At 33.6% G+C, this 72,089-nt stretch overlaps 5 protein-coding genes and 1 long non-coding RNA gene across 11 annotated transcripts in view; 4 read left to right on the plus strand and 2 right to left on the minus strand.

The window, feature by feature from the left end:
• Positions 1-7,989: 7,989 nt before the first annotated feature.
• On the plus strand, positions 7,990-12,596 carry LOC129887015 (uncharacterized). Its single transcript, XM_055961948.1, has 3 exons — positions 7,990-8,451; positions 9,771-9,877; positions 12,291-12,596. The coding sequence occupies exons 1-3, from the start codon at positions 8,102-8,104 to the stop codon at positions 12,473-12,475; spliced, it is 642 nt and encodes a 213-aa protein (XP_055817923.1). The 5' UTR covers positions 7,990-8,101; the 3' UTR covers positions 12,476-12,596.
• An 803-nt stretch (positions 12,597-13,399) lies between these two features.
• LOC129887016 (uncharacterized) lies at positions 13,400-17,510 on the plus strand. 2 transcript variants are annotated; one of them, XR_008766277.1, is made up of 3 exons: positions 13,400-13,414; positions 13,509-13,842; positions 17,397-17,510. It is a non-coding gene; the product is annotated as an uncharacterized LOC129887016 (long non-coding RNA). The 2 variants fall into 2 exon arrangements; XR_008766276.1 differs by lacking the exon at positions 13,400-13,414 and having other exon boundaries at positions 13,421-13,842.
• Positions 17,511-28,936: 11,426 nt separating this feature from the next.
• On the plus strand, positions 28,937-31,067 carry LOC129887017 (serine/threonine-protein kinase-like protein At3g51990). The gene has a single exon (XM_055961949.1). It carries the CDS (start codon positions 29,325-29,327, stop codon positions 30,768-30,770), a length of 1,446 nt encoding a protein of 481 aa, XP_055817924.1. The 5' UTR covers positions 28,937-29,324; the 3' UTR covers positions 30,771-31,067.
• A 4,449-nt stretch (positions 31,068-35,516) lies between these two features.
• Positions 35,517-44,892, minus strand: LOC129887019 (putative disease resistance protein RGA3). 5 transcript variants are annotated; one of them, XM_055961955.1, is made up of 3 exons: positions 44,501-44,892; positions 40,580-41,542; positions 35,517-35,877 (listed from the first exon to the last, which is right to left on the minus strand). In XM_055961955.1, the coding sequence occupies exons 1-2, from the start codon at positions 44,771-44,773 to the stop codon at positions 41,501-41,503; spliced, it is 315 nt and encodes a 104-aa protein (XP_055817930.1). In that variant the 5' UTR covers positions 44,774-44,892; the 3' UTR covers positions 35,517-35,877; positions 40,580-41,500. The 5 variants fall into 5 exon arrangements, with proteins under 5 accessions (XP_055817930.1, XP_055817928.1, XP_055817925.1 ...); XM_055961953.1 differs by lacking the exon at positions 40,580-41,542; XM_055961950.1 differs by having other exon boundaries at positions 40,580-44,892.
• Positions 44,893-54,908: 10,016 nt separating this feature from the next.
• LOC129887020 (T-complex protein 1 subunit theta) lies at positions 54,909-69,040 on the plus strand. The gene is made up of 13 exons (XM_055961956.1): positions 54,909-55,224; positions 56,085-56,347; positions 56,436-56,582; positions 56,663-56,824; positions 58,485-58,562; positions 59,045-59,178; positions 60,491-60,563; positions 60,649-60,726; positions 60,813-60,935; positions 61,175-61,269; positions 61,356-61,565; positions 68,268-68,325; positions 68,645-69,040. The coding sequence occupies exons 1-13, from the start codon at positions 55,089-55,091 to the stop codon at positions 68,711-68,713; spliced, it is 1,626 nt and encodes a 541-aa protein (XP_055817931.1). The 5' UTR covers positions 54,909-55,088; the 3' UTR covers positions 68,714-69,040.
• A 1,167-nt stretch (positions 69,041-70,207) lies between these two features.
• LOC129887021 (pheophytinase, chloroplastic) overlaps positions 70,208-72,089 on the minus strand; it is a 4,082-nt gene continuing 2,200 nt past the window's right edge. Inside the window, exons 3-6 of the mRNA XM_055961957.1 lie at positions 71,704-71,930; positions 71,209-71,400; positions 70,953-71,109; positions 70,208-70,609 (exon numbers count right to left, since the gene is read on the minus strand). Of these exons, the coding sequence (XP_055817932.1) occupies positions 70,370-70,609; positions 70,953-71,109; positions 71,209-71,400; positions 71,704-71,930 (816 nt within the window). The 3' untranslated portion in view covers positions 70,208-70,369. The remainder of the gene's footprint in view (positions 70,610-70,952; positions 71,110-71,208; positions 71,401-71,703; positions 71,931-72,089) is intronic.

Here is a 72,089-nt window from a genome sequence, read left to right on the forward strand (position 1 = left end):
ATCTTCATATAGAAATTATGATTAACATCTATTTTTAGTATTACATGGGGATTCAATCTCTGTCCAAACATAATAAGTATTGTCTTTCAAACACATACAAATAAAGAATTTATTATGCCTTTATTGAGGATTTTAGGTACTTTTTTGATGATCTTTTTTTTTTAATATACCACTTAAAAGTTTGATAATTGTTTATATCTTCATTTATTTGGTGACTTATGCATAATTATTTTCTTCCTTTTCATCTTAATTTTGTGCGTCAATGTATTATATTGCATAAAATTGTAAGCACATTTTATTCTTTCTTTAAAGTGAAAAAATGTAATATGTGATGTAAGCCTGAAATTGGATCAAATCATTCATTCTAGGGAGACTTCATTTTATATTACTTATGTTTCGTCCTTTTGTTTTTGAATATCATTGGTACATATTTCTTTTAATTGGATGCATTGGCTACAATTGTATGCCATTATTTAGCCAGACCATTTTTAAATTGACTATCAATTATAGATAGATTACATGCCATGTGTGAAGTTGTAATCAAAAGTGTTGTAAAAAAGGGCATTTATTCTGAAATGAATTAATTAAGAAGAAAAGAAGGTAAATTTGCATTATTTACTTTATGAATGTATAAGCGTTCTATTTTTAGCATTATTTATTATCTCAAAAACAATATTGTGCAAATAAGTGATTATTTTTATGTCATGTTATTTAGATAGTTTGCTCACTATATTCATTCATATCTCTTATTTTTGTGCATAATTTCAATCTTAGCACAAGGTAAAAGAGGAATAAAAAAGAGAATAAGAATAATACTAGATATGGAAAAAATGTGATATTTGCTAATCTACTAAAATTTATGAAGGTGAAGACTAAACAATTACAAGCCTACATGTGTATAATTTTTTTTAAATGTATATAAAATAAGAATTTGAACAATTCTTAATTTCCATTATATATTATAGTGATGATAATTGTTAAGTAACTTTAATGTATTTTGGCCTATAGGAAGAGTATTAAATATTGACTTGAGAAATTTATAAGAATGACTCTTAGCACAAAATAATGTCTATTGATATAATGAATTCATATAAGGTTTTTTTCCCACTCATAATAGAATGCTATATTTAATGGAACATGATGTTATTCTTGCACTCTAGCTTACTCGAGAAAAATATATTAAAAAAAAATAGTTTCTTTTCTTTTCTTTTCATTTATATTTAGCTTTATATATCATAGAAATAATATTAAATGCACGTGACATTCAAATGATATTTTTGTATACATCGTTTGTATTGGTGGATTATGGTGTTTTATGATCTTGATATATAGGTGTAGCGTCGGAGACATCTTTATCTGAGGAAAAGACTTCATCGTCCGGCTCCTCATAAATGATGTTAGGATCGGCCGGCTCATCCTTGAAATCGTTCAAGTCACACATCAACAAGAGGTTTAAGATATCAATCCTCTGAGAAAGATTTTGGGGTGATTATTGTACAGACAAACAAATTTTGTATTCAAGTAGAGTTTCATTTGCTTTTTCATTTTCTCTAGATAAAAACACCATCATAAAGAATAATTCAATTTTTATATTATTTAGAGCTTCAAATATTAGCGCTTTTTTTTTGTATGAGGTAGTATTTATATTGAAGGTATGGGAATAGTGTAGTTAAGTAATACAATAATCAAAATATTTCAATGACTTCACCAATTATTTTTATCTTCTACATAAACTAAATATGAGTTGAATACTTCTATTGAACAAAGATTATCTACTTAGCACTCACATTAAGCAAAAATACTATTATACATAGTAATGATGAATTTAGAGAAAAAAATGACTTTAGAATAGGTTATTCCCTCCCTATATTAATAACAATAATTATGAAAATACATATTTGTTAAAATTTTGATAATCAATACATTTGCAATAAAAATTAAACGTTATAGAATTATTTTTCTTATATATCATTATTCGTTCAATGTGTTATCTGAATTGATTTGAAAATTTATAAAAATACTATTCAACTGTAAGAATTTTATAATACTAAATATCATATAATTATATATATTTAAATATAATTGATATATGGTTTTTAGAAAAATTAAAAATTAAAAATTAGATTTTTTTAATAGCATGCCTACAATTTGATATTTAAGTGATTAAAACTTATTAGTTTTATGCTTTGCACTATCATAACTATAGGATTTTTCTTAGTTACATTTTATATTTTAATCTAACGATTATTTTTTTTATATCTTCATTATTCTAACAAGATATTAATATGAATTGTGTGAGTGTATTTTAATTTTGAATAATTTGAAAATAAACAAATTGTTGTATAATAACTTAACTTAGTAAATAGCAAAGTAATTAAAAGAAGATATATTGAGAGGAGAAATGAGAAACAGAGGAGAGAAAAGAGTAATTGCAGTATATGTATTATATCTCTAATGTTCTTCTTGTTGATTGTGCACATTATATAGAAAAAAGAAAGTAGGCAATGCGGACTAATTGCCCAACTATCCAAGACAACTTGCCCAACTATCCAAGTGGTGGATCCCACTTGGATAGCGACATCTAATTTCTAACACTCTCCCTTGGATGTTAAAAAAAATTCTAGTAAATATATATATATATAGTTATAGTTATTCTAAACCTTCATAGATGTTGTGACTCGTTAAAAACCTTACTAGGAAAAACCCAGTGGAAAAAAACCTAATGAAGGAAAAAGAGTACACAGATCTGGTAATACGCCTTGATTGCTGCCTCATTAAATACCTTACTAGGAAAACCCAGTGGGACAAAAACCTTGATTAAGGAAAAAAGAGTTCAGCGCGTATTTTACTCCCCTGATGAAAACTTCATTTGATATTTTGGAGACGACGCATTCCAACTTTATATCTTAATTTCTTAAAAGTTGATGTTGATAATGCCTTTATGAATAAATCTGCAAGATTATCACTTGAACGAACTTGTTGTACATCAATATCACCATTCTTCTGTAGATCATGTGTGAAGAATAATTTTGGTGAAATATATTTCGTTCGGTCTCCTTTTATGAAGTCACCCTTCAATTAAGCTATGCACACGACATTGTCTTCGAATATAATTGTGGGTACGTTAACATCATTTTCCAGACCACATCTTTCTTTGATGAACTGTATCATCGATCTCAACCACAACATTCTACTTGCTTCATGAATTGCTATTATTTCAGCATGATTTGAAGAAGTAGCAACAATGGACTGTTTTGTAGATCGCCATGATATAGCAGTTCCTCCGTGTGTAAATAGATAGCCTGTCTGAGATTGAGCTTTATATGGGTTTGATAAATAACCTGCATCTGCATAATCAATAAGGTCTACGCAACCTTTGTTAGTATAAAACAAACCCATATCAATAGTACCCTTTAGGTATCGCAAAATATGTTTGATACCATTTCAATGCCTTCACATTGGGGATGAACTATACCTTGTCAGCAAATTAACAGAAAATGTTATATCAGGTCTGGTTGAGTTATCAAGATACATAAGTGCACCAATTGCACTGAGATATGTACTTCAGGACCAAGAAGTTCTTCGTCCTCTTCTGGAGGTCGAAATGGATCTTTTTCCACTTCAAGTGATCGAACAACCATTGTAGTACTTAATGAATGTGCTTTGTCCATGTAAAATCTTTTAAAGATTTTCTCAGTGTAGGTAGATTGGTGGACAAAAACCTCGTCTGCTAAATATTCAATTTGCAGACCTAGACAAAGTTTTGTCTTTCCAAGGTCTTTCATCTCAAATTCTTTCTTTAGATACTCAATCGCCTTTTGGACCTCTTCAGGAGTTCCAATGAGATTTATATCATCAATATAAATGGCGAGTATAACAAACTCTGATTCCGTTTTCTTAATAAAAACACATGGATAAATAACATCATTAATATAGCCTTCATTTATTAAGTACTCACTTAGGCGATTATACCACATACGCCCAGATTATTTCAGACCATATAATCATCTTTGCAGTTTTATTGAATACATTTCTCAAGACTTTTTACATGCTGCAGGCAATTTTAATCCTTCTAGAATTTTCATGTAAATTTCATTATCAAGTGAACCATAAAGGTAAGCTGTAACTACATCCATTAGATGTATTTCAAGATTTTTATGTACAGCTAAACTGATGAGATATCGAAAAGTTATTCCATCCATAACCGGTGAATATGTTTCTTCATAGTTGACTCCGGGTTTTTAAGAGAATCCTTGTGCAACAAGGCGAGCCTTGTATCTTACAATTTCATTTCTCTTATTTCGTTTTCGTACAAAAACTTATTTATAGCCAACTGGTTTTACACCTTCTGGGGTTTGGACTACAGGTCCAAAAACCTCACGTTTAGCAAGCGAGTCTAATTTTGATTGAATTGCCTTTTGTCATTCTGGCCAATCACATCTACGTTGACATTGTTCGACGGATTTAGGCTCAAGATTTTCACTATCTTGCATGAGGTTAATTGAAACATTATATGCAAAAATATTATCCACCATAATTTTTGATCGATCTAGATTTATCTCATCACCGGCAGAACTTATTGAAGTTTCTTCATTCACTTGAGTCTCGGGCTCACTGATTTCTTCAGGAATATCAGGAGTACTCAAATCTTGACCTTCTTCAGGAGGTTCTTGTGTAGTATCATTTTTATTATTTTTCACGCTTCTCTTTCTAGAATTTTTATCCTTTGAACCCAACGGTCTACCACACTTCAGGCGTGTTTGTGATTCAGAAGCTATGATACTAGCAGATGGTCCTTTTGGGACATCAATTCGGATAGGCACATTCACTGCACGGATATGTGACTTAGTTACTCATGGCAAATCAGTAAATGCACCTGGCATTTGATTTGCTATTTTCTGTAAGTGGATGATCTTCTGGACCTCCTGCTAACATGTGTGGGTACGTGGATCAAAATGTGATCGTGATGAAACTTTCCACGCAATTTCTTTTTCTTTTTCGGGTTTCTTTTTCTCTCCCTCTAATGGCGGGAAAATTGTTTCATCAAATCGATAATCTGCAAATCGAGCAGTGAATAAGTCTCCAGTCAACGAATCAAGGTATCGAATTATGGAGGGTGAGTCAAACCCAACATATATGCCCAACCTTCGGTAAGGGCCCATCTTTGTACGTTGTGGTAGTGCTACAAGCACATATACGGCACAACCAAAAATTTGTAGATGGGCTATATTTGGCTCATGACCAAATACTAATTGTGACGGAGAATATTTACTATAATGTGTCGATCTGAGACGTACAAGTGCTGCTGCATGTAAGATAGCATGACCCCAAACAGTAATTGGCAATTTTGTTTTCATTAGTAGAGGTCTTGCTATCAATTGTAGGCGTTTTATAAATGACTCTACAAGTCCATTTTGAGTATGAACATAAGCAACAAGATATTCAATTTTTATCCCAATTGATAAACAATAATCATTAAAAGCTTGGGATGTAAATTCTCCAGCATTATCAAGGCGAATGGCCTTAATTAGATAATCTGGAATTGCGCTCTCAATCTTATTATTTGTGCTAACAACTTTGCAAACGCCAGGTTGCGAGATGATAATAAGCACACATGAGACCATCTAGATGATGCATCTATTAGGACCATAAAATATCTAAACAATCCACTAGGTGGATGGATAGGTCCACATATATCTCCATGTACACGCTCTAAAAAGCCAGGAGATTCGATGTCAACCTTCAGGGTCGATGGTCTGGCAATTAATTTGCCTTGATAACAAGCAGCACATGAAAATTCATCATTTGTAAGAATTTTCTCATTCTTTAGCGGATGTCTAGTTGAATTTTCAAGAATTCGTCTCATCATTATTGATCCAGGATGACTTATTCGATCATGCCATAGCACAAATGTATTTGGATCAGTAAACTTCTGGTTTACGATCATATGTGCTTCAATTGCACTAATTTTTGCATAATATAGGCCAGACAACAAAGTTGGTAATTTTTCCAGAATATATTTCTGGCCTGAGACACTCTTGGTTATACCAAGATATTTAATATTCATTTCATTTAGTGTCTCAACATGATATCCATTTCTGTGGATATCTTTAAAACTTAACAAGTTTCTTGGGGATTTAGTAGAGAATAGTGCATCTTCTATAACATTTTTTGTCTCCTTAGGCAGAATTATAGTAGCTCTTCCGGAGCCTTCTATCATTTTTGAATTATCAGAAATTGTAGTAACATTTGCTTTTCTTCTTAGCAAGTTAGAAATATATTTGTCGTCTTTAAATATAGCATGAGTTGTTCCACTATCAATTACACAAATATCCTCTTGATTTATCATTGATCCAATTAAGATTTGAGGCATTTCCACATTTTCTTCAATAAAAAATAAAATAAGTATTAACACATGGTACATTACACAATTTTTATTTATTTACATGGATTAGGAAAATACAAATATAATATTTAATACAGATAAAAAAAATATTTACATATTATTAGTCCTATCGATATTCATATTTTCGTCTGAAAAATTAAAGAAATCAGCTACATCCAAATGCATGAGCTCAATATTATCTTCAGAGATAAAATTTATCTCTGAATTATTTTCTGCCCTCTTTAATGATGCCTGATATAGCTGAACCAGACGTTTTGACGACCGACAAGTCCGCGACCAGTGCCCCACACCTTCACATCTATGACATACATTTTCTGAATTATTCTTCGGTAAAACTTCTGGTTTTTTACCCTGCCTTTTATATTGCTGGTTATTTTTCGGTGCCAGCCGAGTATCATGATTAAAATTCTTTCTTTGACCACGACCATGACTGGGGCCATGACCTTTTTCTCGTTAGTTATAATTTGTCTGATTCACTTCATGGAGTGACAAAGAACCAACGGGCTTACTATCATAATTTTTCATTAATAATTCATTATGTCTTTCAGCAACAAGAAGGTGGAATAATAATTCAAAATATTTTGTAAAACCTTTTTCGCGATATTGCTGCTGTAGGAGCATATTCGTGGGTGGAAATATGGAGTATGTTTTTTTCAGTTTATCTTACTCAGTGATTTCGTCTCCGCATAAATTTAACTGAGTTATAATTCTAAATAAGGCAAAATTATATTCAGTTATATTTTTAAAGTCCATTAGTCTCAGATTTAACAAGTCATGACGTGCTTGTGGAAGCATGACCAACTTCAGGTGGTCATATCTTTTTTTTAAATTTTTTCACAATTTTAGGGGATCCTTTAATATAAGATATTGTAATTTTAGCCCCTCGTCAAGATGGTGGCGGAGAAAAATCATAGCTTTTGCACGGTCTTGACATAATGCCGTGTTATCATCTTTGATGGTGTCTGCCAGACCCATCGATTCTAGATGAATTTCGGCATCAAGTACCCATGATGAGTAGCATTTTCTAGAGATATCAAGAGTAGTAAATTCAAGTTTTGAAATATTTGCCATTTTATAAAAATAAAATTAAATAAAACTCTTACCACTTTTGTTACCTTGAATAAATAGCAGAGTTTCGTGCTGATAACGTGTTGTATAATAACTTAACTTAGTAAATAGCAAGGTAATTAAAAGGAGATATATTGATAGGAGAAATGAGAAACAGAGGAGAGAAAAGAGTAATTGCCGTATATATATTATATCTCTAATGTTCTTCTTGTTGATTGTGCACATTATATAGGGGGAAAAAGTAGGCAATGCGGACTAATTGCCCAACTATCCAAGACAACTTGCCCAACTATCCAAGTGGTGGGTCCCACTTGGATAGTGACATCCGAGTGGTAACACAAATTAAATATTGCTAAAAATTATTATTGTCAAATTTAGACAATAAAGAAAGCTTATATATTGATTTATCTTTATAAATTTTTAAAATTATCAATAAATTATTTACGATTATATTTATCAAGTTACCACGCAACGAGCGGATATATGTACTAGTTTCATTTAAAAAGGAAATCCACTCATTTCTTAAATTCGAACCGGTCGCTAATAATCTTACCTGTTTGTTTTAAACCAAACCGGCCCCTAAAGCTAACGGTCAATTTCAGATTACAAAACTATCGGATCATCGCCATGGCTAGACCCTTGTCAACAATCTTCAAATCGACGAAACCCCATATTCAGAAACCCCCAAAACCCTCGAATTTTGATTCGTTGAAGCCCACTAATCTCAAAGTTTTCTCTTCACCAAATCCAATAGCATCTTCCTCAAGTTGCAGCAAATCGAAGAAATCAAGGAAGTCGGATGCAAATTCACAGAAATCATCAGGAAATGAGTCGGAATTACTAACGAGCCCAGTTTCAAACTCAACGAAATTCAGTAATTCTAAGAAAAATAGGTCTTTGTGGTGTGTATACCTCATTCTCTCCACAAATCCACCTATTAAAACCTATGTTGGTGTCACTACCAATTTCTCTCGCCGGTGAGTAACTTCTTTCTTTTGTTTATTTTAGGAGGAAAAAAAGAGAAGACTTTTGATTTATAAAAACATGTTTGGAGTGGACATTGGTCGGGGAATGGACTAGTGTTCTGCTTATATGGACTTGAGCTTTTGGGGTTGAGTTAGGTAAGGGTTCCATGTCTTTACATGTTATTAGTGCCACCTCTATACCCATTTAGGCTCACTAGTTGGGCCTAGGCATAAAGTGGGGTCGAGGAATGGACTTGTGGATTGCTTATATATGGAAATGAGCTAGCTGTTTGGATTGAGGTAGGCCCGAGTACCATATCTTTATAGAACAAAAGAAGCTTTTGTTAATGGTTTTTACTTACCAACGTGTTAATCATGCCTAGCTTGTATGTTGTTGGTTAAGCTTGTGTTAGATGATACTTATATGGAGAAAATAGGTTAAGAATCTCAAAAAGGAAAAAAAAGAAGGGGTAAACGTTGATATGATTTCTGAGATAGAGTCATCCTACTGATCTCTCTGTTGAAGCCAAATAGTTGTGCTCCATCTCAGCTTCTCCATTGTGAATGTGTAACTCATTTTGTTTTACTATTGTCCTATTCTTTTTGGTGGTTTGTAGCTTCTTTCTTTACTCACTTTTTCTAGTTTTAGATTCTTTGGGGAACTCTTTCATCCTTGTTCTTCTTCCTCTGAAAACAACAAGAATGTAATTTAGTGGTTCTTCCCTTAGATCATTACTACCTAGGGCTAAAACAATCATAATAGACGTGTTTTGATCTACCATGATTGTGCTTTCGAAATTTCATTTTAAATCTTCTTTTTTTTTTCTCTTGAGGCTTTTGTTTAATACTTCTATCAAGAGTTGGATTGGTTGCAGTGAATGCCTTAAAATGAACGAGTACATTCTACTATGACATTTGGCAATCTTTATTCTGCTGCTTGTTTTATATTCACCCAATTGCTGCCCACATTTTAGGAGATTAATGATTCTTTTAGCACTTATGAAAAAAAAAATCATGATGGTAAGCTGGTTGTTGGCCTTCCATTGAGCGTGTAGTGATTCATCGACCATGATTCTCTATACTAGCAATATGCTAGTAAACTGTAGCGAAATCACTCGAAATGAGAGAGTTGGGAGTGTTAATCGTTCTGTCAGCATGCTCAAAGAGTGGAACTTCTGTCTTGAGTTTCTATGTTCTCCAAGTAATATAAGTTTAATTAACAGTTTAGCTAGATTATATCTGCATCATTATATTGTCATTTGTTCATTAAATTTTCTTTTACCATCTAATATATTAAGCTGCTGATTTCTAATTGGCGATCTCTCTGATAGACTAAAAGAACATAATGGTGAATTAAAAGGGGGTGCAAAGGCATCTCGCTCGGGAAGACCTTGGATTTGCGCCTGCCTTATTCGGGGATTTAAGGGCAGAAGTGAAGGTACCGTCTTTATATCACTATTGTATATGATGTGCTTCTTTCTTTCATCAGAAATACAAAATTGCCTCCAAGTCTATAACTCATGTTATGCGGGCGCACTTTTAAGTTTTGATTGTACATACTTTTGCTGTTTACATGTTACCTTTTGGGTTTCCCTGATATTCATTCGGTTGCCTAAAATCATAGTTTAACTTTTAAGCTAACCCCATCAGAGATAATATGTAGTTTTATGGCTTTGTGCATTATCTTGGAGCATGTACACACTTGAAAGATGGTTGCGCAGATGCCCTTAACCAACAAGCCATTTTACTCTGAGTTTCTTTAGTACTGGGTGGTTATGATTCTATAGGTTTTACGAGTACAAAGTTCATATGTGAGTTTATAGAGCTTCAGTCTAGTAATGGTGCTAGTACAAGCAGAGTTGATAAATGTGGATTTTGTTTCTGACAAATAAACATGCATACTAAACAAAAGATTGAAATCAATGTCTGACCAGAATAGATCGTAGCCTATTAACCAGAGTGACACAGCCAACTCTTCTGCTCTCTTGATTCTTTGACCAAACACATTCTCCTGATCAGCAATTCAAGAAATATGTCTAAATTACTAGTTAAGAGAGAAGTAAGGCTTGACATGAATATGCATTATAAAGAGCGTGTAATTGATGTGTTTTTTTTCTTCAAAGTTCGTATTCTAGTTGTTACCAAGGTCTAGTCAGGAGTTAACAGTGTAAGTATTAGATAGAGGGGGGTCATAACAGGATAGTCAAGTCATTGCTTTTCCCTGTATCTGGCCCAAAATGTTTGTAAGCATAGAACCATACAGATCTAATTGTTGTTGGCAATTTCCCAATACAATTGGTTATGTTTGCAAGGGGTTCAACAGTTCTTATGGTTGTTTTGCATTTGCAGTTCTGTTCTGTTTATGATCAACAAACAGCCTTATTTTCTTTTTCTTTTTCTTAATAGTGACCACTCAATTTTTCCATTTTAGCTATTGCATCTTTTAGACTCTCTTCGCTTCCTTGTTTTCATAAGAAATAGAAGCATATTACAAGTTACACACTAATCGGTGCACAAGGTGACTTGTGATTGCCTAGATCTACTGCCAAACACATGGGTTCTGTCTATTCGCTGAAACATCTAGGTAGCTGAATATTGTAGATAAAAGCAGTATCTGTTTGTTGTTATGGCATAGTACTGGTGTACTTGCAGAAAAAATCTACACAAGTGAAGCTCTTTTAATTGTTCCTGAAACATTCCTCAAACTGATCATCTCACTCCTCTTATCTGTTGTAAGATTCCAGGAATTTCTCGACTTTCGTTGATTTACCAGAGTTATGGATTCACTTTATGCTTAGGATGAACACAACTCGGACTTAACACTGAAAATATGTTTTTAACTGGTAGTAATTGAGACTGCTATCCGGCTTACAATTTGCAAAACAGTTCTGATAAGTTGTCGTGCAACCTATTTCTGAAACACCATTTTAAAGCTAAGTTGAGACTCTGAATCCATTGTAGCTCTCCAGGATAGATGTATTCCTGCTGCTTGTTGACTCTTAAATGTCCCACGGTATTATTTTAATTGCCTTGATTTTAAGTGTGAAATCATCATTTCTAATAAGCAAAACCTTGTTTGATGTGCTTTTACCAATTCCTGTCATTGCTGATTGCCCTGATCAAACCAAAAAAGAATTTGTTCCTATAATAATATAATGGTACTGGAAAGGATCACAAGTGAAACCTGCCTATTATATTACTAAGACAACCTCATCGTCCCAAACAATACTTTTCTCTATGTCGTCAACAGGATTAGCTAAAACTGATTGTCTGGTATGTGACTTCTCTGCTTATGGGTATATGTGGAACTAGAGTGTTACCATCTTCAGCGACAAAATGTGAGTTGTCATAAAAAATAAGTAATTGATTTAGATGACGACAGTAGGATCAGAATATCCATTATTTAGATGAGTGAGATTAGGTTTATCACTAAAACTTTAGAACATTTCAGCAGTAATGTGATAAACTTTAAAATAAAAACATCATGCCAAGGTGCTGATTGCCGAGAAGCTTGTGTTTTTTCTCCTCGAGGAATTTCCCTTAGATTGTTGCAGGATGGATGGTTTCATTGTAAGCAAATTAAATCACCATGGACTTTTTCAGATTTGGATTAAACAGGAACTTATTCAGATTAAACATCTGCAATTCATTCTTATGTCCTTGCCACTATTACTATTTACTAATTTCTCATTAGCAGAAAACATAAACTTATATTACTCTCTAACCTTTTAGTCAATGTTGAATAAACTTCTCTCTTTTTAAAGCAGTTAGTTTTCATTTACTTTCACCTGCCACTTAGAGTTTGAGCAAGTTGTCTAACTTTCTTTGCGACTTTGTGTTTGAGCTTGTAGCTTGTGCATTTGAATCAAAATGGAAACAGATTTCGAGAAAGTTGCCCCGTACTACTGAGGAGCAGAAGCCGGAAGACAATGGATCTCTTGCATTTTTACAGCATAGACATGCAGCTCTGGATCGCGTTCAAAGTTTGATCGACTGCAGTGACTTAAATATTGATTGGCGTTCTAATTTTTTCTGATTTAATATATTGATTCTTCTCTACAGAAATATGCAACCAAAGTTGTTTTGACTTGTAAATTATATATACATATTAACTTACAAGAGTAAAATGTAGTTGATACCAAAATTCATTCTACCTAAACTAAGGAATATTCATAACACCTGCTGGCTGCTGCAAATAAAAACAAACCAAACTTGGGAACAATTTAACAACATCCTTTGAATGAAGACAAGGGCCTGTTTGACTTGGCCTTAAAAAATAAGGCAAGGTTTGTCAATCCGGCAATATTTATAAATAATTTAATAAGATAGATAAAACAAATATTGTACTTAAATTATGTCTCATCTGACATAACTTGTTAAAACATAAAAGGCTTAATATACAATCAATCCTTTAAATTTGTCAGAATATTTCATTTAGATATTTGAATTAAACCATGTTCTCATTGAACATCTTAACTCCTAATAAAGTTTCAATTAGACACTTTTGATTCAAATTTTGATTTTTCCCCCTTTTGTGTGTGTTTTCATCCGTTTATTAGATGGTTAAGTTAATCACATATAATATGACATCTCATTTGACTAATACATTTGCTTCAATAAGCTGTAAAACTCCATGTGTTTTCAACGTATAACTAAAGGAGAAGACATATTTTATGTAATTATGTTTAACTACCTAATAGACAAATAAAAACACATATACAAAAATAAAATTAAAATTTGAATTGACAATGATTTAGTTAAAATGTCTAAAGTTAGGAATTAAGATATTTAATTTGAACACGACTTGAAAGAAATCTAAATTATATTCTGGCAAATTTAAGGGGAAAAAATCATTTCTTTTGACTATGTAATGTCGAGACTATTTTTACACAAATTACAAAATTATACACTCTATTGTGCAATCAGCCATAGAGTACCCCATCAAAGGGAGAAAAGTTACCACTTTCCAATAAATGTAATTAAAAAATAATTATTTTACGGAGTTTCAAATTTTAACAATATTATATTTTTGAAAAATAACTATTGTTATTGAATTTCATATTATATAGGTGAAATTCCATGACCCGGGTCGGATCATTCCTGGACCGGATCGTGGATTTGAGAGAGCAATAAATTAGGGATCAGATAATGGCAACTGCAAACAATCAAAGTTGAGAAAGAGAGGAGTAGAAGAAAAGTGTGTTGATCAAAGAAAGGGAAAAGTGTTTTAAGCATGTCGTTAATGAAGGGAGAGCCATTGGTGAGGAAGGTTGCGCTGATGGCTAAGTATGCAGTGTTTCCTGGAGCTATGGCTGCTGCCGTTATCTATTCTCCTCCTCCTTACGCTTCTTATTATAAGCCCCAATCTTCTTCTTCAAAATAAACTTTTTGTTTTCCTTATGGGTATGTGCCCCCTTTTCTCTTGTTTTGCCTAATTTGGTCACTTCTAGGGTTTGGAATTTTGTATGCTATGAATATTTTAATTTATGTTTTGGGTATATTTTGTCTACTAATCGCATATCATTTTAACATCTCCTTGCAATTCCACTTTAATCTTAATTTTGCTTCTCAAGAGTCGAACAAACTGATTTTTGTCTTAGGTTGTTTAATGGACTCTTTCATCTTTTTTGGTATAATGCGTAATCGATATCCCGATGTAGCTCCAATAAGACCAAATTGATTTGATAAGCTGAAAAGGGATTAGATTGGGACGGAGGGAGAATTGCTTATCCTTGTTGGTATGTGACCTTTCTCAGCCTACGTCTTAATGATCTCTGCAATGTTTTGGGTTTTGGATATGATGTTTTTGTGAATATTTCTGTTCCTAACTTTATTGACCTAAATTTATCACTGGGTATATAATGCGGATGTTACATGCTCTTTAATCTTGTATGGTTCCTTGGTGTGTTGTGCCTCTTTTAGGTGGGGATGTGACTTGAGTTACCTTGAATTACATTTTTTTATTATTTGTACAGGGAAAAAAGTAAATCCATTTATTTCTTGTTTAGAGATTGTCAATGCTAGAGTATAAAAACTGGGTACTTGAATGGGTTTCCTGGTTATCTGGGGAGGAACCGTGTTGTTCCTGTGGTGACATACAACAGTGTGAATGCTGTTTAGATTACTAAAGGCTAGTGGTAAGAGCGCAGCTCGTTATGTGTGGAGTAGCTGCACGTTATGGGTTCGAATCCTTCTGCATATAAAAGCTTGGTATTTAAGTGGATAACATAGATGAGCAGGCACATTATCTTCCAAGTTTTGAACAATGCACCACTGGCCATCAGGGATTTCTCGGTTACAAAATAATAAGATTATTAAGGCCTCTAAAGTATAGGCAATATGTGCAGTATCGTGTTGTGTGATCTTTATAATAGTTAATTGCTATCTTTGATGGTGAAGTATATTCTCATTGCTTTCTTATTTTGAAAATGAAAGCACGGGGAATAAATTTGTTTACGGAGGAACTTTAAGGTTGAGTTTGTCTACACTTTAACTGTTTGGCATAAACTTTCTGGTTAACCATTGTATACGAGTGGAAAAAATGTAACAAGAGCATTTGCATTTGAAATGAGGTAAATTAAGTCATAGATGGAATAGTCCTCGGCGTCATTATGAGTTGTAATGTATTTGCTTTTTCTTTAAACGAAGGTTGTTTTGTGAGTAGCATGAGCTGCAAGCATAAATGAATATTATGGAATGTTACGACCAACTTTTTCACTTCATTCTGTCTGGATTTCCTAGAATGTGCTTTTGTGTCTTCTTATTATCTTGGTAACACCCTTATCCATGACAAAAAGTAGGTGGGGTGAAAGTGCTATATAAGCAGTTACCCTCCTGCATAAAAGTCGACACTGGGATATTACAAGAATGTTTTCTGTAAACTCAATTATGTTCAGTACCACATCAAAATCTGGGTTTGCAGTTTCTTGGCATTCCGCACGGGTTTGCATTTTTGTGGCATTCCGCATGGTGCGGAAGAGCTAATATCTGTTTGTTCTACCTTTTCCTATTCTTACTTTGCATCCCAGAATCCCTATTACTTTCTCTACTGTTTAACTGACTATTTAAACATGTTCTTACCGAGCTTAGGCGTTAATTGTTTTGAAGCTCGTGATTTTGCAACTTTCAACAATCAACTAGTAATAATGTTGTCTCTACATAAAGGTTTTATTACTAATTTCAAGAGATTAACTATGAAGTTCTTTTAGTTATGGTAAGAGACTTGAATGACCTTTATGGGTAAGTGAGAGATCAAGAGACATCTAGTTTTAGGGAACCCCTAATTTTCTAAAAGAGAAATTATCCAGCATTCAGAACTGGGTCTAGCAGAGCAGAATGGGTATAAAGGATTCAAATGGCTGACCAAAAAACTAGTTTGAAATTGAGGAATAACTGATTGATATATATTTATTACTCGTAAAAAGGTCATACCACCTTATGGAAGAAGTATAGAATAACCTGTAGCTACACAAGAATATTTTTCTCTATTGCTGTTAGCCAATCGTTTATACAAGTCGGAATTGATATATGCTCCGAAAGATAAGAAAAATCAGCAAGATGTAGTAATCTGCATGAAGGAATGCTTAGTTCCTGTATGGAAGATCTTCTAGTTCAGTTTCACTGCCTGGTTAATGACATTCCATGTCACACCCCTTCTTTCTTCTGGCTTCCTTCTAATCTTTCATAGTAAATGTCATATCTTATTGACACCTCCAATCAAATCATCAGATTCCAAGATTTTTTGTCTTCTTTGGATATATTAACTGATCTCCAACATTTTTCCGGCAACCCCAACGTTAAGACCAGCTTGTGTAAAATGACTTCTTTAGACAGTATAGTTGTCGTTTGTTTTGGACTTTTCGCTTTCAAATACAATGTGTTAAACACTTCACGGCCACTGCCGATTGACCCCAGGCTCTTGGAAAGAGCTGCTAAAGTTGCTTTTTGAGTGGTCTACTGTTAGCACCCGCAATGATTCCAAATCCTACTCTCTCAGTTCTATCAGTCTATACCACTTTGTTTAATCCCTTCCAGTTTCATGTCTCTTTCCTGCCAGCTTTCTGCTGTGTTTTTCTTCCGAATCCTCCTGTTTGCCTTCTCCACCCCATAACCTAATTACTTTCTTCAGGCTTGCTCCTCTGCGTCAGATCTTTCCTGCTGTTTCCCTAGTATTGGTTTACTGATTACCTTCAGTATTCCTTGTTCCATTTCACATCCCTCCATCAGAATCACTGTTTTTCCAACTCACCAAATGGAATTTTCGATTCTCATTTGCTTCCCGTTGAAAACTTCTTTCCGAGTTCCAACTGCTCCATTTTCTCAATGAATGATATTGGTATTCGTTGCAATAATTGATGTGCTCGTGCTTTTTGATACTTGGGATTCTTTTGCTTGTCGTAGAATTGATGGTTGAGCTAGATATCCTTTACATTAGTTTTCTGCCCTGTATTTCATGGATAGAAAGTTTTGCTTGTGATGTTGTTCTGATCATTCCTTGTCATGCCATGTTTAATAATTTGCATTGGGAAAGCTAAAGAAGCAAAGTTCAAGGTTGAGTTTGAACTTGATGAAATGAGCTGATTATCTAATTTGGACATGAGAACAACCCCATTACTTGCAGTATCGGAATATTTCTTACAGTAGTGACATCTTTTCTATTTGTATCTGACTTGATTTGAACTATTCTTTTTCATGGTCTTGTTTAGGTTGATCTCAAATGTATGAAATATGGCTTGTAAATTAACTTCTCTGTGAGACTTATTAGCCCAGTATGGCACAGTTTACGAGTTTAATAAAACTCCAATCTAGTTGCACAAATGAACTATAAATCAAGAATGTGATACTCTATTCAGTTGGCTTTCTTCTTTTCCAAGTACCACGGCTGCTCCCGTTTTAACTCAGATGTATTTTCTTTTTGAAGGTGTGGTAACTAACTTGATATCATTCTTTGATTGCAGGGTTCTTTTTGACTTACCGAATGCTTCTGGTTGCAGTAGTTCACTGAAATGCTGTATTTGTAATAGACTTGGTATGTAATAATAATCCAATGGAAGCTTGTTTCTTTGCTCAAACTATCCACTTTTGAAAATCGGAATAGGCTCGCTCCTTTCTATACTTTGTTATCATGTGAAACTTTCTTCCGTCATATAGGTTATATGTATCCAAGTTCCTTTCAAAGCGTGAAGGGCAAGAAAAATTAAAGAGTAACTAATTCATAAATAAATTAAAAGGTTGTTGCGTATTTGTTTATTGAATCTTTATTTGAAAAGAAACAATTCATCTTTTCCCCTTCATTTTAAAGGAACTGGTAACTCTCCCAACGAATTTCGAATCTGAGATTTTTAAGTTAAGGATAAAAGAATACTTATCATTACATTTGGACTATTTTATGAGTATCATATCTTCTATTCCCAGTTTTTGATTAGTATTATATAAAAAAATAAGTGAATAGATATGTCACTCATTAATAGTTTAGCTTCCACATGCCCTTACCATTTAATTTTTGGTTCAAATTTTCCGCTTCGTCCCCAATTAACCTAATTAGTTGATTAATAAGTGAAAAAAGACCAAGGTTACCTTCAAACTTGTAGTTGATATTATTTCAAAACTGAAACTCAAATCCAAACTTCCAGTTGTCATTGGAGTTTTTGGTCTTACAAAATTTATATAACCCAATTTCAACTCCAGTAAATAGCTTGATAAGAAGTTAAACATGTTAGTTGATTTGACTTTGATGACATCTATTCTCCCATTCTACACCATTACACCTGTCAAGCTATACTAGAAGTGATCTGATCGCAGTGAGTAACTTGGGGAGGGAAGGTTGTCCTACTATAAATGCTCTATAGGGGACCAGGTTAGTCACGACTGATTCACTACGCTCAAACCTCAAAGTCCAAAAGTTTAACCAAATTATTCCACACGTTAGTTAAATGTCCACCTAAACTTGCAAGATTCTGGCTAATTTCTCAATGAAAAACATTTCAGCTCTATCTATTTCAATAAAGTAATATATAAATATATATACTACACTTTTTTCTTCATTTATAAGCAAGCACTACCTAGCTAGATTAGGGCTGCGTATCGATCAATTAAGTTCGATTTTGAAATTTATTGGTTAAACCGTTATAAAACCGTTAAGATATTAGCTTATCTGTTATTGATTTATTTGTTATTGATCATTATCGGTTTGGTTTTCGGTTTAACCGTTAAGATTTGATACCAAAAAAAAACCTTTGAAAATCACTTAGAAACAATGTGACAGACTAAATGAACCATGCAAATGAGTTGCTAAATTACATCTTGCTCAAAAACAAATGTAAAACACTGTATAATGACCAAGAGTTTGAGAAAATCTAAGTGAAAGATTTTATATATTGAATAGTAATAAAGATAAATTATTAAGTTTCTATCGGGTTATCGGTTAACCCGTTAAGAAAAAATCTTAAACTGTTAAGAACCGATAACCTGATAACAAAAAAATTAAAATCATTACCAAAACTGCTAAATCGATAATGAGATAACTTTTTTCGGTTCAATTTTGAACCGCCCTAAGCTAGATGCTCTCTACATATACTAAAGACTTGGTCCAAAGTTTCAAATGAAGCTTCGATGTTCCCCTTTTTTCTAATCCAAAAAAAAACTACTTTTTTGACTCCACTTTTGACAGCAAATAATCCATTGATTTCCAAAAGGAAGAGTAAAATTTTACACTATCACATCATCTGGTATATCATCACAAACTGCCTTAGCTACTACCACTTTTTACTAAAGGAGGCTAAATAAATTCACCCCTAACTCTTTCATTATTTTCGAGTAATGTTGTCTCACATAAAAATTAAAACAAAAAATCATTTCAATCTTGAAAATGAACTCTCCAAAACTGAACAAACTCTTAGTTAGATGAAAGCTACATTGCAGAGTCCTTATATAAATTAATTGATCCCACCTAGCTCCTTTCAAGGACCACAATTATAATGGGACATCGTTTAGGTATTTTGGAAGCCATCTCTCTGGCATTCAAATCCAATATTTGACCTTATTTGGAAAATCTACTAACAGATATCCTACAATTTACTATAGTAACATGGGGTCCTCAATCCTCAATTATTTACTCCCTCCGTTCACATTTACTTATCGACTTTGCACTTTCTTTTTTAAAAAAAGTACATATTTTATCATAATACACATATTAATTAGTGTATAATATTAATAGATTTGAAAATGAATAGTTAATGTTAAAGGTAAAACGTAAAAAAAATTATCTGTTTTTTGATATATTGAAGTGGATAAATAAAAATGAACGAGGGACTATACATGTGGATTTTCCTAACTGGCTTGAAATGGACTTGCCATGAAACTTTTCTGTTCGTAATTCCATATGTTATTGCAGCTTGTCACCTTCCACAAAAATTCTTGGAATTCACCATTTTTATACTTAAGCTATTTTTCCATTCTAAATTATTACTCCCCACTGCCCTTTTACTAGTTTAATATTATACTTTCCTCAAGAAATTATTTATTAAGAGTTTGTTTTACTAAGTTGTTCATATTAATTATTTTAATTATGCATTGAAAAATTAAATTTAGCTAGTAGTACTACAGTAGCTAACTTAAATGATAAGGGTAGAATTGAAGAAATAAATAAATCAAAGTGGATAAGTAAAAGGTAAATGTATTTTTTAGTAATTAGTAAAAGAGGAACAGAGGGAGTACCTCATACAGTGATAGTGGAACTTATATCATCGGTGATTATCGAGTTGATTTTACGGATGATCACTTAATTAATAATTATTATTATTAATTTTTTTTTATTGAATCGTTATTTTCTCACTATTGGGATGGGTGTGAAGTGTACTGAGGTGAAGGTACAATATCGAGCTCGAGATATTAGAATGTGTAGTCACTTTTCTTCTTGATTCTTATTTTTTTTGACAAAAAAAAAATAATTTCTTAAATAACGTTTTATTTGTTCTATTTTATGTGATATTTTTTTTCTTTTAATCCATTCCAAAAAAAATATCATTTTATTATAATTAAAAATAAAAATAATTATTAATTGAATGATTACCAAGAAATCAACTATCAACTCAGTTATTATGAGTTTACTCTCTGAAACTAAAAGGGCAGACCTAAAAGATGCTTGCATCAATGTAACTTTCCAAAATTCTACTTCATTTCAAAAAGTAACATTTATTTATTCCTTCATTTGTCAGTACTACTAACCTCTGATTAAAATACACAAAAAATGTGGTCACTTTTTTGAAATAAAGCATACATATTCCCCTTTTGTTAAAGTCCAATAAGGCAATAACCACTTTCTTGATTCACTTTTTGAATTCATTGAGTTCCTAAAGAATTTTTTGTTTACAACAATAACCTCTGGTTTGGTCTATCATAACAAGTTGCGTTGCACTTTATAGCTAATTTCACGGTTGAAATTGCGGGAAATAATATTTTTTGGTTAGATACATTAATTTTGGTCAACTTAGGATCCCAATGTAATCTTAAACCTACCTAAGGAATCGAGTTAATTTTTATTATTACATAGGCGGAGAGGAAGGGAAAACAGGAGAAGATATTATAAGGTGAAAAATTGAATTTTCATTCATTAAGTAAAAGTTAAAATAGTCAATTGTTTGAACGACTAAATTAAAGACCCATTTAAGTATATAATATTAATTACGAATTTTAGTACATGTTTCATCTTTATCAAAAATATCAATATTTTTCTTACCTGAAATAGCAAAAATATAAAATACATTTCCTTTTTTTTCTCTCTCCTACTTTTCTTATATAAATAAAGATTTCTCTCTCTTCCTTTTTTTCATTTCTTTTCTCTTTCCTCCTCTTTCTCTTTCCTCCTCTTTCTCTTTTCTCTCTCTACTTCTTCTCTTCTTTTTTTTTTTTCGTTTTTCCTCCAATTTTTCTGTCCATATTTTTCTCTTTCTCCTAGAAATAATAATTAATTATTTTAATTTTGAATTGAATATTATAGAAATGATGTTTTTACTATTTTTTAAATTAAATAATTTTTTTATATAAATATATATATATATATATATATACTGCATTTCTAATACAATCAAAATAAATAAATATAAACAATAAGTGTAATACATTTTGAATTTAATATATTATACATATTATAGGTATGTTGCAATGCACGTGATGGATATATAACTAAAATATTTTTAACTCAAATGTATTACACGTGGTGAATATATAAATAAAATATTTTTAATACAATAATATATTCCGTTAATAAGAGAAAAAAATAAAAATATATTATAATAGATTTTGAATTCAATATATTATATGCATGTTTCAATGCACGTGGTGAATATATAACAAAAATATTTTTAATACAATAATATATTCCGTTAATAAGAGAAAAAAATAAAAAATAATATAATAGATTTTAAATTCAATATATTATAGGCATGTTTTAATGCACGTGGTGAATATATAACTAAAATATTTATAATAAAATAATATATTTTAGCACCATTAATAAGAGAAAAAATAAATAATAATTAAAATATATTTTGAAATCAATTTATGATACATATTATAGGCATCTTTCAATAAATGTGATGAATATATAATTAAATTATTTTTAATACAAATATATTATAAATATTATATGTGAATTTCAAATAATTTGGTACTATTTAAATTAGGATAATTAATTATTATTTAAAAAGAGAGAGAAAGAAAATAAGAGAAAGAGAAAAATAGATAGAAAAAAAAAAGGCACAGAGAGGGGGAGGGAGAGGGAGAGAAAGGGGGGTTATGAGATAATTTTAATTATTAATTAAAATAAATATGACATAGATCGTAATTAAAATCCTAAAAAGAGTAATTATTAAATTAAATGCGTTAATTTATGGTGATGCTATCACACCAACTTTCGAATTTTGTCAACCTAAGAAATCTGGTGTGGGGAAAAAGAAAGTATCTTTTCAGTAATTTTACCTATTTGGTAATATTATGCTCCCCATTATAAAAGTGAAGGAAACATAATTGAATTGTTTGGTCAATTAAGTAATCCACGTGGTACTTATAATAGCTTTTACAAGTGTTTGGGACAATTAAGGATGATTAAATTGCTTCGACAATTAAGCCTAAAATTTGTTTTAATATTGTCTTAAATTTATTTGATCTCTCGTGTAAATCTTTTGAAATATAAAGAGGCAATTTCTAAATCAAGTATTATAACTTCTCGACGCATCTCTATTAAACTAAAATGATTTAGTTGATCATTCGTTTGTACTAAATAAATTCATCTGTAATTATTTCATTATTAATTTTGACTAATGTAATCTCATCGTCTTAAATAAAACAAACAAAGGAAAAAAAGTTTTTTTTTATTTAAAAATCGTGAAAATGAACCCTCTAGAGTTAAAACAAACTCTCTGTTACGTGAAAGCTACATTGCACATTCCTAATTTCCTATATGTGAAGGACCACAATATATATAGGAAATCCATTTGGATATCTTATTGGAAGCCATTTTCATATCCAAAAATTTATTACTCTTGTACTATCTTGTGAAATAGAAAATATAATATGAAAAAAATGATTTCGAAGAAAATCAGGACATTATAGTAAAATGTTACTGAACAAATGACTAGTATTATAACAAGATTTGACTGAACTAGTTTATTTTAACGTGGGTCCTTAAATTATTTATATGTATGTGTAATGGGGCGGAGTGTTGGCCGGTTAAGGTCTCTCACGTTCAAAAGATGAAAGTTGTCGAGATGAGAATGTTGAGATGGATGTGTGGGCATACCAGGAGCAACAGGATTAGAAACGAGGCTATTCGGGACAAGATAGAAGTGGCATCGGTGGAAGACAAGATGCGAGAAATGCGACTGAGATGATTTGGGCATGTGAAGAGGAGAGACACAAATGGATAGTTTCAGAAGAGGTAGGGGTAGGCCGAAGAAATATTGGGGAGAGGTGATTAGACAGGACATGGCGCGATTACAGCTTACCGAGGACATGACCTTAGATAGGAGGGTGTGGAAAACCCACATTAGGGTAGAAGGTTAGTACATAGTCTCGCTATTCTTCTTTATTAGTAGGCGCATTAGCGCACTATAATTTCTTGTGCTCTGATTTCTGTTATTATCTATTACTTTCTGTACTTTGATTACTCTATTTTATCCTTGTCGTTTTCATTATTTGCTTTCTCATATATGCTTTATCTAACCTCTTTTATGTTTTTATGCTTTTATTAAGCCGAGGGTCTTTCGAAAACAGTCGTACTACCTTGATAGGAGTCAGGTCTGCGTATACTTTACTTTTTTCAGACCCCACGTTGTGGGGTTTCATTGGATTGTTGTTGTTGTACGTGTATTCTTAACTAGCTTGAAATGGATATACACCTTGTCATCTTCCACAAAAATCTTGGCTTTTTAATTTTGTACTTAGAGTGTGGAGAGAAATATCTTTTAGAAAATATTTTTTAATTTTTTCATTTTTTCATTTTTGATCGGTTGATCAAAATTTTTGAAAAATACTTTTTCTAGAAAAAATAAGTTTCGTAAAAATAAAAAAAAATATTTTTTTTAGTAAAAATAGAAAAAACAAGTTTCATATGTGACGTTTCATGGAAGGCCCCCCCCCCCCCCCCCCCGAATTGAAACTAGTTCTCCTCAATTTATTATATTCCTTCTTTTGGTTCTAAGGAACAATTAATTAGTTAATTAACCTCCATGCACAAGTATTAATAGTACTATCTAATAGGTCTGTTGAGGGTTAAACTTGTTTACTCAAAATAAGAACATGTTCATAAAATGGTCTATTTACCGCGATATAATATTTATGTCAAATCAATCAATTTAACTCCAACGGTTTAAATTAAAATGAGGATAAATATCACTTGGTCATAAACTAAACACATTCTTTCCATTTATTAATTTGATGTAAATTTCAATTGAAATAAATTTTGTACATATAATATTAATTAACTTGCATTCTAAGCTTCGAATTATTTCATCACGAGATATCTCATCAACATATCTGTCCTACTTCAAAAAAATATTTTAATAAAGAAATAATGAAGATGGAGAAAACATGCGTTAGGTAGGAAAATAATTTTGAATTTGGACATTTTTTAGGTATATCAGTCCCATCTGCAAGTTGATTCTTGACAATTGGCAACACCACTCTATTCAAGAAGCTAATTCATTATTAATTTTATGGATTAAAATTTTAAGATTTTAATATCAAATCTATTATACTTTTGAATTTATAAGTTCAAAATTAAATATTTATTAAGAAAATTAATAAATTCTCTTACATACATTTTCTATATTAAAAATGAGTCCGGTGTTGAACAATTGAACATAGGCTCCACCCAAAATTGCTCCAACTTCAAGGATTTAATTAAATAATTTGAGGTGAAAAACAACTTTCCATAAGTGTTCAAAATGCTAACCACTAACTAATATAATACTACTAATTCATAGAATATATTGGGAATAATTTTTTTTTTTGTTCCCTCTATCCCGTGATTAATATTGTAGTAATGTACTACGTAATAGTTCCAATAGACAAGTGAATAAGCAATTACAAATATAATTTCCTTCATAATCATCTATATGTCCCTCATTGTTTTGATTTATTAATTCCATCAATACTTTGGATGGTTGTAAGATCAAAAATGTTATATGAAAATATGATATTCAACTTTAAAGGTTCAACATATTCACATGATGAGTGTCATAAAAATACGAATGTTAAAATAAATGTGTAAAATTAAAGCGACCTACAATTTAATCAAGACGTAACAAGATTCACATAGACAATTCAATTAGTTGGGACATCTACGACCCCCCAAGTTTTTTAGTTTTTTTTTTAAAAAAAAAAGATTATTGGTTCGACATTAATTTTAATATGAGCTTGGTAGACCCATTAATAAAAATGAAAAATGTCCTACTTTAATCAAGCAATCCCTAGGTGCACTCTTCCTCTCTGCCCAGAAAGTAAATATATAAATGAGAACAAAATAAAAATAAAAATAGTCTAATCTTTGAATATACGTTTTGTGTAATGAGATTGGCAAGAAATATACAAAATATTTCAATATTTTATAGGCATACTTTTGCCCACAGTTGACCAGATTAACTACGAATCACGTGCATAATTAACCTCCTTAATTCCTTAAAACGTTATTATGACTAAAATTGGAATTAATTTCTATTCCACAAATATATTTTCTTTCTATCCATCCATGACTGAATAAGTAGTAAGTTCAAATTCACAAGTTTAATTTGTCCATTATATTACATCAAATTTTATTATTTTAGAGTATGTTTTGGGGAAAAGATGATTTTTTTTGTCTAATTTATAGGATGAGAAATGTAATGACTCGACAACAAAAATAGGAATCTCTTGTAATCGTACACCGGTGGTTTTTATGAATAAAATTGTTCTACAATTTTTACTTAACACGATTTGTTATATAGATTGTGAGTCGGAATTTAGTATTCAGCGTCTGATTATGCGATCTTGGATTGTTAATGCATGTTCAGTTCCTATAGTATAGTTTATTTAGTGTCTAAATATGCGATCTTGGATTGTTAACGCACGTTCAATTCCTACAGTATAGTTGCTATTTTTATCTACACAATGAGTCAAGGAAATTTTATTAATAGTATTCCTCTAAGAATCTCTTATACTTTTAATTTCATGATTTTCTCTCGGACAAAGTATAATATATATATATATATATATATTTCTTAGTAACTTTTAGTTTTGTTCAAGGAAATCACAAAAAAATGAATTTGCTAATGAAGATTACACATTAAATTAAGAGAAACTTATAACATTATTATTTATGATTTCTTAGAAATATTATTATTTATGATTTCTTAGTAATATTTTATCTGATTTATTGAAGCAATAGCCAATAAGTGGCTAAAAAGAAATTGCATGTTTCCTCTACATTATTGCTTTCACTTTCTTAAGCAATCTAAAGTCTACTAAACAATTGGAAGAAGAATGTGGAAATTTCTTCTCATCCCTCTAGTTTCCTTCGTTCACACTTTTCCTCTCATTTTCATATTTGAAGTTTTAACAAGTCCAGTTTTGTTCTAACATCATTCTTGTTACTAACTCCGTTCCTATATTAGATGAGCATCTTACTAAAAATGTTTGTCCTCATATTATTTGATTACTTATTAAATTAAGATAGAATTAATTAAATTTTTCATATTTTACCCCTATAATTAATATGACCTTTTGAATGTAAACAATTCTCAATATTAGCTATTTCTATACTCTATATATATTGCATTGATATAAACAAATAGCATAATGGTAAAGTCTTCCAATGTATTAATAATTTCTTAATCACCGTGTAAAATTAGAAGTGCTCATCTAATATGAGACGGAGGTAATATTAATTAAAAAAAAGATTTATTTTGCCTTTGTTCTAACATAATGATAATTTTTAATCATAATCAAAAACTGAAAGGTAAATTTGAACCTCTCTTTTTTTTTCCTCAAAAAACTTGACCACATGGATTGAAGTTCCAAGGTAAGTACGAGATAATTTACTAACAACAAAAATATGAATAGATCAAAAAAATTAATAGAGATAGAATTAAGCAATTTCGAATTGTACATAGGCAAATTTAGTCCTTTTACCTTATATTAATATAAAATGAAACCATCATTAAATTTACCACACCTAAATAATCTGTAGCTTGTTTTATCAAATATTTTGGGAAATTTCAAGTAGAATATACTTTCCATTTTTTGTGGGTTTTCTACGCAGTATTCTTTACTTCATGCCATAGTTGTTAAATAACTTCTAGTATAGATTATGAAATTGTTTCCAGACACGACCGGAAAAAAAAAAGAAATTGTTCCACGTGAATTGGGACGTATCAATTCCGATAGAACGAGATAATAAATAGCAATAATATACCTTGTATAATTTTACACGTAAAGTATGAAAAAAATAGAGTATATTAAGATTTATTCTTATTTTGTGAGTATAAAGAAATTGTGAATAAACTCTCGACTCAAGAACAAATGAAAAGAAAACAATAATAACAAGCACCAACACCAATAAAATAATAAATCAACATGGGTTGTGATGTAGTGGTGGGACTGTTTCATCCTTAACTAGAGATCTCGGGTTCAAGCCCTGAGTATGGAAAAAATCTTGTTGGGAGGGTTACCCCCAAATGGATCCTGCAGTGCGCGATTCGGATTTAATCGGGGTTCCACGGATTCCAGACACTAGGCAAGAAACTAAAAAGAACCATTAAAATAATAAGATAAGCAAAATGAAAAATACAATCTATACGACCATAGTACTCTACCGTAGATCTAAGAATAGACAACCCTAAAAAAAGAGCAAAGGTTTAAATTGCATAAAACTCCATTAATAACCCTTTCAAACTAATCATACTTGAGAACAAAGTTGAAAGTGCAATCAGTTCCCACCAAAGTGTGGTAGATGGGGATGTGCTTCTTCCTTAATCAAATGTCTTGAGTTTAAATTTTGGGTATCAAAAAATCTTTGATAGATAACATTTTCCCCCTGAATGGGGCCTTACATAATATGAACGTAAAGTGAGTTTTTGGCCAAAATCATCCTTAAAATATACTTCAAACTTAAATTACATCCTTAAAATATCATGATTTGCAGAAAACATCTTCTAAGTATTTAAAAGTTAACAACTTTCATCCTTCTGCTAGAATTTATCAGAAAATTAACAGATTCCACAAAACTCAAGCCACCCTTTCGTATTTATTATTTTGAGATACACCAAAAATATTATCGTGAACTTTTTGGGCAATTGAGTTTAGCATTTTGTAAAAAAATTTAATTAACAAATTTTTAATTTATTTTTCATGTGATTTAATATTAAAAAAATTATCAGTTGAACTATGTTTCTTCTCAACTGAATTTACTAGAAGCGGTGTTTGTTAAAGACTTCCACTTCTAATAATGGAGAATGAAACTCGAATGCAAGACATAATCAGAATTTTGATTAAAAGCTTGAATGCGAGACATAATCAAAATTTTTGATCACCTATATATCAAATTTCACCCAAAAATTATTGATTATCTACAATTTGACTTTTAAAAAAATGAAGATAATTAAGTGCTAACTTCGTTCCATTAGTAAAAGAGAAGAATAATAATCCTCACACCTTCCTAACATTTTTTGTTTCAGCAAGCGATGGTGTCCAAGATTTTTAAACTTCTTTTTTTTTATGAGATTTTTTATAGTAGATAATAATTATGCAGAAAAACTTTTTGTTCACTTGAATTGCACATATTTTTGGCGGTTTCTTTAATTTTTTGACAATATTTAACAGAATGATGGAAATTATTAATTTTCAAATACTTGGACGATGTTTTTTGTCAAAAATAATATTTTAAGAATATAATTTAAATTTAAGATATAATTTAAGGATATTTTTAGTCGAAACTCAATATAAAATAGTCAAATTCCAATGCACACATTCAACATCGAATAGAAAACAACGCAGATATCACCGAATAGGAAAAAAAGTGCAATCAGTTTCATCAATTCTGCAAACCATAAATCATCCCCCATTTTTTACCCTATTTCTTAAGCCAAAATAAATATTAGATGGTGTCAGTTCTTGTGATTCCATTTCAGTGGACAGTGGGCAACCCATTTTAGCCATTATAACCGCAACATCTCTCTCTCCCTCATCGTCATTATTACCAAGCTGCAATTATCTGCAATTCCCAGAAACCAAAAGAGCTCTTCATCTGAAAAACCCATCAAAATACACTTTTTTTTGTTCTGGATTTGCCAATATTTATATGTGAAAACACACATAAAGCTTGTTGAGTGTACAGAAAAGAAAAAAAAAACTTTATGGGTTATCTATCATGTAAAGCTGAATCTTCCATATCAATTTCCAATCCTCAGAGTTGTACGGCCACTCCGAAGAAACCCCATCAACCCCATAATCAAGAAAAGGAAAAACCCATCAAAATCCAGGAGTTTAACTACAGAGATCTTGAAGCTGCCACAAATGGTTTCTCTGACCAAAAGCTTCTTGGTAGGGGTAGCCATGGACTTGTGTATAAAGGGATCCTTCGTAATGGCCGTCTTGTAGCTGTAAAGAGGTCTTCTAGAATTGCCCCAAGAATCAGAACCACCTCGACATCTGGGCAGGAGAATTGTAACGAGGTAGAGAATGAAATTGATATTCTTTCGAAATTGCAGAGCCCAAGGTTGGTTAATCTTGTTGGTTTTTCTAATGATTCTCATGACACGCTTTTGGTTGTTGAGTTTATGTCTAATGGTACCCTTTATGATGTCCTGCATTCCAATTCTCGTCCACTTAGTTGGGGGAGAAGGATAAAATTGGCTTTACAAACTGCAAAGGCTGTTGATATTCTCCATTCTTTGAGTCCTCCTGTAATTCATCGTGATATTAAGTCTGCTAATGTGTTGATAGACAGGAATTTCAATGCCCGCTTGGGTGATTTTGGGTTAGCATTAAGGTGTCATCTTGATGATTTTAGGTTGAGGTCTACTCCTCCTGCTGGTACAATGGGTTATCTTGATCCATGTTATGTCACCCCTGATAATTTGAGCACCAAGACCGATGTCTTTAGTTTTGGGATTTTGTTGTTGGAGATTATTAGTGGGAGGAAAGCTATTGATGTAGCGTATTCGCCTCCCTCTATTGTGGATTGGGCCATTCCATTGATAAAGAGAGGGAAGCTCTTGGCTGTATACGATCCAAGGATTCCACCTCCTAAGGATCCTGGAATAAGAAAGCAATTGGCAGTTGTGGCTGCAAAATGTGTGAGGCCGTGTAGGGAGAGGAGGCCAACAATGAAGGAGGTGGCCGAATGTTTGACTGGGTTGAGTAAGTTGGTACCTTTACATTCCTGGAATGGTTTTACCAATCCTTGTTTGATGGTTGAGACCGTGGGCCAACCTGTGGAGTCGAGAACCAGCCAGTTGAACTTGAGGGGAAAAGGTAGTAAACTTAGAGATTTGGATGGTGGAGATGCTAGACTTGCAACCCCTCTAAGGAATTCGCCGAGAGCTTACTCTGACTTGGGGTTGCGCAGCAATTTGATGGATTTAATGGCTGGAAATGATGGGCAGTCTGAATTTCGTGGAGAGGGTGATGGGGTTGAACCTAAGTCAAAATCTATCAGTAGAGCTCTGAGCTGCAGATATGTAAGCGGCTCAGTTGTTGGTAGAAGAAACAATGAGTCTTTAGTTCACAGCAGCGGTAGAGGAGGTACATCCCGTTTTAGAAGAAACAATTCAGTTGGTGAGCATTCAGATAGGGATTGAAGAGCTGATAGAATTGTTAGTTCAATCGCTTCAGCTCTGTTGTTAATCTTTGTAGAGCATTGTAATTTTTGGAAAGTCATTTGGAATCTCTTTCTGATTTGATGAGCAAGAAAAGCTTATTCCTATAAGCTTCTCTTGCTTTCAGATCATATGGAAGTAAGATAGTGTAGGGATGTTGAATTCTTTAGGCTCTTATTGTAGAGCATTAGTAAAGTCGATCGATTGGTCATGTATGTTGCTCACAAGCACACCTTTTGTACTTTTCACGAATTCTTCTGTATTTCAATTGTTGATATATATGAATAGTGACAAATGATTATGCCAAAACTCATTCATGGCAATGCAAATATTTACTTGTCTGCATAAAAAGCATATGGATCACAATTCCTCATCGGAACTTCATGAGAAGGAAGACAAACCTATAATGCTGTAACACAATGCATTTATTTCCATAACTGCAAGCGGAATGAACCAGCATTGTGGAAGAGGTAACTGGCCCTCACAAGTTACATAAAATTTTCATGTGTTCATCAGACGTGCAGTTTGATTTGTCATCTTTCTGCTGTAATTGTGTTACTCTATTAATATTGAATTCTTGTGTTCTGATTTTTCAGTGTAAAGTTGTTCAAAATGTTCTTTTCTTAGCATCTCAGACACCTTATTGCAGATATATATGTGGTCCTGAAACAGAAATATTCCTGATTGTTGATGCACGTATCAGTATGCCCAAATCAGCAGGACAAAGTTGCAGGATAAAATATGTTAAGCATGGTATTATCCGCCTTTTCCTTGGCATTTGTTCAAATATAATTTGAATCAAACTAATTTCCATGGTGGAAACTGTAATTTCCCTCCTCGAAAATTTAATTTTATCTTATTGATTATCTAAATGAATACCATGATCATCAACAACCATTAAACATTTTGTGGAGGATTTGGTCCTTGGGTGTATATATCTCTTCTACAATAGCAAAACTCAAAGTAGTTGTAAAGTAGTAAAGATCTTGCAATGGCTAAACAAGTGAAAGCTTGTTGTGTTTGTAGTTGCTTGAGTTGATTCTGATAACAATCAACCAGTGTTTCCTCTTCTGCTTTTGTTATTGGGGAATTGATCAAGTATTACTTAACGTTCTCTTAGTTTCAAGTTATTCCTTAGGGATTGTTGGATTCTCTTTTCTTACTCTATTGAGATTGAGAAACGAGGCAATAGAGAGGGGACTCGGAGTGAGTCTAGGGTCTTGCAGGACATTAGACATATCCATCTTCTGATTTTGAATATAAGTTGTTACGTCTGTTCTAACAGATGTACTTACTCGGGTCTCTCTTATTTCCCATACCGAACTGTATAAACTCATTTTTTCCCCTTAAAATCCATCTCCCAGGGTACATGCTACATATCTTGTAATATGAGATTTATAAGTTGTAGAAAAGTAGCTGAACAAGATCTTGTATTATGATGTTGGTCAAGAGAAAATATGAGACTTAGAAAAGGTAGAAAGTATCTGAACAGATCTTGTATTCTAATGTTGATCAAGAGAAAATATGCTTATTTTATTGTGACGAACTTAGATATATCTTATTAACATGTTTTTCTTCTGAAATGGATTTTGTCATTTTTATGTCCTCTGTTCAGGTAAATATACTAATCTTCTCAGTATTAAGTTTTTTGATTGAGATTTGGCCATTATTTGAGCTTAACATACCTACTTTTTAAACACAAGTTTGACAGGTACAATTCACAGAATTAGCGCCCATTGCCCACATTTCAATCATTTCTTTGAAAAATAGTCATTTATAGTGTCTCAAATTCCACATGTAAAACTTACCATTTTAAATTTCATGACAATAACTATTTTTCAAGATGAACTTGTTGGTTTTTGGTTGTTTGGGAAATGACATGTTCTAATCTCAATTAATGATGCATTCTCACCAAACTTATTGGTGTATTAATTGGCTTAAGTGATCGATGGCCTCTTAAAGTTGTCCGCATATTTTACTTAGATACATTAACTAGCACTAGTACCTATTGAACACATAAATTATTCAAAATGTATACCTATTAACCGCCTCCTATTTACTTTCCAAAAACCTCTCTTAATTTTTTCACTTGTACTCCTTTTTTGTTTTTTGTTCTTTGCTAAAAAAAAATCATTCTTTACGGAAGAAAAAGATTCATGGATCAATTCTTGTCTTTTCTAGTTACCATCGGAGCACCTTATCACCGTCATCTCCGTTTATGTGATTTAGTACAAGAAATAATATTTTTTGTTTACAATTTCTATTTAACACTTGAATCTATAAGTTTCTTTTTTATTTTTTAATGATTTATTGTTATAAGAAGAAAAAAATTGAGCTCCTTAAAGGAATAACGGGAGACAATGATGAGGGGAAGAAGAAATAATGAGGGAAAAGAGGTGGGTTGTTTAGTTGGGGAGGGTGGCGCGGGAGGTGGGGGTGGTTGTTTAGGTAATGAGTTTTCCTTTTTTTCTTTTTTATAAAGATTTAAATTATTTTTTATTTATTAAATTAAAAATCTTTTTTAATTCAGCCTTTATGACACGTGTCATTGTTTTATTGTTTGATTTTCATAACATTAAATGTGTGAGATACACGCATAGGATTCTAAAAATTGATTGTCATTTTTTGTTTAATAGGTATAAATTTCTTTAAGATTGAAGTGTTTAATAGATACTAATCCTAATTAAGATGTCTAAGTAAAATATACGGATAACTTTAAAGTAGTGTCGAATAATATATTTATCATAACCAAAATATTACTTGTCATGTCATACTCACCTTCCCTGGACTTTCCATATATAGCCATGATACCTATTGTGTAATTTTTTATTAAATATTTAATAAACGTCTTATTCAACTCAGATACTGCATTTATTAATTTATCTATACATGTTCTTGGTAGCTCATTTAAGGAGACTTTTCCCCCTCTTCTTCCAGTGGGGATGCATGCAGATGACTGCCAAGGCTCTTTAACTCTGCAAATAAATGGCAACCATAAACTCTGTATATTAAAAGCAATTATCTTGACTTCTAAATAAATGAAAAGAAAATTACCTTATATTTTGACCAAAGTAAATATGAGATAGATGGAGCTAAGAGCTTCTCCAAATTTACCTAGTAGCCAAAACTTTCAGTTTGGCACCCAAAATATTTGTCAATACAATATCAACAGGTGTAAAAAATGTTGATTCACAAACTACTTTAGATGGCTGTCTAAAACAAAAACAACTTGTCTAAAATCTCACCGTTGCTAAATGCCTCATCAATTTTTCACTTTCATTTGTCATCATTTGCCATTACATATTTTATTTTTGCACGCTTTTTATCACTTAATTAAAACTTCACAAATACTAAATATTTTTGAATCTTGTGGTCTTAATATTGGAAAGTTAATAGTAAGTCCTTAATAAGAAGGGTAAAATAAGGAGTTTTTGGCCAAAAACATCCTTAAATTATATCTCAAACTTAAATTACATTCTTAAAATATTCTTTTTGGCATAAAACATCCTCCAAGTATTTGAAAGTTAACAATTTTCATCTTTTTGTTAGATATTGTCAAAAAATAAAAGGATCCTACAAAAATATGTGCAATTCACTTGAACAAAAAGTTTTCCTACATAATTCATTACCTACTAAAATTCTTGAACACCATTGCTTGCTGTAACAAAAAATATTTGGAAGGAGTGAGGATATATGATTTGCTCTTCTTCTCTTTTGCCAACGAAAAGAAGTTGAAGCTTAATTATCTTCACCTTCTTCAAAGTCAAATTGTAGTTAGATCAATAATTTTTTTGGTGCAATCTGATTGGGGTGATCAAAATTCTGATTACGTCTCGCATTCGAGTTTTTAATCAAAATTCTAATTATGTCTCTCATTCGAGTTTCATTTTCCATTAAATAAATGGAAAAAAAAAACTGTTAATTAAAAGATTTTGCATAATCCTAAACTCAATTGCCCAAAAAATTCACGATATTATTTTTTGCGTATCTCAGAATAATAAATACGAAGTAGTGACTTGATTTTTGTGGAATCTATTAATTTTTTAACAAATTCTAGCAAAAGAATGAAAGTTGTTAACGTTTAAATACTTAGAGGATGTTTTTTGCTAACAATAATATTTTAAGGATGTAATATAAGATTGGAATATAGTTTAAGAATGATTTTGGCCAAAAACTAATTATACCTAGATTTGTTAAATCGATTAAGTAAAAATTGATATTTATTTTTTTAATACAGTAGACGAGTAAAAGAGTCCTTTCCCTTAATTCTATATTCTGATTTGCAGTTGTCTTAATGGGTACAAACGGATGAATCTAAAGAGTACTATTTTGTTGAACTCAATGAAGTGCTTTTTTGTTCTGATACGTGACTGTCCTGACACGAATAGTTGTCACTTCAAAAAAGATAGTACTAAAATTTAAAATCGTTTTATTGCAAATATTTGAAAAAGAATCTTAAGAGTATGGTTGATTCTTGAAAGGAATTGTGACTAATTATTTTGATATACGTACTGCGTGTAAAAGCAAATAGGTCACGAGAAAGCAAACTGTTAAAAAACAAAAACAGAGACAAATTATCACAGGAAGCAGTAGCTAAATTCCCTTAGCAGTGAGAGACAAATTGGAGCTTCAGATTCAAAGAAGAGTAGGAACAAGTTGAACTTGAAAACTCCAAAAGAAATGGACTTTTAGCTTACTGTATCCTTGCAAGAAAATTATATTCCTTCCTATCATATCGCTTTCCATATACCATAAAATAAAACATAGATTCTCTCGTAACTTATACATGTGTTTCTAAATTGCAAACCAAACACCATATTGAATTTATAAATGAATAACTTTACCTCCTAGCTAGTTACCAAACATGATAAGTATTACTTATAGAAGATTTAATATCAACATAACTCACCTCCAAACCAGCTACAAGGGATACCTAATGGTTTAGTACACTAACTGGCCCTTCATAACATACAGATACAGAATGGAGGCAAAAACAGATGACATTTAAAAAGAAGAACATTCAGCTTTGCTTCCATATTTAGCCATCAGCTGCTTGGTTGGCTTCCCCACCACCTTGGTCAAGGATAAGCTGCAACCATCACTGAGATTTAATTAGCATCACATTCGTTTCCATTAGTTAGCATGTTGACTACCTTTTCCGTTAGTTAGCACGTCGACTACCTTTTTTCCAACTTCCAATGCATATAAATTAAAAGGCAATGGTTGAGGTGAGTGAAAGCTGGCTCAAACAATTAATTAATTAAATGACAATGCTACCACAACCACGATATAATCTCTGCAAAATGTGTTTTGAGTGTTGAGAAGGGAATACTTGTGGAAAATTCAACAATTTATCCCCACTGTTATTTCTAGTTACATCCCATACTCCCCTCATTCCAGGGTTTGCTTTAGCATCTGAATCAACATTCAGTTTATATAAGTTAGTAAGAGAAGGGTTCCATTTCACTTCTTCAACAGTTTAATGGAGGATACTATTGGTACATGCCTGGGTTGTACATATAATCAGTTACCCTTGTAACAACATTGTGGATACCGAGCACTTTTTATTTATTGTTAAATAAATTTTTATTTCTATTTAGCCATAGGTGCCAAAAGCAGCCTCTCTACCCAACAAAGGTAAGGGTAAGGTCTCATACATTCCCAGACCGCACCTGTGAGATTACACTGGGTATGTTGTTGTTGTTACCGGAAACAGAAAGGGAATAACTCTTGCAATTTCAAGTTATGCACAATATAATTTTGTTAATGCATTCATGTTTTATCTAGAAAAAAGGGTTGTGCATATTGGTGTGTTGAACTCTCTGATTAGTCCAAAATGTTTTTGCATATTTCCATTAAGAAAGATATGTTCAAACATTTTCTACCTCATTGCAGCCCAATAGCATAAATTATTATATATGTCTGATCCTGTGTTTATGAAGGAGGTCAACTGTTGGAATTATGTCATGCACAACTAGCCAAAGTAAACGTCTATTTAGTTTCAGAGCCACTTACAGTTAAGTCTATGATCTTTTCCAAGTTGTGGTGGTAAAAGATGGTGGGCTGACGGAGTACTGAACAACTCATTTCCATTTAGTTTCCATATGAAGATCTAGAAATCTTCCTAGTGGTTGGAACTTCTAATGTAAGTGTTGTCCAATCTATTGACAATGTGCTCAGGAAGTTCAACAGAAAGATTAGCAAGGGAAATTAAATCTGTTTATCATGTAAGTTGTCGGAGATGGTTTAAGTGTTCCTCATTGAAGTAAGAGGCCCATGAATCATGTTACATAATGCCAAGGAATGTTGGATCCAAGAGTGCTCGTCCCAAAACTTTATTTTTTTCTCCATCTCCTACTATCCAGAGAAGACCTTCAAGACAAGATCCCAAGTATGGAAGCTATTTCTATCTATATTTCTTGAATTAAAATATCTTGCATTCATTAATTGTTCGTTGTTATCATTATGAAATCTTCAAGCGAGTGATGCAAGAAGAGCTTTGTTCTTCTGACTTGATTTTTGTAATGCTAGTTGGTAGTGAAATGGTTTGCACGATATGGTTTAGTAGGGAGGCCAACGTTGATTCAACAAGCTAAGCATTATTGTTCTTCCTTCCATATTGAAATATTTTTGCTTCCACCCACTAAGCTTGTCCGAGAAGTGATCAATTATGAATTGGAAGTCACTACTGGTCATTATTCTCATGAAACATGGAACAACAAAGGTATTCCAGAATAATTAGTAGTTGCTTTCATGACAAAATGGTTGGAGATAATCCTTGGTTATGCATATGGTTTGAAAAGAGGACCTTAGACTTGTTTGCATTTATCCTTGTCCAAACAGATAATTGAAAGAATTTAGGTGTGAATAATAGAATGACAATTTCCAAAGCAGCTTTGGCCATTAGAATTAGGTCATCAGCAACGAATATATGTTTAAGATAAGGACAGATCTGGAAATTTTAAAGGGTTCCAATTTTTCAGACTTATTTACTGATAAATTTCTCTTGATAGAACCTCCACACAAATGATAAAGAGGTATGGGGACAGGAATCTCCTTGCCTGATACATCTTTTGGGTTTAAAGGAAATGATTTGAGTACCATTTATTTATAAGAATAAAAGCCGCGGAGGTGGTGATACAAGCCACGATAAGATCAATGAGATCCAAAGAGAAATCTAAATAAGATAGGGCGTAACGCACAAAGGAATACTCGATCCTACTTGAAGGAAATTGGATTGGGTCACCCATGTGGGTCAACCCAGATCCATATTAATATATAAATATTATATATTTAATTTATTAATTAAAAGGGAAGAGACACAACTATTTGAAAAGTTGTGTCCCTTTAGGATTATAAAAGGTTTCTCTTTCAGAGAAACAAAGTAACTTTTCCTAAGAATAGAAAAAAGAAATGCAACTTTTTTTCTTCCTTCTTCTTCTCCAATAAAGTTCCAAGTGAGGATTCTCGTGAAGATTTCTTCTACGAAAAGCGAACAATTGTAACAGGTACGTGATTATAGACTGTGGCTTTATATGGCGTAGTCCGTTTTTGTATGTGATTACACTTTTTGACCAGTGAAATAATATTTAATAATCCTAAAAACTATGCGTTTGATTAGATTCTTCACTACTAAAAGCCCTCTTAAGATCAATCTTGATTATCATATTAGCTTTTTGCCTTTGTTTTCTTAAGGTAGTTTATGGCTTCTTGCTCTTGGACTATGGTAGTATTCTCAACATTTGTATGTTTTTCTTATAAAGCTGCATTGGGTTGGATTAGTTAATTGTGGTAGGAAGGTTTGATTTATTTACCAGGAATTTGGCAGTGATATTATACATATTGCATTCACTTATAGGTCTGTATTGTCTAATGGTTTTACATTAGGAGATTTAGGTATTGTTTAAGACATTAGAAGACCAATACTTTTGTCTATAGTGTGTGCCCGCATTCACTCCTACACACATTAGAACCTTTTTGAGGGCTTCCTCTCGAATTAACTTTTTTCTTTGGTACTTCTCTCTGGAATTTATGGTCCTGTATGAGGTAGATCATAGACTTTGTGTGAATGATCTATCCTATGACTGAAATTTCCATATTTAGGCTTAAAGTTTACTGCTTCGAATTCATGTCAAGCTGTCGCATGTATTATTCGGTTCTATTACCAATTCTAAGACTTTTGCTATATCTGTTGATTTCTAAAGAAGACTTTTACTATGTTGCTAGACAAAAGATATTTCTCCTATCCCAGTACTGCTACAACCAAGAATTATACTTAATCTTAGGCCAGTTGAAGAAATAGATATGATGAGAGCCTAAAATCACTGGGACTAAGTAACAAATCTCTAGCATTTCGTATGACTTCTACGACAAAGAACACTGCTGATCATATAGCAAATGGAAGGAGTCTCAAGGGAAATAGATGAATGAGGCGCAATTGCTAAGAACATAATGACTACTTACCTTTGCTCACTAAAATAGCAATTTTAGCTCCAAAATCTTTTAATTAGTAGATATTCTAGGTAAAAGACACAAGGAGCCATTCGATTTGGACGTATGATACATCTGGATTACCATAAATGGGATACTCAAGAGGATAGTAATAGAAGTTAATGCAATTGGTAGGATTAGAAAGGATAGAGTAGCGTAATACATTATGTGGAATGATGTACTAATTACACCAAAATCCTGATGGTAAGGGGCACTCCCATAATACTCACAGTTGATGCATAAATTACACAAATAGATAGCATTCTGGTATTTAACCAGGAACCTTGATCTGTTTAATATGAATCTATATGAACCTTTTAACTGAGAAACCAAATTGACCAACTCCATAAAACTTTTGGATGAGAAACCAAACTGATACTGCTATATACATGTTCAGACTGTCAATCAATCTACTAGCTCAACCCAAACTAGTCGGTGTCAGCTATATGAATCCTTTATATCCATTCCACTCTATCTGGGCATAATTCATTTCAATACTCAATAGTCTCTTTTTAGGGAATTTAAGGATTCTCTCAACGTTATCCAGAAAAGAAAAGAAAAAAGCAAGGGCTCCCTCAAACTAGAGATTCTTTAACTCCCACACTTATTCTATACTAACATACAAATCTTTAACGAAACATAAAAATCCCCTGGAAACAAAATAACTAATGGAAGTTTAACAACAATAACTCTACCTATGCTCACGCCAACAAATTCTTTTACAAATGAAAAGCAAGAACAGTGTTTCTGTTATACTTCTCCCTTTCGTTTTGGTTTGACCAACTATCTAACTTTAGCTTGTCGAATAAAATAACCACCTCCTTAAATGCAAAACTACCATCAAGAAAAGTCAAACTGACATACAACAATTATGAAATACTAATTATTAATTTTAAATTTGATGTAACATCTTATCCTCAATCAATATTAGAAAAATCATTTCAGTAAAAGGCATCCCGCGTTCAGGTTAGGTCCAGGGAGGGATGCACCCCAAGGGGGTGTAATGTAGGCAGCCTATCTTGACGCAAGCATCAGTAGTTGATCCCACGGCTCAAACCTGTGACCCATATGGGTCACACAGAGATAACTCCCAGGCTCCCCTTCAATACATCAATAACAAAGTCATTCATATTCAATATCTCTCTCTTTATCTCTGTGAACAGCAACTCATGTTGAACAAAATGAGAAGTAGTATTTATTTATTTTGAAACTGGTAGCAGTCAAAATGAGAAGTAAAATATAATATTCTGATTGTTTCAGTGTAACCAAAAAAAGCAATTGATCTAAAATACATTAATTACCTGTCATATCTTGGATATATGGGCCATTAATCTTGATGAATGGAACATGTTTTATCTTGTGCCAATCTTCTCCAACATCCTTTCTGCATCTTAATCCCAAGTGTGGACAGCCCCATATAGACAGAAACTGAAGCTTGGTTAGCTTTTTCACTGATTCTGGTAGAGAACTTAACTTTACACAGTACCACAGCTCCAATTCTCTAAGGGAAATGAGGTCTCCTAGCTATTCTGGAAAACATCTCAGAACAGCTCCATATATGCAGAGTTTGGAGAGACATAAGGTGTTGCATAGTCATCGGCAAGGTTGTCAAGTTTCCACAGTCAGAGAGTGATGCATATTGAAGAAACTGTAAACTTTGTAATCCTTTTTCCAGGCTAATGTTATGGCAACCATGAATGGACAAGGACTTCAAAGTCCCAAGTCCACAGGAATCGAGCATAGAACTGAGATTCTTACAGTTACTGATGCTTAATGACTCGAGACAAGGAAGAACTTTCAGCTCATTCAAAAGACTTCGAATCTCTGGAAAATATCTAATTTCTACAGACAGCAGACTTATATTGTTTTTCAGCAACCCTTCAGGTAACTGTATAAGTTCCAAAAATTCACTGATCATAAGATGAGTAAGGGAGGTAACCTTGGCTGCTGTCACTGCTAGTAATTCACTGCTACAACCAGACAATTCTAATGAGTTGAGAGAGGGAAGATATGGCAAGTTATTCAAATAGGGACATGCCTCGCAAATAAGTTTCTTTAGACAAGGAAGAATCCCATGATCTTCATTAACTGACCATCCCAATAGACAGGGCATATTGCTGAGAGTCAGTTGCTACAGTGATACAAAATGGATAACCGAATCCTTTTCATCAGAACTACCGCAGAAATACATTGCAGAATCCATTCCATCAACAGTGAGAACCTCAAGAAAAGGCAGCTTCTCTAGTTGGGGCAGCTCTGCGCATCTGTGACATTTGAGAAGTGAGAGTTCCACAATGTTTATCAAGTATGTAGCCATCAACCAACTGGGGAAATTTGCACCAATATAACCCTCTACGTGTAACTTGTTAGTAAATTGTATTGACAACAAATGATGAAACACCAACAATAAATTCTGAAATAAAAGATAGAACCAGAACAGAAAATAAGAACAGTGCTTGGTAAAATTATGTAAGAACAAGAAACCGAGCCCACTGAATGCACAGTGTGTCCTTAAGGAAATTATTCCCCTCAATGTACCAAAGGTTTTGGAATCTTTCCTCCCAGGATAAAACGATTTACTCACCAGAATAGCGGTACAGCAAATTATGGTGACTGCGAACTACTTAATGGTTGTATATCACACGAGTTGTAGGAAGTGTAGAAAGAAGAAGAAGAAGATGTTATTTCAGAAATTTCATATGGAACATTCTGAGGATTAACAGATATATATAGACTATTTGCACCTTTTAAGAAAAGGCACCTGTTGGAAAAATGTTTGACTGTTGAGAAAAAGGTTTGCAACTTTTCGGACAAGGTTGCAACCTTTCAAAAATTCGTTGGAAAAAATGGAGGGAAATATTTTTAAATTAATCCGGGAAAGAAACGGGTCGCGGGTCAGGATTTTTTCACTTAATTAATTAAATAAATAAATAGTATTAATTAATTAAAATTTAAAGGAAATTTGGTCCAAAAAGATTATCAATCAAATCAATTGACCAAATCCGAAGCCGAAGCCGAGCCGAGCCAGCGACGACGACGACGGCGCGAGGGGAGACCCTCTTCTTGACCCTTTAGCAACATGAAGGAGTGCTTCTACTTTTAAGTAGGAGACTTTTCCTTTCCACCACCTATGTGGGACCAAAGCTTATTTAATAAAGCAAGAGAGAACAGATCATTTTTCTCTCCACTTCTTTTTCCCTCAATTTCCCATTCAAACTATCAATTAAACCCAACATAACTTCCTCAAATCAGAATTTGGTTGAAGGCCCTCAACAACTCGCTCAACATTTTCTCTCATCTCTATTTCTTCAATTTGAGCCCATATTAATTTTAGAAATCAGATGTGCTTCCTCCCTTTCAAGTTCGCATTTTTGGCACATATCTCATAGGACAAATTCTCAAGGTTTTTGATCATTAATTCACCATGAAGATCGAGTCTCTGCAATTCTGAGATGTCACTAGCAGCAGCATTGCTGACAATGTAAACTGGCAACGTTTGAAGGGATCTCATCTGTCCAATGCCACCAGCTAACATAGTTAAGGATGTGCATCCGTATATATCCAGATGTCTAAGGTTCACCAACCTTCTAATTTCTCCCGGAAGTTTTATCAGATGGTTGCAATGATTCACTATTAAAGCTTCAAGATTAAGGAGGCAACAGATAGACTTAGGCAATGTTTTCAGCAGAGTATGTGAAAGATTGAGGTACCGCAGATGTAATAAAGTACCAATTGAATTAGACAACTTCTTTATGCGAGTACCGCCGCAATCTAAAGCCCGAATAGATTTAAAGCTCAAAAAGAAACTCTTGGAAAGTTTTGTGATATTTCTCTGCCCATCCAATAGAAGAAATGATCGCAGCTTTTGAGCACTCTTCAACATGCCGGGATTTTTAGGTACCACCTCATTGCCAAACATCTATAAGTGGCATGTCGCCACAGGAATGATAACTTCCTCGCCAAATTCTTTTGTTAAACAATCAACACCGCCTACAGATTTGGCAAGATCATGAACATGATCATGCATGTCACACTAGACTATATTCCCATCAAAATCTCTTCTCACATTTTGGAAGAATAAGCGCCACAACAACTCATTGAAATAACCATTCCCAACTTCTTCTGGTGGTATGCTTTCAGAGGACGGAACAAATCCTTCCGCCATCCATAGGCATATCAAGGTGTTTTTATTTATCCGATAGCCCTTGGGAAATATAGAACAATATGCAAAACATTGTTTCAGATGTGTTGGCAAGTATTCATAACTTAATCTTAGTGCCGAAACAATTCCAGCTCCATCTTCATGTCCCATAAGATCCCACATTGCACAATCTCGGATGAAAGACCACTCAGATTTCTGATTCTTCAAGCACATTAAACTTCCAAGGGCCTTTGCCGCTAAAGGAACTCCCCTACATTTCTTTGCAATTTCTTTCCCAACCTCCTCAAGAGCTAATAGTTCTTTTTGCCTATTCTTAGATGCAAGCTCCTGAAATAAGGACCAGCAATCACCATCTGAAACGCCTTCCAAACAGTATGGATTTGTTGTGCCCATCAGTAATGCAACCTTCTCATTGCGAGTAGTCACTAGGAGCTTACTCCCATCCAAACCATTGTGAACTAAATTCTTTAATCTCTCATATTTCTCATGATCATCATCCCATACATCATCTAGGACAAGCAAAAATTTCTTGCCCAATATCAACTCCTGGACACGCTGCTGGATCACATCCATCTCTACAAGGTTACAACTACTACTAGTGCCAGATTCTATGATTGCTTTAAGAAGTCTTTTCACATTAAATCCTTCTGAGACACAAACCCATATTCTTGTATCAAAACTATTCTCCACAACGGCATCATTATAAACCAATTTTGCAACTGTTGTCTTCCCAATTCCTCCAATTCCAATAATACTCACAACTGACACATCTGATCCTATAAGTAGCTTGATTATATTATTTTTATCCTTATTTCTCCCTAAAATCTTTGATTCAATTATATAAGAATCTGATTGTGGTCTTTCACAAGAAAACCCTTTTTGATGAACAACATCCCTAAAATGGAATTTGGCTCTCATTTGCAACAAGGTCTAATTTTTCTCCAACTTGTTTTAGTTTCAACTTCATACCATAACCCAAATAAAGTAATGTACCATTCAGATAAAGAGAATTGACAGCATGAAAAACACAATAACGGGTTTCCCGGTCATCGAGAATTACCTTATGGCGGAGTAATTCAGTCATGTATTCATCCAACAAATCATCTGCTTCATAGACTATGTCTTTGAGCTTCACCAGCCAATTCTTCAAAGCTTTTTCTTTCATTTGCCTTTCCTCAGCATCTTGTAGGACAGCTTGAATTGTTGATAATGTGCTCTGCAGATTCAACATCTCTTTCTTTGTACTTCCTAGCAGTCCATTTCTTTGGAAATTTTGGGAAGCTGTCTTTTGGAAGAGGACTTCCATTAGAGCAGAAAGTACTGCTTCCGCCATGGCTGATATTGAAAATTGTGGAGATCTTGTGAGTGTATCAACGACAACAAATATGTCTGATTAGTAAAGCAAATCAATTTCCTACTACATACAAGGCTAATTGCCTGTGTTGTAGTGAAGACTACGAGTCAAATAAAATAGTAAGTCAACATGTATTGGATGGGCTTTAAGTTAGTTAAAACTAATTTAAAGTCTTTTTTTAACCTTTTGGACGTATTTGTCTAATATTAACTTTAAGTCATAAAGTTTCTAAAGCAGTCAAAATGAAAAGTTAGGATTCCTAACTTTTTTTTGTAAGTGCTTAAAGTCATTTTCTTTGACCATGAAAATTACTTTTATATCTCTTATATTTTAACTAAATTCTCAAACTACCCTTTTTATTCTTTTAACCCTAAAATTCACATGATTTTCCTCATTTAAGCACTTTTATCCAAACACTCAACTGTTTATTTATAAAAATAACTTTCAGCACTTCATACATAAAAGTTATTTTTTTAAGCTCATCCAAACGGGCTCATTGTAAGAATTTTTTTCCTGTCTTCATTATTATATTATTATTTTTTATTTATTTATTATTTCTTATTTCATAAAATAAAATTCTTTCTGAAAAACACTCACTATCTATAATTTTCAAATTATAGTCATTTAATATAAAATTATTTTATATCATATTTTTTAAAATAATACAAATTGCTAGCAAATATTACATATTATACATAATAATGGATAACACAAATAAAAGTAAAATCATTTACGAAATATAATTAAATAAACATTACACAACTGAAAATTTTATTTTAAGTTCTACATGAATATTCAACTTTCAAGATCACTATAATGCTCTCATAAATGCTTTATTAATGCATTCCGTAGTTCAAAATGAGCTTCTTTGTCCTTAATGAAAATCGATAATTTTCATCTACTGTCATTTTTATTGTTGGAGTTGAACCATCTAAAGCATCATGAATTGGTGCGTAAAGATCATGTTCATCCTCAATTATCATGTTGTGCATTATAATACATTAAGTTAATATATTCACCAATTTATATTTTTGCATATTTAATTTTTGTCAAAGTTAATTGTACTTATATCCAATTCAAATTTATAGTACAATTAACATAAATTTAATTTCAAAAAAATCAAGTAAAGGAAAAATAATATATAAAAAAAAAAAAATTTAATCTAAAATTATTATTATAAAAATATTACGTAAAACTAATAAAATATTTTAATTAAAACATACCAATTTATATAATATTTAATTAAAAGTATGGTATAATAGAATAATAATAAAGGACAATAAGTGTGATGAATAGTGTAGAACCAAATTTAGTGCAAAATTTGGCATGGGTTGGAGCAACTTCACACCAAATTTTGCACCAAATATAGCATTTGATGCAAAATTTGGCATGGGTTGGAGGTGGCCTTAGTAGCTCGTTCACTGTGAACGTTCATCTTATTGGGAATTATTCAGGCTCAGTTCTTTGAGAGTTGAGCCCTAACACTTTGTTCGGATATCAAAGTATGTATTATATTATTTTAATAAATATAGTATTATATTATTTTAATAAATATAGTCTTTGGATAAATTATATCATTTTTCGTAGTTACATAATGTCACATATTCATGATTTGAATGATAAACTTACAAAAAAATAAGATATTAGGTAGAGTTACTATAAAAACGTAGAGTAAAAGATGAAATATATTTATTATTAAATAATAAATAAAGATAAAATAACGCGATCATGCCAAATCGATCGTTACATAAAATGAGTCTTTTCATTGTGACCTGATGATGGATTTAAGCGATACGATACAATAGAATTTAAGTAACAATCAAAACAAATATTGTATTTAAACTAATAATACAATACAATATAATACAATGGGTAACGACCATCCAGACAAGGTGTAAGCGTCCGACTATACGTTTTAAACTCGCTCAAATATTTAAAGCTCGAGGCTTGCCTAACAAATCTTACATAAATTATGTGGCAAATTTTTCAGTTAACATTGTTGACCCTCATAGTCTTTTAATAAATGGATGATACTTAGCAAGCTTTTCATCTATGAAAATAAAAAGATTGAGAGTAACTCAAATAACAAATTGTAGTATTACATATTATCTATTTGGTAACACCGTTAGGGTGAATATTGCTTAATATTTATTTTATAAATACATAGCCAAATTTTATATCTTCACTTGTCATTGCTTTTTATGTTTTTGTCATATGTCTCAAAATTATTATATGAAAGCAAATTTATTTTTATTCAAGATTGAGTGATGTTTTTATTGTAATACTAATAAGTTTTATTAATTCTAAGAAAACAAATTGCATATTGTAATAGTAATATATTTTTAAAAATAATAATTCTTTTATTATTTAAAAGTTAAGATATTAAAGTTGATTTGCCTTTTCTTAAAGAGGAGCGTTGGAGTAACTGATAAAGTTATTGCCGTGTGATCAGGAGGTTACAGGTTTCAAGCCTTGAAAACAGCATCTGGCAGAAATGCAAGGTAAAACTGCGTACAATAGACCCTTATGGTCGGGCCCTTCCCTAGACCCTACGCATAGCGGGAGCTTAGTGCACCGGCCTGCCCCCCAATAACTTTTATATCATTACATTATTTATACTTGTTAAATCATGTTAGAAGTTTTATTTTCTATGAGTTGCTTGAATATATTTTCAATTATTTTAAGTTGTGGATGTATTTTCATAATTTTGTGTTATTATATTATTTTTATTATATTATAAATTGAAAATTTAAAGATGCATGGGGATTACGCCCCATTCCTCGAGGCTTACACCTCACTCCGTGCTAAGTAGAATGTCTTACCTCACGCCCTCGCCTTTAAAAACACCGGTGCATCCGGTGTTTCATGTGTCCCTAATGAGAAAGTGTGTTGGTGATCCTAGCTACATTGTGCCTTTGGACAACATTAGTATGAAAGTGAGTTTATCCTATGAAGAGGTTCCGGTTGAGATTCTAGATCAATAAGTTAGAAGATTGAGGACAAGGAAATAGCTTTTGTTAAGGTGTTATGGAGTAACCAAGAGGTTGAAGGTGCTACATGGGAAGTTGAAGCAGATATGATGTCACGATATCCCATCTCTTTCCTTTCGTTCCTAGTTGAAGTATTGAGTTCTTCCAATTCATGTGTTTCAGTCATTCTCGTGTTTTCATATGCATGTATGTTCATGAAGTGAGTTTTAAAGTCCCGTTTTAGCTTGGGATTGAATATTTCATGTTTTTATGCATTTTGATGTGTTTTTGCATTCATGTTAGGTGCTATGTCTCTTTCCGTGCTCTATTTATACTAGTTGGGGCCCATTTAAGAACGAATGTTTCCACGGGAGACATATCATAAGACCCCCAAAGTTGGAAGGCTGGAAAATAGAGTTTAAAAAGGATCTCAAAAAATTACAGCTTTTTGTCCCTTCATAGAGCCCATTACGGACCGTATAAAGGATCACGAGCCTTGAAATTGCCCCATGATGGAGTATTGGTGTCACGATCCAACTCCGTAGGTCATGACTAGTGTCCGAATTAGTCATCCATATACACGTACGCTATTATAATCGATCAACACCATATGACGTGAAATTTATACGGACAGGGCGTTGTCTCAAAACTGTCACAATTGTCAAAAGATAAGATAGCATATTGCGTAAGCCGACAAGGCTATTATTACGAATGGAAACGTTCCAAAATATAAGTCATACCAATACAACCGGACAACATCTATATAAAATCCACACATGTGTCTACAGACCTCTAAGAGTATTAACAATAGCATATGACGAGACAGGGCCCCGTCGTACCCCTAAATAAATAATATATACATCAATAGATTGGTACCAAAAGTCTATGCTCCGGAATGATAGAACACTCCAAATCAGCTGAGTGGAAATCCTAAGCTGGTAGATCCCCAAAATAATTATCTGTACCTGCGGGCATGAAACGCAGCCCCCCCCCGAAGAGAGGGGATCAGTATGAAATATGTATCGAGTATATAATGCATAAAATATCATAAAGGAGATCACATCTGAAATAAAGATTCAGGAGCCAAGTATCATAATCAATAAATCAGTGTACCTGTATCTTATGAAACGAAGACATACATATCATCATCAAATATCGTACCCAGCATGTTATGGGACTTGGTGTCACAATTATATCAATATATCGTCATATGTATATATATACCATACCCGGCCCTTTAGCAAGGAACTCGGTGAATAGAGTAGTGTACACTGATACCGTACCTGGACCATTATGGGACTTGGTGCCATAATCATATCGGCATATCATCATAACATCATATTATCATATCACGTACCCGACCCTCTAGTAAGAGACTCGGTGAATAATGTAGTGGAATCCATACATGATAACATACCCGGCTTATCGTAGGACTTGGTGAATAATACCATAACAATATGCACAAATAAGGTATCATTAGCAACCTTGTGTAATTTGATCATTATCGAAGACTTAATGGAATAAGCAAAACAGTCCATCATTTGAAAACCAAGACAATAGACATTCCAAGTACTCTTCCATTGTCATTATGAATCACACCAATTATGGATTATACTAAAATATGAATTATACCACAACATGAGTTATACCAACTAGGATGGATGGAATCATACACATGAATCAAGACATAACAATATAAATTCTGAAAATCAAGAACATTAGCCATCGGAGTATATCTACGAATAAGAATTTCTTTGAAATTTAACCATATGTCATCCGTTCGTTTCATATGGATCATGCCAAAAGAAGAAAATGTTAACTTTACATACCTTTAACGTTTATACGTATATGCTGTCCAATATTGTCTCAACCTATATTAAAACGTTAAGCATTGTGGTTAAGCTATGGACAAGAATAAAACGTACTCTATCGTTAGTAGGTTGTTTCTAAAAAAAATGGACAACACCTCCCCTATATCACTCACTTTTTCCACTTTCAAACCAGCCATATAATCATCAAGCAACATCAATAATCTAAAATATTGACATAAAATAAGATTTATTATTGACAATAAGCCTAGAATGTTTCCATCCGACTCATGTTACTAAAGCAGTAAATTCGAAAAGCCGAGTACCTCAAGTTGTATCTAAATTTTGAAAATAAAAACTGCAAAACTGGACTTTATGACCTTCATGAAACTTTTATATATTTATTTCCAATGCAAAAGAAATCAACTCAAAACTCATTTTTTACAAAAAGATATCATCAAAACACTAACAACTATACATGAGGGATTTTTCAATCCAGAATCTGGACAAAATTTATCTTATGATTTATCCTCTTTTTTTGACATAATAATAGTAGATATAGACTACAACGTAAACACAAGAGTTGTAGGTACGTGTATTAGCTTTCTAAAACATGTTTAATATCTAAAGTCAAAGGTCTACACAATGAGATATTCCAGAATTACTACCAGCTACACAATCCCAAAAATGAATTTGAACACTCACAATCTTCATACACCTTATTCCTCCAAATTCAAGAACAACAACTCATCAACAATATCAAAACAATATCAACTATTATTATACATAATCACTAAGCTAATTCCATCCATTTAAGCTACCTAAAATAACCCTTTAACCCATAAATTTCAATAAATCACCAAACGAGTTTATAACGCTATTTTCTCCGTTCTAATCCATTAAAACTCTAACTAAACTTGTTAACAATGAAAAAGAGACTTTAATATTACCTTAAATGTGCAGCAACCACATTAAATCTTCTCCTTATTGGCTAATTTTTAGCTCAAATTGAAGTCAACACGACGTACAATATTTTTCTCTTCAAGAGCTTTGAGATTCGGGGCCTTAATTGTGGTAGATGTTGGTGTTTCTCTCTAGGTTTCTCTTCTCTTACTCTCTCTGGAAATTTCCAGATATGTTTTGGTCTAAAATATGAAGGAAGAGATAAAAACATTAGATTTAATTTCGTGGGCATTGGGCCTGACCCGAGTTAGAATTGGGTTGGGTCGAATCCACTATTTAGTTTGGCCTGTCAGATTTAAAATGGTTATATCTTATTATTTCTATATCACATTTTGTCCCACAACTTATGGTTGGAAAGATATTTAAATTATCTACAACTTTCATTTTGAGAGTTTTCCCAAATTCCCAAATTCTAAAGAGGTTATGGCCTCCCGAAGTCAGCTTACCTGAAAACGTGACTTTAAGAAAAAAAATATTTGATGGCTTCTAATTTGATTTGGCTCAAGGGTCCTTCTTGAAATGTATTTTACTTTACATAAATTATCCATATAACTTGGCATCTACAACAAATTATGTCATTTTAAAATTCAAAATTAAAAGTCCTTGAATTTATAACTGTTAGCTTACGAATAATACAAGATACAAAAATACGGAATGTAACAATTGAAAAATGGAAAAATAGGAGAGAAAGTTCACGGACCCTTCTACGGACCATTAAAGGAACCACAACCTATGAAGGTGTCCCGTGGAAGCTATAGAAAATAGAGGAAAATAAAGTGAAGTCCAAGGCCGGGTCCACGACCCGTAGACCATACCACTGACCCTTCCATGGAAGCTTAGCCCCCCAGGAACATGTGTGGGCCACCCTTCATGAGGCTCTCCACAACTAGTGGATCCCTTTAAGAGCCGTGAAGGATCCCGTGGAGACAATCCCTTCAAGCCAGTCCAATCCTCAAGGTTCACGATCATCATCATGGATCGTAGTGACTTTGATGGATCGTGAAAACCTCTCGTACAAGAGCCCGCTCAGTTAAATTTTAAGGGTGTTTTGATCTTTTTCTTATTAATTCATTAATATATTTGAACTTTTTGGGGGTACAAATTATATTTTATTGACTACCCTAAACCTCCTAACTCCCTCATTCACTCTCAATCACCCTAAACACAAAGTCTTCTCTTTAAAGTTATCTTCCAAAGTTCATCTTCTTCCTCAAGCAAGATTTCAAGGGTTTCAAGTTCAAGTTTCTAATTCAAGTGCATTTACGCTTTAATTGTCTAATGTATGTAAGAATTCATCCTTGGATCCTTTCATCCATCGAGTCCCAAGGCTTTTCTTCAATTCTCTTTGTGATTTTTCCTTCGAAGCCCTAATTCTTATGAAATTGCATTTGGTCATCTCAATTATGATTTATTTCACTATTATTGTTCTTATTATGCATAATTCAAGTTACATTGCATGATTTTAAGTTGATTTTCATGGACTCATGCATTATGTTAATTTCAAGTATGAGATTATGAAGTTATGATTGTGAACTTATGAAAGTATTTATGAAAAACTATAATGATGATGAATTATGATTTCAATGATGTTTCAAGCTAGAGTAAAGGTTGTGAAAGGTATTCTCACACACTTACGTTAAAGATGGTGAAAGATTTTCTCATCCACTCACGAATTGATAAACATTCTCATTCTTGTATGAATCAATAATGTTAATGAGCTGCTCTTATGACTATTTTACGATGAATATTGATGTTTATTATTGTCTTTTCTAACGATGTTAATGACTATTTTCATGAATTTCGTTGGGATAATGACTAAGTATCGAGAGGACTTTGAGGGAGGGTTCGGTCCGAAAGCTCAAGTAGCGATCCAAAAAAATTTTAGTAGAAACCTTTAATTCCTAACTACGTTGTCTGTGTAGGTTTGCCTTTATGGCCTAGCTAGTGGATCCTCGAATAACTCAATTTAAAAAAGGTTCTCACAGAGTCTACTTTGGCAAATAGCCTATCTCTTCTCGATGTAGGGGTTACATTGGATTTCATGTTATAGCTCGCATGGTCTTAAGTGTCGGTTAAGGTATATGAAATGGTATAAGTTCTCATTATGCTTAAGTTTATGATGCACTGACCATATGATTTATGATAATAGTATTATTCAAATGTTTTCAAGAACAACACCTGTTTTAAGATTTTGGTCATGCATCTCATGTTCATATTGTTTATGTATGCTTCTCACGTACTTAGTGCATTCCATGTACTAGTGCATACTTTTTGCCTATATTGTATCATAATGTAAGATCCGATGATCATCATGCACCTCCTACTCGTGGCTAGAGTTTGAGTACTACTTTCTCATTGTTGGTGAATCCTCATGATTCGAGGACGAGACATTTATCTTTTCATTATTCCTATGACTTTATTTCTTATTATGGGTGAGTTAGGAGCTTGTCTTATGCCCCTATCTAGACTAGTAAAGACATGTTAGATGTTCATGGAGTCTATGTTGTCATGTTCCTTTTGAAGTTGTTTTCTCCCTTATCGAGATTATTCATGTTGAGATTTTATTTCGCATTTATGATGTCTTTTGTTATGTTCTTAACTATTTATCTTATGTATGCTAACGTATGATATGCCAGGAGGCTTGGTTGGAGTACGTCTTAATTCTAATCGTCGTGTCACACTTAGAGTCTAGCTTGGGCGGTGACATGCCCGAGTTTTGATGGATACTTTAAATTTTGGTCAAAAGATGTACCCATATGATCTTATATGTGGATTATGTCATCTTTATATGTGGATTTTGTACTAGATCGAAATACAAAACTTTGTTTCTTACTTCATCTCCATTTTATCAAATTTCCACTAAAAATACACAGTATTCAGCTTATGTTAACTTTGAACCCGATTCAATGTGCATTTGTAAAACACTCAATATATAAAAATTCATGTGATTATATGTCGAGTCTATGAACTCCTTTTAACTACATAAGATTTGTTCTAAAGCTACTCAATAATTAATTATGGGTGTAGACACGAGCTAACTAATCATGCTTACTATAAAGGTAATACCTTGACCAGTCACAATGAATAATTTCATAAGTGAATTTTGAGAGAATAAAATGCAAAATAAAGCTTATTCTTATCTTTCCAGGGTTAGCGATGTAGTTACAAATAGACACCCCACACACAAAAAAAATCAAAGCTGAATTGTAAATAAAAAATAAAAACTCAACAAACAATAATACATATTTAAGTTCATTAAATGAGTCGTTTAAGAGTAACTCATCCATTTTCTCTTTAGAAATACTACTTATCCTTGTTTTACCATCTTTTGTGTTTTGGTTAATGTCATATAATCATCACCAGATAACTCCAATGCACAATAACCTTAGTCACTAATCATTTTTATCGCTCAATTATCATCATTAATCACCTTCACACCCAGCTAGCCACCTTGATCGCACAATTACCAACATCTACCACCATCAACCACCCATTGACAAACATAACACTAACCACACCAACTGCAATCACCATAACCAACAACCTTAACTAGCTACCAAAATCAAACATTGTCAACAAAAACTCCATCGTCAGTTATCAATATAAGTAGTGATGGATTTAGGATCAACAAATATAATGAATTTAAGTTTTTGATTCTACCACATATTATATGATTTACTTGTTTTAAGTATATATAGTGACTTTTCAATATAAGTAGAAATTCATGACAAACATATTCAACTTAAATAAATATAATGCATACGCTAAATATGCCTCCCAGACCACAAGCTACCTTGCCCGCCATCGCCTTTGACCATCACATACGACATAACCTCCATCATCAATTAAAATTACTATTGATCATTACCTCATAAATATCATCATCAACAATATACTAACTGCCATCTTCTTTATATTTTAGAGCATATTTCATCAAAAAAATTATTTTTTCACATCATATAAAATATGATTTTCTCTAATATTTTTTGAAAACTTCAGGATAACCCGTGGTCGCTACAATCTGTGCCGCAATTTTTGTCATTCGGATGAGTACTCTGTGGTAAGCACTGAATAAGCCTCCACGATGTAATAGCATGCAAACCACACATGCAACTATTTTCTCTAAACTTTGTTGATACCGATTTCTTTAATTTTTTAAATTAATATATATGTGTATTGAGAAGATAAAAAATCTTAATCTTCAAGCTTCAAATAAAAAATAAATTTTAATAATCAAATATATTTAGATTCAATTTTTTAATCTAAAACTAAAATAGTTCCTACTCTCATTTCTCGTTACTTCAACTTCTGTCATTAATTAATTAAAAGCACTCCAATTTTTTTGTCGACCATTAAAATATATATTTCACGGCTCACACTAGAAGAATGTGTACTAGGGCTTATATTTCGGTTTCCCTCTTCTTCTTTTCACTGTAGCTAGTGTCTCTTTGTCTCTCACAGAAACCCCTCACAGCAGTTGCTAGGGTTTAAGGAAGAGTCGAGAATCTTTGAGTAGACACAGTAGTTGTTGTTCGCCTCACGAGATCAACAAAAATGCAGCCTTATGGAATACAATCAATGCTTAAAGAAGGGCACAAGCATCTTTCAGGTCTCGATGAAGCTGTGCTCAAAAACATCGATGCCTGTAAACAGCTCTCCGCTATTACTCGAACTTCTCTTGGACCGAATGGTACTTCCTGTTTCCTATTTTATTTCTCCAAGATCTTCTTTTTGATCTAGGTTTTCGTTTCTGTATTGCTACCGATGATTTGTATGTATATTGTTTTTCTGATAACCAATGTGTGTGTGTGTGTATATATATATATATATATATATATATATATATATATATATTTGGATCAGTAGATGCTGACCACTCTATTCTTCAATGGGTATCATTGCCTTGTCAAAATGCTAAGAAAGTGACAGTTCGGGTAGATAATGCTAATGGAAAGTTTATGTGCTATACTTGATGAATAATATGACCAGCATTTCATTAAGAATTTCCACAATCACAAGAAAGAATAACAATTATAGCAATCTATTTACTGAGAAAATTATACAGTGAGTATGGGTATCATCTTAAAAGTAAAAGTCTGTATCTTGTCATCCTCTATATTGAATCTCAAAAGCTGAACAATTTCTCTGACTTATATGATGTGTAGAGAGTGTGAACCTTTTTTAGTGATTGTTATATTGTTAATCTGATGAATAACCATTGGCAGGGTTCAAGTTTCTTTTCATTTAATTCTTTCGTCTGTGATGTTTTCACATTTCACTTTAATGATTATTAGCTGCAGAGGGTTAGAATTGGGAAAAAATATAAGGGATAAATAAAGTAGATGTTCATCAAGGGAGCTTAACAAATGTAACAGTACAAAAATTAAGTTAGAGATTGCGTAAATAAGTTTCGATCTCAAAAGGAGTGTGCTTGCATTTATCAGAAATACAGGGTGGTCCATGCATGCTCCTCCCTGCTCTCTTTTTTATGAGTTTTTTTTTAATCTTATTGTCATTCTTTAGTAACTTCGATTCTATTCATTTGGTCAGGCATGAATAAGATGGTTATCAATCATCTGGACAAGCTTTTTGTCACAAATGATGCTGCCACTATTGTGAATGAGCTTGAAGTCCAGCACCCTGCTGCAAAGATATTGGTTTTGGCCGGAAAGGCACAGGAAGAGGAGATTGGTGATGGAGCTAATTTGACTGTTTCATTTGCGGGGGAGCTCCTCCAAAATGCTGAGGAGCTCATCAGGATGGGGTTGCACCCTAGTGAAATTATCATCGGATACAATAAGGCGATAAATAAGGTATGTTATATCTTTAACACTAATCATGCTTACCACTATGTTGGTAAGTTATCTCAGATTGACTTGCTAATAAATTCCCTCCCTGCAGGCAATTGAATTATTGGATGAGCTAGTTGAGGAAGGTTCCGAAAATATGAATGTCAAAGACAAGAATGAAGTTATTTCACGGATGAAATCTGCAGTTGCTAGCAAACAATTTGGACTAGAGGATGTCCTGTGTCCTCTTGTTGCTGAGGTGCATGACCTGCTCTTTTGCAGCATTCTTTGTGGTTTTTAGCTTCCACGCTTTCTAATTTGACTTTTGGTGTTGTGTAGGCTTGCATTCAAGTGTGCCCTAATAACCCAGCAAACTTCAATGTGGATAATGTACGCGTCGCAAAGCTCTTGGGTGGGGGTTTGAATAATTCCACCATAGTTAGAGGTATGGTGTTGAAAAGTGATGCCGTTGGGAGCATAAAGAGGATAGAGAAGGCAAAGGTGAGTTATTACAAACACATTCAAGAAGTTCTTTTTCTTGTAGACAGTTACAATCTGTCTATTTTGGTATTTACAATTTCCCTTTCTTATTCAGGTTTAGTTGTTGTTATCCTGTCTGGTTATAGTTCAGAAATTCAGATTTTCACCTTCACTTTGCCTTCTATGCTATTTCCACCCGTTTGCAAGATCTATTTTAGTGTTCTCTTACAAGGGCTGTTATGGATATCTTTTCCTCATATTTCATTTCTAGGAGGATATAACTGCTATATGGTAGCTATATGATGATTTGGTTATTTACTTTATGAAAATAGTTTCTTCTGCATACTTCAATTTAAAATAATTTCTTCAGCAGGATGCAATAATTGTTATTCATAAACCATTCAGTTATATGAAGATGCAGTTTTCATTTTCTAGGACGTTCCATTATGTTTGGTGGGCTTCTATTGATTATGTTTGAACTTTTGGTTTTAATTTTAATTCTAGTTGAATTGGGCTAGTTCATGTGTAAGAAGGATTACTGGGACAAGGGTTAGTTGCGGAGCCTCTGGATAATAGTAATAACCTGATATTATGGTTTATAATATATGACATTTACTTTTGTTATTGCGGCATAGACTGGAATGCTAATTGTGCAGACTGATAAGAAATCTACAGTCTAAGTCCCACAGTAAGAAGATCAGTTGTTTCAATGGTCTTTCTGCACAAGTTTTGACTTCAGATTTTATTGTTATTCTGAATGGCTTGCTGGAAGATTTGAGTTTCAATAATTAACAGTTCACTAGTTTGCATTGATACCCGGGTGCCTGTATTCCTACACAGACTGTATTTCTCATCACTACCTAAGATGAGCTTCCTCCCCAAACAGCCCCCCCACTTATTTCCCTGGTCAAGGTTTTTTCTCACTTTTCCAGGATAAGTGCTTTCCTAGCTGCCTGTACCTTCTGTTTTCCTTCCTTCACATCATGAAGAACCAAAACTAGACCCCTGTCCCTGCTTCTCCCACTGATCCCTCTTTCTGCAAGCCAATTTTCTTTGTCCCTCATTTTTTTTCTACATCCTTTTCAAGAATCCATTAGTCTTCATATCGAGTTTCTGAAATACACCAAAGAAATATGTTGAAACTCATGATACTAGTTTTTCACATAACTAAGAGACTATAGTAGTTGAAAGTTCTAGGATAAGGGATCTGTGTTGCAATGATGGAACTGAAATTACTTAACTTAGTGAGGGCTTCTTTGTTTTTCCTCACCTCCCACCTAAATTTACACATTTTAGCGAGACACAGATGAGACAAAGCTACTGGGTAGGAGGCATAATCCAGAAGTTACTATTTAGAGCAACTATTTTCCATAAAGCCCATGCAATCATCCATATGGGCTGGTATTGCATACTTCTAAAACACAGTGAATATGTGCTCTTTCAAACCTCTATGTTTGGTATTTGCTTGCATTGTATGCATGGAAAATCTTATCTTGTTCTCGTGTGATGAGCTTTGGCTATTATTGGTTAAGTTGGAACTGTTAGGTCTTCTCTCAGGTTTGGTCTCTAAGTCTTAATAGTAGCGTCTGTCTACATTAGCTTACTCACAGTTGAACTATCATCCTCTTCGTTAAGCTTTCTCTTGATTTTAAGCTTAAAGGACCTATCTACTTCAATGCAGGTCGCTGTTTTTGTTCAAGGTGTTGACACATCTGCAACTGAAACAAAAGGAACAGTTCTTATTCATAGTGCTGAGCAGGTAACCCATTGGAAGTTTGGAACTATAGTGCTTTTACTTTAAGAAGTGACAACCTCATTGTTATAGAAAGTCTATGCACAAGTATTTTGTTGTTTCTGGATCGAGTTTAGATATGTTAATTGACTAACAGTGGTTAACAGGAAAAATGATAGATGATGCATTTATCTGCTTATGACAGGAAATGCTAATTTTGATTTCAATCTGATATTTGTGTGGCCTCTGTCAGAATAAATTTCCTATTATATGAATTGTAGTATTAAGCTTTGAAGTCTAGGATTAGCACCACCCTGAACTATTTTACTAAGTAATTTGCAAATTATTAGGTACTATGACTTTATTCACACCTCATGTTTTCTTACACGGTTGATATTAAAACATAAAAGTCATTTAAAGTCTGAAGAAGTTCATTTCAATTTTGTTTACCTATTTATCTTTCAACTTTTTCAGTGTGTCAGTGATCTCTTTGTCTCTTGCATTTGCAGCTTGAAAACTATGCAAAGACTGAAGAAGCTAAGGTGGAGGAACTTATTAAATCAGTCGCTGACTCAGGTGCCAAGGTCATTGTCAGTGGAGCAGCGGTGGGAGAGATGGCTCTACATTTCTGTGAGCGTTACAAGTAAGATGAATATTTCGTTTTACATTTGATATTTTATTGATTTGGGACTTCTTTTATACCTCCTCCCAAATATTTCCGGGCAGTTGTTGCATGTTTTCTGAATGAGCAGAGAAAAGAAGCTAATTTGGGGGGGGGGGGGTCATTATGTGTCATTTGTCTGCACACGTACGTACAGAGATCCTGTTAATTATATCAGAGGATTGAGCTTTTAATAATCTGAAATTTTATTTAAAATGCACCTTCAAACTGTGTTTACAGATAAAGTCAAAAGCGTTTATTGTTCTGAACAAATCTGTGCAATTATGATGACTGGTATACATTATATCTTAGATTTGCCACAATATAATTCTTTTGCTTCCCAGTAGGGAGTGTGATATTATCAAATCCTTCTCGTCTTGCTTGAAATGGTCCATAGTTGGCATTGCAGATCCCCCTAACCTGGTTTTTTCCACCTCTTTATTCAACTATGTAACCAACAACTAATCACTTTCACATAGAGCATCATACAGTGCTTTATGGCTGCATCCTTTGGCTTTGACTAATGTAGTTCATTGGAGAAAAGAAAGGGAATTTAGGGGTTTTACCTTTTTCATCAGAAAAAAAGAAAGGAACTTCAGGGAATATTACATTAAGGAGCAACTCAGAAGGTTTCGGTTTGTGTTTTTATTGTCTGTTTGTACTGCTCATTTTGTTGCTAATTCCTATGCTTCACAAATATTCTTTTTTTTGGCAGATTCAATGCTTCATATTTATCTAGTTGGATTTGTGCTATATTTAGTTGAAGCTTGTCGAAATAGAAAAAGAAAACTTTTGAACTGAGTATAGTAATTGTGTTGTGTTGTATTGCCTACAATGCTGTCGTGATATAAGTCAATGTACAAGTTTTATGGTAAAACTGTTGAGGAAAAATTGTCAGTGTTCATTTCGGTGCATTTGCCACTTGCATTGAAGATACACTGATAAGAGGTAGTGCCATGGCCCATGAAAGGGCAAACTAAAATTATTTCCTTTATGGATAGAGGAAATTCACTTGTTTGGGCAATTGGAAAGAGATGTTTAATACTATTTCCCCTTTTGACATATGGTAGATGTCTGTACCCCCACAAACAAAAATCCATTTCCTTCTAACGAAAAAAATCTTTTTACATCACAGGTAGTCTCTGCTTACACAAACTAGAGCGATCAAGCTTTTAAGTGACCTTTTATGAAAATATATTTTAGTTTCTGCTTCTTAGACTTGTTAATGTGTTTACATATACACTGGTATTGTTTGGAACTGCTCCATACTGATCTCATTTTTGTGTTTTTGCAGACTCATGGTATTGAAAATCAGCTCCAAGTTCGAACTCCGCCGTTTTTGCCGTACTACTGGGGCTGTTGCGCTTGTAAGCATACTGATGTTGTTTGATAAAATATGTTAAAAGATAATACTTAAATTTCTTATAGCATTCTTCTTTGATTATAAAACAGTTAAAGCTTAGCCAGCCAAATCCAGATGACCTTGGCCATGTTGATTCTGTTTCAGTGGAGGAAATTGGTGGTGTTAGGGTAATATTCTTAGATTTTATTTATATACCGGCTCACTTAGTTTAGCTGGTATTAGCAGTATATTTGATTATTTTAATATGTAACAGGTTACAGTTGTGAGAAATGAAGACGGTGGGAATTCTGTCTCCACTGTTGTTCTGCGGGGAAGCACTGATAGTATTTTGGATGACCTTGAAAGAGCCGTTAATGATGGTGTAAATACCTACAAGGTAAAAAAGTAAAAACATAGTATTTATACCTTCTAGCTCTTTTCTTTCCAGATTTACACATGCGTAATAGTCTGTTGTGATTACTTGTCCCTTCGTAGTTTGGAAATAGAATTAGAGTTCAGAATTACATAATGAAATTTTTATTTATATATTGAGACATTGAGAGATGATGGATAGCTATGACTGTGTCTGCTTCTAATCTTGAAAATTTGACTTTGTTTGCTCTGTGTTTGTTCCAGGCAATGTGCAGGGACAGTCGGATCGTACCTGGAGCTGCTGCTACTGAAATTGAGCTGGCCAGAAAACTGAAAGAATTCTCTTTCAAAGAGATGGGGTATTGTTTCTGTTGCTTTTTCTAAATCGCTTGCTTCTTACTGCAGGTCAACTTTTCTGTTGTGTAACTCCAGTCGTTATTTTCAGGTTGGATCAATATGCAATAGCAAAGTTTGCTGAAAGTTTTGAAATGGTTCCTAAAACGCTAGCTGATAATGCTGGCCTCAATGCGATGGAGATCATATCATCCTTGTATGCTGAACATGCGTCTGGAAATGCCAAAGTGGGCCTTAACTTGGAGAAAGGTGCCTGTGAGGATATCTCTGGCTTGAGTATATGGGACCTCTATGTTACCAAGTAAGCTGCTCTTTTCATGGTGTCTGTTTTCTTCTTTCAGTAAGAAGTGGTGAAAGTGATCTAGATTTTCTCACTTGTGCTTGTTCAGTTCTATTGTTTTTCTTGAATAAATTTTTGCTAGTATGTCTATAGTTGATCCAGTAGACTGGAGTACCATTCAATTGATTCTTTTTTTACTGATGCAACCAGAGGGAGTGAATTTACTAGCTAACTGAACCTATCCTCATCTAGAATGGCATATTGTGAATGTTAACGTGTGTACACTCGTTCATTCTGTTATTAATAGGTAAGTTAAGTATATGGCTAGTTTCTAGAGACTCTTTTGTCACTTGTGAGCAATCCCTAGAGATTTCTGTGTGCAACCACTTTTTCTGATTACAGTTGTGAAAACCAAGGATGTTTTGACTTAAAGTAACGTTGATCATATTGGAATTTGGTTCGTCAGCAGATGGATCCTATAGTAGCAACAACAACAACAACATAGCTAGTGTACTCCCTCAAGTGGGGTCTGGGGAGGGAAGGAAACCTTACCTCTGCCTTTGTGGGGGGTAGAGAGGCTGTTTCCGATAAACTCTCGGCTCAAAAGAAAGGTATCCGATGCAGGAAAATAAAAAAGTAAAGGAGACGACAAAACAACAATGTACAAAACAAATTTAGCAACAAATATTAATACACACCGGAGAAAAAGAAATTACGGGACACCCATGTCATACTACTGGAAGTACAACAACACTCAACTACCTACTAACCTTCTACCTTAATCCTCAACTCCATACCTTCTTATCTAAGGTCATGTGCTTAATTTGTTAAAGTTGTGCCATGTCCTGTTTAATTACCTCCTCCAGTTCTTTTTCGTCCTAACTCTACCTTTCCTAACTCCTACAACAACCAACCTCTCACACCTCCTCGCTGGCGTATTCTCGCACCTCCGTTTCGCATGTCCAAACCATCTTAGTCTCACTTCCCTCATCTTGTCCGCCACAAAGGCCACTCCCACCTTGTCCAATATAATGTCATTCTTAATCAGATCTCTCCTAGTATGCCTACACATCAATCTGAGCCTCCTCTCCGGTACCTTCATCTTTTGAACGTGGGCATTCTTAACTGGCCAACACCCTGCCAAATAATATAGTGCTGGTCTCACCTCCACTTTGAAGAACTTAATGACACTGTTATCGCACAATTCCCCAGAGGCGAGCTCATCATTGTCAATTGCCCATCTCCTTGAAGGATCCTATAGTAGCACAACAATCAATTTCTCCCGAAGGCATCTGTCACCATATAATTGTAGGGAATGAGGTTCTCTACTCAGTTCCAAGGGAAGCTTGGATTTCTTACATATGCATAGTTGGTTATTTCGATTGTTGGATGGAGTGGACAGACAGTCGCGTATTGGTTCATAAGAAAGTAATAGGTGGAAAATCTGCAGGTTAAAGGGGATGCATTTTTTCTTAGAAAGCAGAAGCTGATCAAGTGTTGAGAGGGACAGCAATGAATGGAAAATTCTTCCTACTACTTGACAGATGGTCTTTTATCATTGGATGCATCTTACTGGGAATGGATTTCATTTGGGCTTATGAAATAGAGGATGGGTGTGTCCATATTCAGTGGGTTGTCAAAGGATCATGAAAGAGATTTTCTCAAGATTTGTTGGGTTCTCTAGTGGAATGAGAACCGAATACGACTTTGGCTTGAAGTGTGGTATGGTCACACTACTCTGAAGGATGAATTGCCTCATTTGTTCTCCATTGACAGGTAAAGAGGTTACTATGTTGGAGTTCCTTGCAAGGGTGAAGGCTAGGTTTTCTACAAACATAATTTTTATACAAACAGAATTTTTAACATTAATAATGCATTATTTAAAGCAGTTAACAATAATAATACAGTATTTTGAAACTTTTTAAAAATAGAATAAATGTAGGCGCGAGTAACGTTCTATATGAAAGGAATTTTCACAGTCAAAGCTTGACAGTTGATGCTGTACACACAGATTTCTCTTTCCTTATATTCTCCCTCAGTATCTGTGGGCCCAAAGAATGGCCATTCCCTGACTGTCTTTCTCTTTCCTTGGCTTCTCGCTCCTCTGTGCACCAATGTGCTCTTTTTATCCTCCCACTGAGAAAATGGTGAAAAGGCATTTTGAATTTGTTCAAAAAGATGGGTGGTTTATTTGCTGATCTACTTTTGTATTTTGAATGTTGATTTCCAGTTCTAAGGACAGAAGTAAAAAGCATATTTTTTTCCTGTGTAAAATCCTTTTCTATTCCATCAAAAAAAGCCTAAAGAAAGAACTCTCTTTTTCCATCAAAATCTTTTTCTATTTTAATTGTTTATTTCTCTCTCCTTACGAGGCTATTTCTTAAATGAAAAAGTTCCTTTTCTATTCCATCAAACTCTCTCTTATTTCTCTCTCCTAGCAACCCATACAGGCTAGTGGAGCAACATCGCACGCCTAGCGTCCTCTTTGTCCTACAAAAAGACCAACTTTGCAATAATCCTCTGAACTTGCTTGACATCACGAATTGAAGACAAATCAACACAAAATTTCCCACCAAAAGCAAGACACTATCCAACGTTTTTTTTTTTGAAGATGGTAAAAGTTAATCTATTATGACTACCTCTAAATATTGTCCCCCTTTCAAAAGTGTTACGACTTGCAACTTTGACCCTTGTTGCTTTTCTTACAAGTAGTCTAAGGCTCTAAAACATCAAAAATATTTTCTGTTTGAACTAATATTTCCTGTTTACACGAAAAATAGCAAAGAGCTAAGCTATTCATCTTGAACTTCTGTAAGTCATTCTGCTAGTCTTCAAAATATCTCTGATTTCTTTCTCTCCACGCTGGCCACCAAGTACCTGCTGGTACAATCTTACCTCTCTCCTCCTTTCTTGTTGCATTGCCATCACTGCTCCAACAATTTAGAACTCCTTTTACGTTCCTTGACTTCACCCACCTAATCTTCCTCAAGCTAATGAACATCTTTCAGAGCTGGTCTACCCACTTACAGTGCTAAAAAAGATGGTTGATTGTCTTAGCTTGTTTCCCCACCCAAGAAGCACCTGGAACAAAGATGAAAACTCCTTTTGTTCAGATTCTCATGTGTCAAACACTGCTGCCTTTGCCAAAAGCCAGGTGAAGCAATTCACTTTATAAGACACTTTTGTTCTCCATACCATCTTCCATATCTGGGTAGCAGTGTTTGACACATGAGAAAGGGACAATATGGTTAGGCAGAACTTCTTTTTCACTTGTATGCTGAATTGACAGTAAATACCCTTACTTTCGTTCTGCCTAATCATATTGTCCCTTTCCCAGATAAGCTATTGAAAGTTGATACTGGGTAGAAATCTACTATTCTTTCCAATTCCCAATCATTCAGGTGTCTTTTGAGATTTAGATTCCAACCTTGCTGAGTCAACATCTCATCAACTGTGGCTGCTTCTTGTTGGCATAAGTTATGTGTATCTCTATCTGGGTATAGCTGCTTCAGAGGTGAGTGTCCAATCCAAATCATTCCAAGTGATACCTTCAGCCCATTGCCAAATTTGAACCTAGTTGTAGCTTGCATGAATGGCCAGATGTGTCCAATCCAATACCAATTTCGTTGTCCAGTTATCCTCTGTCCCATACTTAACACTGATGACTTCCTTCCATGGTAGATTGTCACTTGAGGCAAGTTTCCAGAGCTGCTTCATCATTAGGCTTTGATTGTGTAGCTTCATGTCTCTTATCCCCCCCGATTTTGACCCACTGTCCCTCCCATTTGACTAGATGAACTTCCTCGTCTTCAGTACCTTGCGCACATTAATTGGAGCTGGAAGTATGGACATCATTTAAGAGGGTAGAGCATCTAGAACATGGTTTACCAGAGTCAGTTCGTCCGCTCTTTCTAGGACTCCATTTCAGATCTCTTTTGATTTACTTTTTGCTCCCAATGGCATACCCTGATATGTTGTTGGGAACTCCCACTTTGTCCCGTAACTTCTCTGCCTAGCTTTCCACCTTTGTTACTTTATTGATGGGATAGATGAAGCTCTTACCCCAATTAACATGCAAGCGTGAAACAACTTCAAATATGATGAAAATAACCCTCAAAATAAGTATGTGATCTTCCACTGCTTCGCAAAAAACTAGCGTGTCATCTACATATTGTAGCTGAGTTATGTCCAAGTTATTTCATCCCCAACCTGGAATCCTCTGGTCCATCCATTTATCTTAGCTGTGTGCAACATGTTGCTCATACCTTCCATTGCTAAAATAAACAAAAATGGAGATAGAGGGTCACCCTTCCTCACCCTCCTTTTAGAAGGAAAACCATTTGGAGTTCTATTGATCAGAACAAAGAATCTTACTGTACTAATACAATGTTTGATCCACTTGATCTATCTAGTTCCAAAGCCCATTTTCTCCAACATATGAATTAGAAAGTTCCATTTCAGATGATCATATGCTTTCTAAAAATCCAATTTGCATAGAATTCTTGGCTGTTTACTTCTTTGTCTGGGCTTGAACATTCATGATTGCATCATAATTTGTTTCCCTTTGATAAAAGTCATCTGTTGTCTGTCCACCTGTCTATGACCTTCAATTTCTCAGCCAGTAAATTAGCAAAGATCTTGTAACCCCCTGCCCGCCTAAAATAAAACTAATGGGTCTGAAAATCATTCAGTTCCACTGCTCCCACCTTCAATTATTTGTGGACTTTAAGCTCCCCCATGGAAATTTTGCACAGCTGCTACTAGATCTACACAAATGATTATCCAGCTTTGATTAAAGAATGCCATAGAAAATCCATCTGGGCCACGAGCTTTGTCACTTTCACATGCTTTAATGCTCTCCAATATCTCCTGTGGGGGATTTGGAACGAGTTGTCTACTCCCTCATTCCTGGGATAGTTTTCTCATATCTAGTCCTAATAGGACACAATTTCTTTATTCACCTCTTCTGAATCTGTAAGAGCTTCTCCTATATCTTTCAACTTGCCAATGCTGTTAATTCTCTTATGAGCATTTGCTGGGAAATACTTGTGTTTCTGTCGCGTTGTTTGAGCCAAATTGCCCTGGATCTCTGTCTCCAAGTAATCTCTTCATGTTTAGCGATATCTTCAAATTCCATAGTAAGAGCAAGCCTAGGAATCTAATTCTTCTTCCTCCAAAGTTATATGTTCCTGGATTTTTTCCAAATCAGCTAATTGTGCAAGGACAATTTTTTTCGGAATGTCCAAGTTTCCTTGGGCTGTTTTACTCCATTCCTTCAGCTTCACCTTTAGGGCTTCAGTTTAGCCACTAAGATGTTGTCAGGTCACTATAATTGAAGGATTCCCGCCATAACTTCACTCTCTCAAATGTTTGTAGCCACCAATTCTCAAACTTGAAATAGGACTTGGTTGTTTCCCACTCCCCACATTGTTGGGATCAATGGAGAATGATTGCAGAGGTTACCCTGTGCAGAATGGATTGCCTGATGTTTCTGAAACTAGCATCCCAGTCTTCTGAAATGAGAATCTGTCCAACCTTGCAGCTATCCAGCAATGTAAGAGTAATTCTATGTCTTCTCCTGAACATTTGCACACGAAGCACCAGCTGAAACATGTAATCTTCCTTTCTCAAAATTTTCAGCCGTCAAGACCAAAGCACACCTTTTAGATATAATCATCTTGAAGTTTTTTTTAAACTTGGTAACTTGGTATTATATCACAAAACAGTACATGGGTTGTACTGAAACCTTATATATACAAGTGGCCCAATTGTTACTGCTCTATGTCTAAATTGAGTCTAAAACATCAATTATAGAGAGTATCATTTGAGTGTAACTGATTACACCCGAAACATAATAGCAAAATGCAGTTAAGCTTCACTTTCTGCACACTATTCTCTATGCTCTCAAAACACGTAGTGTTCCTCTCTTTCCATATTGAAGATGTTTCTTTGATATTGGTTTTATCAGATGCCATCAACTATGAAAACTGTAAGAAGTGTGCTAGTGAACTCCAAATGAACAAAAAGGACAAAATGGACGTACGGAGCTTTTAGATAGGACACAAGGATAAGCCCTTTTTTCCCCTCTTGATAAGACATGCTTAGTATATTCGGGTATCAAGTTTTTTAGTGTAACAAGTTATTTAATTATATTCTATATTATTCTTGTTAAATTCTGTTAATTTTTTTGTCTGGTACCACTGATTTGGATCCTTCGGTAAAACAAAACAATTAAGAAAACAAAAACTTTCTTTTAAATAACGAAGAAACAAGACATTAATTGCATTGACAAGCTAGTCTTTATGTGCCCTATGACTTTTCAGCATGCTGCAGGGTCTCTTCATTTTGTGTCTTACATAGACTTAGGAGTACCCAGATCATTGTTTTAGTTTCAATAGGCAATTCCGTAGTTGGTGGAGGCAACCAGGCCATATGGAAGATGTGCAAAACATGGCATGTTTAAGACCACAAAATTAAAGGGCATATTCATGCATTCTACACATCTTTAATTTAAGACCATATGATTCAAAAGTTCTTTTCTCTCTTGAACTCCGTGAAACTTTGTGCCAAGTCAAAACCTGACAAACAAATTGAAACAAATGCAGTTTTGTTTAATGAATAATGATTATGTATTTTGTATCCTGAGTAAGTATCTTTTTGTGGATTTGTTAGCTATTTATGCTCATCATTGTTCCCTAATGCATCTTTGGCCCTTTTGAGCAGATTTTTTGCTCTAAAATATGCAGCTGATGCTGTCTGCACAGTGCTTCGGGTAGACCAGGTAATAAGTTACTCTAGATTTGCTATTCAGTTCATGTTTCATTCCTGAGAAGTGCAGAATTTTCTACCACCTTGTGAAAATGTTAACTCTCTTGATAGAGATGCATGGAAGAAAGACTAAATAATAGTTAGATTAAAGTTCGATTGTTGATGATAGGAAAGGGATAAGGCAGGCCTATTTGAAGCTGATCTATGCTCATATTTGACTACTTGTGCTCTTTTGTTTGCTAATGTAGTTTTTATTCAGTTCTGTTTTCAATTTTGAGTAGGCTTCTTACCTTCTCTAGTTTTTCTTTTTAAACGTCTATTTTTTGCTGCAGATTATAATGTCAAAACCAGCCGGGGGTCCAAGCAGGAGAGATCAACCGGCAGGGATGGACGAGGATTAATCTTTATTCTCCATCTTTCTCACATTTCTTTCTGCTGATGTTTTCTTTTGCGTGTTTTTGTGGATCCTCCTTTCTCCTATAATTTTTCATTTTGGAGTTTTGTACTTGTTGAATGGCAGAGGTTTGGCTCAAGAATTTTTGTTGATCTTGACAGTATAAGTCTCTATTTTGTACTTTGATTTGCTAGGTAAATGCCAATCTAGTGGTAGTAGGCATAGTTTTGCTGGTCGATCTTGATTATTGGAAAACTAGCTAGCTGGTGTCATTTTGTTTACTAGTTAAGTTATTCTATGTGCTAATTTACGTGACACTCTATTTCGAACCATAGTATCAACTTTCCACAAGTTACAAAATTGCATTTAAAATGTTAGTTTGATGTTTTTTTTAATCAAATTGATGTAGCAGTTATTGTTTTCTGTTTTAAACTGTTAGTGATATGATATACAAATTAAATACATCTTCAACCCTAGTTTATATATACTGTATTTTGGAATGTTATTTCATTGTTGGATATGAATTGCTCTAACTTCTGATTAATGAAACTATTTGAATGTTAAAAGTCTGATGCGATACTTTCGTTATCAAGTTTAAAATTCACTCATTTAATATTTTCTTTTACCATTACCACCAAGTATACAATTATTTTAATATTTTTAACTTTATTTTCTATCTACAGAACAGTTTTGGGTCCCAAGATAATTACAGTTAGTGAAATTTTCTCGGTACTGCTTTAATTGGGATGTACTAACTGACTCTTAAGACGTGTATTATTTAACTAGCTCAAAATTGTGTGGTAACGAACTGAACTTTCAAATTCTTGGTAATTAGAAATAAGTTGTAATTGTTAGGTTGGATTAGAGTTAGCGTATTCATGTAGCATAGCTGAAAGAAGACAAGCTAGTGATCGAGGCATGTAACAATAACTTGGAGAATTAAGGTTTGACCTTCATTTATTACACGGTGTGAACTCATTTGCTCCTATTTTTGAGGGATAGTGACTAACTTGGCTTTTTCATGTGTGAGTTGGGTAGGATACTTGATTGATTAGTTGAGGTGCGTGCAAAATGACATGATAATATTGATATAAAATGTCAAGTTGATTTGATGTAGTAGATATAAAAAATTAAAGTAAGTAGCAACAATAATAATATACTTAGTGAGATTACAATTATAATTCGAACAAGATAGGGTGTAGGTAGATCTTATCTCTAAGACTGTTTTTAATAAACTCTCGGGCTTAGGAAAAAAGTTATCAAAATTCAAAAGCATGCTTGACAAATACAAGAGTAAAAGCTGTGGTGAAAATATTGTACTCCGAAGTAACAAATGTAAATGAATGAACAATATGATTAAAAAAATATGCTTGGAGAAGGATTAAGTTAATTTAATTGTTGTCATAGTAATTCTTATCTTGCCCGAACAACAAAGACTAGAAAAAATAATTATTTGATCATTTTAATGAATTTTAACAAACAAGTATTGAGAGTTTGTCAATGATCAAGGAATGAGATTTTTCTTAATATACTCCATTGTATGTTGGCCTAATTATAATTTAAATTGCTAAATTGTTATGTAACCCACGAACATTCAGCATTGCTGGAAATTGATCACACAACATGTGGATACAAAGAAATGAAAAAAAGAAGTTATGTGCAATTATGGAGAGTAAACTCCATCTTGGAATCTAGATTTTAGAAACATGCCAAGCCTCTCCCATTGAGAAGTCATTGATCCATAAAATTGCACTTTTACTGATTTTTTCATTCCCTGGCGATCAAATTCCAATTCTTTGACGTCGTCATATTCAACGCTTTCCGGATAATCTAGCAGAGGCAATGCAACTGAACTATCGGATTCAACGTTCCTGATCCATCCGCGCAGCAAAAAGTTCACAATCTGCACATGTAATATTCAGAGGCGAAACCAAAATCTAGAGTCAGTGTGTGTGGCCAAGAATGAGTTTAATCTTATATCATGTTTACAAATTTTTGCATATGTGTACGTGAACTTGACCAAGATTCTTCTCTGTTCTGCTAATGTTTCAAAGACTAACTACAAGGACAATCCAAAATAAAGATAGCAACTGATATGACGAGTAGTCGCAGAGTAACAAGGATACATAACAACTGCTATGGTTCTTATGAGAAATCACGTTGACAACCAAGATCGATGTCAAAAACAGATGTATCTGTAAACATCGATGTCAAAAACAGATGTATGGCTAAGTAAGACGGCCTACCTCTGGGACTTCATCATGAGGGCAGTGACCAGCTGGACTAATCTGATAATATGGAGCTTCAGGGAACTGTCGTTTCACTTGTAAACCCCAAATAGGCGTCACCCAGGGGTCTTCTTTCCCATATATGAGACAGACGGGTACATTGTTCATTCGACACCTAAATATAGCAAGGTGGAAGATTTCAGCTTTGCTACAGTATAAGAAAACACATGCAAGCCAAAAGGTACGGCTATGTAATACTACTTGCTTTACCTACCCAGTCAGTGCCTCTTTAAAATTTAGTTGTCCACGAGGAGCAAACATTATTGAGGCAAGGGCTGCAGCTGCTGCAGGGTGTTCTGTTACCTCAAGAATACTAGAGAAAACTTTATCCACTTTTGTGGTATGATCAGCATAAACTTGTTTAAGCACCTCTGTGATACTCTCAGGAGCACTGATTTTCTGCCATCTAGAGAAGCAGCGCATAGAGGGATAAGTTCAAGTACCAGCCAAAAACCAAAAACATGGAAACAAGCCATAATGTTCCTCTAATAATATGATGAAAGAAAATCAAATTATCCAAGAACGATGCATTTTTCAGCGTGAGTTGCAAAATGTAACAACACATCATTTGGCTTTGTTAAAAGATCGTGGTCTTAATACTAATCAACATAAACTGTATTACTGGCAAGAAGAAGATCCTCTTACTCGGCATATAAGTTTATAGGATCAGGAAACTACATAATCAAAAGAGTAAAGTCGTAGCACGTACACAAGTTCTGTGAGCTTTCTGATAGTGGAGGGTAGAGGAAAAGTCCCAGCCCATGGAAACAATCTAGATAATTTTGGAGATCTAACAGGATTAGGAAGAAATCCCCAAAAAGGTGTCGCATTCAGCAAGGTTACACCTTTCACCAATTGAGGGTAGCATGCTGCAAAGTATAGGGCAACATATCCACCAAGTGAATTTCCGACAATGTACACTGGTTCTTTAATAACCTGCATCACCAAAGGATACAAGTTTATAATTTATTACTTATAACCAATCAATAATTTGGAAACTTCTTGAGAAGCCCATTGTACCATAACAATTAACTGTTTAGTCAACTAATATGAAGCTTTCTTGAATATCCATTTGCATATAAACACAAAATGGTG

This window comes from Solanum dulcamara, chromosome 4 (assembly GCF_947179165.1).
Source record: "Solanum dulcamara chromosome 4, daSolDulc1.2, whole genome shotgun sequence".
NCBI classification, from domain to species: Eukaryota; Viridiplantae; Streptophyta; class Magnoliopsida; order Solanales; family Solanaceae; genus Solanum; species Solanum dulcamara.

Coding starts and splice junctions, on each gene's coding strand:
- LOC129887015 (XM_055961948.1), top strand. CDS start 8,102: ATGGCTAGACCCTTGTCAACAATCTTCAAATCGACGAAACCCCATATT. Junction 8,452..9,770: donor ACTACCAATTTCTCTCGCCG/GTGAGTAACTTC, acceptor TCTCTCTGATAG/ACTAAAAGAACATAATGGTG. Junction 9,878..12,290: donor ATTTAAGGGCAGAAGTGAAG/GTACCGTCTTTA, acceptor TTGAGCTTGTAG/CTTGTGCATTTGAATCAAAA.
- LOC129887017 (XM_055961949.1), top strand. CDS start 29,325: ATGGGTTATCTATCATGTAAAGCTGAATCTTCCATATCAATTTCCAAT.
- LOC129887019 (XM_055961950.1), bottom strand. CDS start 44,358: ATGAGAGCCAAATTCCATTTTAGGGATGTTGTTCATCAAAAAGGGTTT.
- LOC129887020 (XM_055961956.1), top strand. CDS start 55,089: ATGCAGCCTTATGGAATACAATCAATGCTTAAAGAAGGGCACAAGCAT. Junction 56,825..58,484: donor AGAGGATAGAGAAGGCAAAG/GTGAGTTATTAC, acceptor ACTTCAATGCAG/GTCGCTGTTTTTGTTCAAGG. Junction 60,564..60,648: donor CTACTGGGGCTGTTGCGCTT/GTAAGCATACTG, acceptor ATTATAAAACAG/TTAAAGCTTAGCCAGCCAAA.